Raw genomic sequence first — 72,089 nt, 5'->3', positions numbered from 1 at the left:
TGCAAGAAAAAGAAAGGCACTGAGAATGAAAAAAAAAAATTACAAAGAGAGAGGGATTAGAGTACATGTTCTCTTTGAGGACGAAAAGACATTTAGAACACCAGCACCGCAGATTTCAAACAGAAAACTTGCATTTCAAAGCCAATGGAAATTGATTAATGTATTCTCTTTGAAGGCTGGTAACCTGGCCAATTTGTGCCGAGGTTTACTCTTTGATACAGGCCAACTATCATAAAAGCATCATCATGCAGGCTGGGTGAGCAACGACATTCTCAGCACATAGAATGACATAAATCTGGAGGGTAGGTGAGCTCAATATATCCTTAAACATTAAAGGAGTTAAAGTACTGGAATGAGAATTATGATGTATGAAAAAAAGGAGATGGTGTATGTTTTAGATCTGGTGAAGCCCTTAGGGCTAATATCAGTGATCAGATGCCCGATACACACATACGGAGGCACAGTACTACAGATGTTTCGAGGGAATTCCTTTGTTATTTATGCATCATAAATACAGGGTAAAAGGTGGGGTCACTACACAATTACTGGATTTTCACCTTGGTTTTTTATCAGCTATAAACCGTCAAGAGCTCCACGATCCTCTGCTGCTACTTCGCTAGAAGTTCCAAAAAACAGCAGCAAAAAGAAGTTTGGTGATGCAGCTTTTGTTAATTATTCCCCAAAGCTATGGAACCAAATACCTATGGACATTAGGGAAGCCTGCTCGGTGGAAGTCTTTAAAACAAAACATATTTATACAAATTAACCTTTTAGGAAGCAAATTCCTGCTCTCTGCAGCACTTTCTCAATGTCACCAGATTGTGTTTTGAATCGTTGTACCTATAATCTGAATGTATTTTTTATGTCTAATCTATGCTTTTTGTATTTCTTTTTTTATTTTGTTATGTCTTTTACTGGTAACTGTATTCTATGTGATATAAATGTTCTGTGACATGTCAACTGTGAAGCACTTTGAACTGCATTTATTGGATGAAAGGTGCTATATGAAATAAAGACTATTATTATTGTTGTTATTATTATACGTCTTTCACAATTGTGACTTGTGCGTCATTCTAGCATATGGATAATAAACTCTTTGCTAAGCCCCTCTACCTATACAGTTGCTAGACTGTTACTAGGCTGGGCCCTCAATAATAATTCAGGAAAATTGATGAAAATGGTGTGGCCTAGATTCAGTCCAAAATATAATAAGCGGGCTAATGATTCAAACTGCGAGGCACATAATCACTAAAACTGTCACTGGAAAAAAATGATGTTATTTTTCTTTGTACCACACTCTAAAAAGCAGCTTTTTAAGCTTTGAACAGCTAATAAGTCCAATGCAAGCAATTTTTTTTATCGTTCTGTAACTTGAAAGCATTGACCAAACAATATCTTTATGTAGCAGACACTAAACAGCTCATTAAAAATATATCTTTTCTTGAATTAGTCTCCTCATGCTATTAATAATGCCCCTCCTACACCTGGTTCTCTATGATAACTCACAAACTTTTATTATGAATTAAGTCAGTGATTTGGAACTAGTCACGAGATGAGATCAGGAGGTGATCACAAATATGTGGCTCATCATTTTGTGCCCTATTACATTCCCCTTCAAAAAGACCATCCATCCTATTTGTCCGTGGCCGGGGTTATTTCATAGTGGCTGAGTGTATGATGATGCGGCGTGGCTGCTCATCTGTGAATATACCCCCTACAGTAGTCACAATTCAGCCACTTTTGAAAACCGCCCATAAACAACAGGGGAAGGCGAAAGATGCTTACAGAGGCAGTATGTGTAGTCCAAGTAAAGCGCAAGTGTTGCTGGAGGAGGCAGCGGTCCATTCAGGAGAGTCCCAGACTTTATGTTGATTCATTACTCTATTAGGCCTCATGACAGAGATAAGGACCAGCATGTTTCAAAGTGATAGCTGACCTCTGCGTTTTACCCATCCCACCGCCAACACGCCCACAGCGGCCATCGTTTTTCAAATACACATGCTCGCTTACACAGGAGGGTAAGCACGAGTAAAAAGTAACCCTCACTCCCACACACGCCTTTTCTCAGAAAAACTTGGAGAGAACACATTGACAGAGAGAAAGTGCTCGAACAGACAGTGTGTTTGAGCTTGCTCCTGCACATTAACACACACACACACACACACACACACACACACACACACACACACACACACACACACACACACACACACACACACACACACACACACACACACACACACACACACACACACACACACACACACACACACAAATGTGCTTGTGTGAGCAAAAAGAAAGGAGCACCACATAAAAGACACATTTTCCACAGGATCACCTCATGAGTAAACCTCAGCTACAAAGAGCAAAACTGGCTTGAGTCTCAAATCACATTTTTTGGTTGCAACACTGTATCTCCTCGATTAAAAAAATGGGTGTTATAATCAGTACAATTTCAAAAGGATGTGAACATTTTTTAACTAAAAAAAAAAACATGATGATGTAGATCAGACAAAGCGTTTCCCCGGTACAAGAAAACTCACATTCAGAAAGGACATTTTTCTATTTTTTTATATTAATGTGAGGAAAATGAAGTTAATTTATCTATCAATTAATTAAAATGCAAACATCTTTCTCTGGCTTCCAACTGGGCTCACTAAAGTGCAGCTTCCTCATGCTGCTTTGACAGTAATAATGAAGCACTAACTCAATCAAGTCGGTCTCATCTTTCCAGGGAAGAAGGAAAGGAGGGATTCAGTTCCATGCAACATATCCCAAACAAAGTACCGGGGTAATGACATTAATTAATCACACATGTTTGGTGGCCGCATGCTAAGAATATGAGTAATCATGCATCTTGGATTAGACTAGAGCAATCTGTACACCATCGGAACAAACTGTTCAATTTACGGAACAAACCCCCTCAAAACCATCTGGAACCACAAAACAAAATCATCGTCATGTTTGAAGCAACAAACAGGACATTTTCCCATCATCAACCTTTTGGAACCATCCGATCCCTGCTTTGTTCTGGTAAACACATACGGTTGACCACAGAATGAAGTCAAGTGAGATGCTTTTCCTGTTTGGAAAATGTCAAGTCTACACAGCTTTAATTTCAGCTCAACTGAAAACAAAATGTGGAAAATCAGATCCCAAGTCCTTGTATTATTTTTCAGCAGTGTCACATAAAGCTATAGATCATAAAGTGGGAACGCTTCCCTAAATATGTCTGTGAAAAGACAGTGTTTTCCCATTCACAAAATGAAAAAGCTCCCCTGAAAACAAGCAGGACATAAATCATTTTAAGTTTTTGGCAGTACCTGGTCTACACAAGGATGAAAAGAGTATCGTCATAATGTACTCAATTAAACATACTTGTGTAGCTTTTCACACCTCAGTGAAAGTAAAAGTTTACATATTTTGTACTAGCATGCTATACAATATAGAAATAAACTTAACGTAAGGAAATGTGTGTTTGGTATCTTATTTCTTTGTTGTAACAATGCTTCTTGGCAATACAACTTATGCTTTTGGAATGCCTGTTTTCTTACCTTTCAAATGGTGCCACATTTGTGAGGAGCATGCATTCGTGCAAGGAGCAACAGAGCTGAGTATGTGGGTTGCGCCCATGAACAATGTGACAAATCTCCTCTTCCAATGCCAAACAGCTTTTTTTTGCTGTTTTTGCAACAGCCTCTCTTCCTCATGCTGGTCACCAGCCTGGTCACACACTGCTGTGGGATGGCATCCCATTTTTCAACCAACATTGGTCCCAAGTCAGCCAACGTGGTTGTGTTGGTCACTCTGGCACGGACAGCACGCCCAAGCTGATCCCACAAGTGTTCAATGTGGTTGAGGTCAGGACAGCAGGCCATTCCCTCCTCTCCACTACTACTCTATTGGTGCAGCAATCAGCAAAGCGTTCTCCGTGTCTTCTCCACACTGTGATGCTACGATCCAAGCGCTGCCAGCAGAATCTGGACACATCACTGAACATAATGTTCCTCCACATGTTGAGGTTCCAGTGCAAGAGGGCCTGACAGTGAAGGGCAGTCAAGGCAGGCCTCCTGGCGGCCGAGACCGGAGATTGGCTGCTGTTTGGCATTGGCAGAGGGGATTTGTCACATTTTTCATGGGTGCAACCCACATACAAAGCTCTGCTGCTCCTCCCCCAAAGGCATGTTCTTCACAAATGTGGCAACATTTGAAAGGTAACTAAACAGGCTCCAACGGTATAAGATTTATTGCCAAGAAGCATTGGTACATCAAAGAAATAATCTACCCAACACAAATGTCATAAGTTCATATAAAGATAATGTCACAGTATAAGGAAATCTTTGTTGGAATGGAAATGTCCTGAGCCTTGTGTGAGCCATATCTATCAGTAGTCCTTACATTATCAGAAGTACAGGTACCTGCAGTCAGCTGAATCATTTGGTGATACAAATATTTAAGCTGAATTTCAGTATTTAAGGATGACCACACCAGAAAAGCACACTGATTGATCTTTAACTGTCTGGTGTTTAGTGCTGTAGGTAAGAAATGTACGGTGGTCGAGAGGGGCAAATGTGGTACAATGACCCAAAACACTTCTATTAGTTGAAACGTGCTGCAATTTCAGAAAAAAATGCAAATAGTAAAACACAAATGTGCCCACAAAATGGCATGTAGAATGTTCTGAATGTAGAAAACATCTTCACTAACATGAAACGTGCAGCGTTTACAAAAAGGGCTGTATAAACGAAACGCTGCACATGAAAAAACACTGTTCGAAGCTCAAAACACAACAGAAACGATGATACTAAAAAGTGATGCACACAGCTGGGACAGGAGCGCTTGTTGATGATGGGGGATTATAAAGTTGGCGAACTGTAACTGTCACTGGAAACGTACCTAAAGTGTACGTTTCATTGGACTATTTGAAGAAAGTGATCGCATGATTTCTTTCGGTATCATGCAGATCTGCTGAAAGCATATTACCTAAAGTTGTTGTTGTTGTTGTTGTTGTTGTTGTTGTTGTTGTCAGGTTGGTGAAGATGTTTCTTAATACGCATGTGTTTTGGCACATTTGTGTTTTATAATTACATCGTTTTGGCACAATTTTAACTGTGATTGGATCTCTAAAATAAAAACTATAGCACTGAAAACAACAATCTACTGTCATACAATCAAGCATATACATTTACACATTATCATATAGTCAGAGAAATAAAATGTGTTTATTAGGAACATTCTCTTGGTTGCACAAAAAAGTTGTATCTACTTTTTCACAGGCAGGTCAGTGATCATTTTACAATAGGTGGTATAAACTTAGTCTCCTGGCTGACGACATTTCATATCCAGGTATCTGGTGGCCTACACAGAGCATTGGGGCCGAGACAGCCTCTTAAACTACTTCACCTTCCTCCTACATGCTGCATCTCTTCAAAGTGTATTAATAAACAACTCATTGGATAATATTATAATGCTTATTATAATGTGAAGCATATAATGTTCTATATTGTTATCTGTTTGTAAGAGCCAGTTTAGCATATGTTGAATTGGGTTGGATATGCTCTGATTTGATATTCACTCATGAATAGAACATCAAAACTGAACTACGGTATCTTAAAGAGTATCTTCTTCTGTGCTAGAATGTATACATTACACTATTATATTATATATATATAACTCATAATAAATTACTTTTATTTCGGACTTGCTTTAAAAGGTACCAATTTTGCAAAATGCACTTTTTAAAGTATTTCAACAAAGGTTGACTCTCTTTCCCTCCTGATTTAAGTATGTGAAAGCCCTTCAAAAAATGGGTTGGATGTTTCAGTTCATACGTGATGTAAAATTCCTCTTTGACGTCATATGTGGGTTGAACGGCATTGGCAAAAAATCAACCCTGACTCACCCTCTTGCCTGAATCCCCTCCCGCAGCACCTCTGTGTTTCAGCAGGATGTCTAAGAAGACCAGACACTGTGGCGTTTCAGGCTGCAAAAATCCAGCACCTCTGACTTTCTGCCGGTGGACATTGTGAAACGCTTCTCTTCCGCAGTGTTCACCATTACCGTGGAGCTGCTTGGTTGGAGAGCAGAGAGCCAGAAACACGATCGCAAAGGGGCGTGGCCAGCAGCAGCTCATTTGCATTTAAAGCTACAGACACATAATAAGGCACTTCTTTGAGAAAGGCTGAAATATAGAAATTTATGGCATGCTATAGCCTAATTCATGATCTGTTTGGTATTTTGAGCAAAACCCTTCAGAGACATGTTTTGTATATATCCCAGACCTATAACATATTGTTGAAATACAGTATAATATGTTACCTTTAAGTTTGGAGATTTTTTAAATATGTATAATTTTTTGTCCGAAACACACATTGTAATTGTTTTCGAAATATACATATATTTCGAAAACAATTACAATGTGTGTTTCGGACAAAATGTTTACTTAGATAACAATTGGGGTGTAGGTTCATAGACCCTCTCAAGTTTAGGACACTTGGATTCACTTTTCAGACCCAAATTATGATACCTATATTATCACCTCTACAAAACAAACTGCTTACAAACTGCTTTGACAGACTACATTTATGAGATCAACTCCCAGTATTCTGAAGCCCTAAAGGGAATGTAATGCATCCCTTGTAACTGCCCACATGACTGCATGCTTTCAACTCGAGCTTGTCTTGTTGACATTGCTCATTTGTACACACAGTGCCTGGATCTAAGACTCTCTGACCACGTCTATATCCAGCAGTAATGGGCATACAGCTCCTCAAGCCCAGGCTATAACAAGTCTTGTCTTGTATCCAGACGTGTGAGTGTGGATAGGGTTGAGATGGATTTAGGCATGAAATTAAAATGTGTTGCCTGTATACAGACTGAAATCAGATATCTCTTCCTTGAGAGGAAGCAGACCATGCATGTGTGTTAGCTGTGTATTGACAGTAAACGCAGCACTGCTTGTGGCCCATCTGCAGGAATCCAGACAATCCATTATGACAGGCATGCTACTGCCCAAACTGCCTGCCAACTGTTTGAGTTGCATGCATTCTCGGATTTGATATGCTCGGAAAAGGTAATTCCATATGGATCTGACTAACATTACATTTCTACTTTTTCATCAATATGGTTCAATACATCTTTCATGACATTGGAGGACATTTTTTAATAATGCCTCCATTGCATGCAGTATGTGTAATTATGCAAATGTTTGTATTTACTTAATCGAAACATGCACACACATAATCAAAGTGTGTTGATTGTATTTGCAAAGGTAGTCGTTGTCAGCAAAATATATTATTTTTCCAAAGTCAGTCAATGTTTTCTGTTATGATTTGAATTTGAATTCACATTTAGACTTGTATAATTTAAGGATATAATTAGCTCCCAAGATAATATGAAATTCAGTAAATTAATGCTTAATAAGATGTCCCGTGATATAACAGAGTTGACCATGAACGGGGGCCTGCGTCTGAGTGAAGGCAAAGATATTCACAGAGACATCCCTGCTTGCTCTGGAGGCTCTGCCGCAGGATATTGCGACTGCACTCTTTAAGAGAAGCAATAACAGCTCGCATGTCATCTGAGACTGCATTTCTTAAAAGGCGTTGCGTTGATAACCAACCTTTCCTTCCTCCAGCGGTATCTGAAAGAAAAAACAAATGTAACGTACAGAACAACCTGAGGAAAATAATGCTTAAGAAAAAATGCAAACAACAAAAAAATATTTGACTTGGGGAATGGGGAAACTCACAATGGGGATATATAACAGCTTCATTTGCCATGTCAGTTGGCATGTCTGTTCCAGAATGTGCCAATAGAGCGAATTGTCCATGACTGAAAGCATAGAAATTAGAAATTATTCAAATGGGAATGGGTTTCCAGGTTGCAGTGCAAATGCTGGTTCATCTGTATGTGAACGTATCAACTTGCACACAAAAAAAACATGGGAACTTTCATGTGTTTCCCCTTTTTTGAAGCGTTTTTTAAACAAAACAAAAAATAACACAAAAAATAAACGCAGTCTCTGTCTTAAATTGATTTTCCCTAGAAAGCACATATTGCAAATAGCACTTCACTTCTTGCCAAAGAACACACATGCTTTTATTGACTTTCCATTCAAGGCATGGCCGTTTATATTTTGTGAGATAAAATTAGATCACAGAAGGTACAATCATCTTTATGAAAAAAATTGCCAGGTCGTCACATTTAAGAAACATTGAAGAAGTTATAATGTATCGTTTTGTGCACATCAAGTGCACACCTTGTGGTCTAAAAAGTGAAGCCAATGCAGACGTGGCTTGAATTTGCATTCTCTTCAATAGATGGAATAAAGGTGACAATATAGTTGCAAAATGAAATCCTAAAAGTCTTGGAAAAAGTTATCCTTTTCCTCACTGAGTTGACTCTCTAGATAAACATTTTCTTATATGTTTATAGTCTCAATTGCTAGTTAAATAATTCTTACCCATTTTGGTTAATTAGACAATAAAGAAGTGTATTATTTAGGACATGGCTAGTCTGTGATTGAGAGGTTGCTACGACACGCCGTTCATTTGTTGTTCTTTGGTCGAAAGAAGTGTTCATTTCAGTTCATGAAAGTTAATTATCAAATTGTTGCCACTTGAAAATCTCAGACAAAAAGCAATAGTTGACGTCATGGTGTTTATGTCCACCTCTTATCTATGGGGGAATGTTGCCTTTTTGCTACTGCACAGGACATCCATGTTGTTTGTGCAGGAGACTTGGTTTCTGTGTAACAGCAGGAGAGGCAGACGTAGTGTTCCAAGATACCCCCCAAGCAGCAATTAATGATGACAATTTAGATTTTGATATGCTGGTCTTTGCTGAGGCAACCGGGCCAGACAAGTTGAGAAAGTCACCTATCTAATAGATGCCACCTGATATTAATGTACAGAGGCACGCTGCCTCTAACCTGGCAGCCTCAGGAAATCAATCATCACACCGGCATTACTTTCTTTTGACAAATGCGCTCTCACTGGCCAGGTAGCAGAGCTAATAGCCTCCAAAGTATATCTGTCAAAGACACAGCTCCTATTAATTATTCAGTCACCTGTGTTCCTATGCTGTGGAGCTACCTTACAATATTTACAGTGTTGCAAGGGGCTGCTCTCCCATCGGCTTACTTTCCCTGAAGTGAGCTGCTTTTGCATGAGCCATAATTCCATCTGCTCCAATTCTTCTGAGAGAAGGAGAGAGACAAGCTGCTTTTATTGCATATCAAGAAACATTGCGGTCTCTGGAGTTGCACGCGTGTAAACATGACTGAACATTGATGAATCGGTTTGCATTTTCTTTTAGTCCTTAATGAGACAGGTATAGTTTCATCATTATGCTGTAGTCAGGTAGATAGTCAGTGCTGTCAAGGACCTTAAGCGTGTGTGTTTTGTTTTTTGTTTGCATCATATGAAGGCAGGCTAAATATAGTTAGTATTCATTAGTGCGTAATGATGCATTGCTAATGTAACAAACAGGGCACAAAAGTGTTTTAAAATGGTCCTGTCCATGTGAAAAACATTGCTGCCAGGGACGGTTAAACAAAGAGCACAATGGTAGCAAATCCAGCTGTTACCAGACAACCACTGGCCACCATGCTCTTACGGAGTTAAATCCCCTTTATTCCGCCCACAGAGGGGGAGCAGGGTGGCTGGTTTGGGAGGAGGGGGAGAGGAGAGAGTAATGCCGCATTCACGGAAAATATGGTCAGAATGAGTTGATTAATTTTCGCTCTCAGGTGTCCCACACTTCTTTGAAATTGTCTTCTTTTTTCTTTTCTTTTTCTAGAAGACATCCTTATAGCTACGCTACTCTACATAAGTATGACTGTATAATCACTAATCTGCATTAGGATGTTTGGGATGAGAAACCCATCTACAATATCTAGTGCTCATTTCATCGTAAATAGTACGTAGTAAAAGTAAGCAATTTCCAGACATATTTATGGATCCATAAGTATTGTATTGATCGTTTGTTTTATGGTCACAAAGTAGAGACAGCTTTAGAATTTCCTCTAAAGTAATAACAGATGAATGAATGCATGTCCTAGATAATGACATCAGCTGGGGCATTTATTTTTTATAAACAGAAGTGGCCAGAAATATGTAAACACAACACACAAGTAGCTTTTCCAAAGTGTCATTCCTAAACCATCTGATTTAACATATCGACGGACTTTTTTCTCAACCTTTTTAAGTTTTTATTTTTTTGCCTAAAAATTTGGAAGCAAAAAAAGAGGAACAAAATAATTTTCTTTCACAAAATACAGTGAACAATGAAAAATAACACTGAACAACAACAACAAACACATTGTTTTTATCATATTATGTTTTCTATCTTCAAAATGTATATGTCCGTGAAATGTCCTATAGTCTCAGCTTTTAACAAGAATATAATAGGCTATCAGTATTATTACGAGTTTATGTCTATGCGTGTATGGTGTGTGTTTGTCAGTGTGTCCGTGATTGTGTTTTCTTTTTGGAGAGTGGAATTTTCACCCACACTACATGAACGCAGCATGAGCGTCTAACAGGGTCACGTGAGATGCTCCCCTAATATTGCAGTGACGTGGTAGAGTTCTGTCAGTAGAGCGGTGTCTGACAGCCTGCCTGCCTGCCCGGGCCAGCAGCTCCCTTGCCCGGCTAGGAAATACGACCAGGAACGGTCCAAGTCGGAGCGGAGTGAAGACTGGAAAAAGAACAAAAAACAGTGGACTGGCAAAAGCCCAAGCAGGGGGATGAAAGTAAACGACTAATTTTTGTTTTTACCTTGAGGACATGAGGAACATGTTTTCTCTGTAGCTTTATTGGACTCACATGTGAGAGAGGATATTATTTTCGCATTTTTCTTCATAGCTTTCGCTGTGCTGTTGCTGTGCATCACCCTGCCGAGCATCGTGAAGGACCAGCCGCACTCCTGCTGCTCTGCTGCTGCTGCTGCTCTCCCCTCCTTAGGGCTCCGGATTGTTTGGATGCTGTTGTGCTTTCTCTTAAATGTTTACATTTAATAACATATCCTTTGAGTGAGATAAACTATAATGAGACCAGGAAACAACAGTGGGGAAACAAAAAATATGTATTGAGTACTGAGGTAGAGGGAAGCTGTGACGGACACAAGGAGCAGGAGACAGAGGAGAGGAGGAGTCGCAGCAGGAGGAGAACTAAAAGCCTGCAGGTTTGTTGCCTGTGGGGATGAGGACTAGCAGGGACATAACACATCTAAGGTGTCACTGTGATCGAAGAGTGGGAGCTGGACGAGGAGAGGCATTGTAGTCCACGCTGTTCCCAATCCAAGGAGGCGGTGATGGCGGTTGAAGGCACCGGGGTTCACACACTCCGTCAGCGGACCGCAGCCCTGTCAGCAGCCGCAGCAGCATGAGGAAGAGGTACGCAACACTGCACGTCTCATCAATCCTCCACATCCTCATTATTCATTTAGCTTTCCCCGCCCTCCTCTCCCCTCCATTACATCCTGCCATCCACCCTTGCCAGCCGCCTTGACGAGTATCCATTCACCCATCAATCAATACATTTATCCATCCACAAACCTTGGATGAACCCCTATGTCCCAACATCTCCTTCCCATAAGGCACTTTTTTGACCCCCAGAGGCTTCCTTAAATGTTGCAGTGACACTCAGGGGGGCCTTGGGCAGGTGTATTGTTGAAAAATACATATTCGTTTAATATAACTTCACCCCGCTAAGGATGAATGTTGACTATAGCTTTCATTTATCCTTGCCCAGAGCAGATAAGGGATTCCTGAAGGTACAATCACTGACATCAAAAACGGGTCAGTAGTCCATACTGTATTCCTTTACATAGGTTGAAGTTTAGGAAACTCCTCCTTGGACCTGCCAAGTGGCAGGCCAGGGAGATCCAATTGATCCAGTTCAATTAACAGGGCTTTTTATCCACTTCATCACGTCCAGCTGCCCAAACTATTTGGCACTGAAAGCCTGTGCATCTTAAGTGCTGAGATGGACATAAAAAAAAAAAAAAAAAAAAAACAGCAGCTAAGCTCACCATCTGGGTATTCACTCTGCCCACTAGACTATGAAACTTTAATAGGGTCTAATTTTCAAACCACCTTTTCATTTATTGCTGTGGCAATCTGAACGGACATCCCGACAAGAGTCGAAGCAAAGACTATATAACCTGATTTTATTAACGAAGTAAAACCAAAATTCTGCTTTGGAAGTTGGCAGCAGCACAGGTGAGTGGTCGGATTTTACTCTCACTGAGTTGAAGAAAATCACTGTCATATAATATTTACTACAGCTACAAGCTCAGAGCTGCCAAAGCTTTATTTCCCAGAGGGCTCTTGTATTTTTAGTTTACTTTTAAGAGGCTGCTCGACTTTGTCACAACCTTTTTTAAAGGACAAATGAATGTAAATGTTACCCATAACATCTATGTGATATTGCTTTGACTTGTGTGTTAAAGGGTCCGTTCACATAACGAATAAAAAAGATTTGTCACTAGTGTTGCACTTCCTGGTTATGCTTCAAAGGGAAAAAAAATGCATGTAACATTACCGCACAGGGTGAAATAATGCTTATTTTATTGTTTATAACTTGCCATGTTTGGTTTAAAATAAATATGGAAGAATAATTGTTCAATACTTGCAAGGACAGTTTCATAAAATTGTTTAGTTGATACCTTAAAACAGTCAGAAACCAAAAGCTGTTCAGTTTTTGTTACATTACATAAAACATTTTTTTAAGTTCTGGAAGAAATTAATCTAGAAGCTGAAACTACACAATGCTTGGAATTTATGCTTTGAACATTACTTTATCTTATCCTTATCTTAATTTATGGATTAATTAGTTGATTCGCAAAATCGACTCATGGTCTCACCTTTAAAAAACATCAACAGCAAAATGTCTTTAGTGAAACAAAGCTCCTATTATTTTGATAATACAGAACATCTCAAAGAAATATGTTTCACTGGAACTAGTGTCCATCAAAACAAAGTAACTACATTATTGTGTTAAGGTGGAGACAGATATTGTCAGAACAGAGGCAAATAAGCAGTTTACACATCTAGATATCACCATAGAAAGTAAGTGGAGGAGAGAGAATGCTTTTTTTTCTTTTTTTCTGTCATTTCGGAGAACTGACCCTTTAAGGATGTTATGTTCATGTTTTGACCGACGCTCCAGTGGCCTGGCCCAGATCTGACCAGTCTCTAGTGATGCATGGTAAAAAAGAAAACCCACAGTTGGCCATCCAGCGTCGCTCATCTGTTATGTCTGGAATACTATTGAGAACGCACCTTCCCTATCCTGGCGGACCAAACTACATTCTCAAAGTATCAGGTCAATCAAATGCCCCCCAAACATCTCTATCTCGTTCTTGTAGTTAAAGGAACAGACAGGGGTATCTTTATTTGGAAAGAAATGTAATTTCAATGCTTTGAACACCAGATTAATGTCCAAGATATTTTGGCTCTGGAGTAAATCTCAGAACTATCCTTCGAAATCTATACTGAAACTATTTGGATGATGAAAAACAACACAAAAAGTTAACTCAAGCAGTTATGGACACTTTAAACGGAAAGCTAAATTTAACCAATGCAGTAACATGGTACCCTGTAGTTTAACTTAAATTAAAAAATGATACAAATTAAAGATGATTAATAAATAAGTGTATTGCTAAATGGTTGACACTGTACTTGGATGTATCAATTAGTTTTGTAGTTGCATACCTCTCATACCAGTATTATCCTGCCAGGGATGTGTATTTTGCAGTTGCCAGTACAAATATGTTGAAATTGTGGAGAAGCTTGACTAATTTACAAAATAAATAAATGGTGTAAGCTGTAACAGCTGAACACTTATTGAGGCCTATTTAGAGTGTTTGAAAACATGAACAATGAAGACATTTGGTGTAAATAACATGTTTCCAGTAGATGCTGTTAAATAGTATAGCTGGATAGGCTTGAATGCTTGGCTGAAAGTAATTGATAAACATTTGGAAATGATTTGCTTTAAGTAGGGTATGGTTAAACAACTGCTAAAAGTAGCATGTTTAAATCATTGAAAATAGTTGGCTAAAAGTAATAGATAAACAGTTGAGTGAAGTTACTTGAAACTGATTTATAAATCATTGACATAGTTAGTTAAAAATAATAGGAAAACTGTTCAGAATAGGTTGCTAAATGCTGGTAATGAAAAAACAGCAGTTGCAATAGTTAGCTTAATGTAGCGGTATGGCTAAACTGTTGGGAATTGTCGGATTAAGGTAATTAATGAACAGTTGGAAATATGTGGCTTAATGTAATTGATAAACGGTTAAGAACAGCGTGAAGTAACAAATAAACGGTTGCGAGTAGTTAGTTAAAAAATAAGCAATGGTTTTAATAGTTAGCTAAAATAGCCTAATGAAAAACAATTGAAATAGCTAAATGGATAAACAGATTACCTCAAATTAGCTAATTGATAAACATTTATGTTATATGTATATTGAATTGAAAACTTTATCAAACATACATAACAATTGACCACTTTCCATAGTTAAAAGTGGTAAATAACATCCAGAGCCAAATCAATTCAAATAAACACATTTGGTACATGTTGGGTGGTATTTGATAAATGTGTAGGCCAAATTGAATTCATCTGATAGGGTGCGGAAAGTTTCCCCATCTCAAATTAGTGAAGAAAAACTGGTGTCACAGGCTTGTCTATTAACTCACACTGAAAGTTAGGGAGAGGAAGAGCAACAAAACCACCTCACCTCTATTTTACTTGTTTTCTTGGCAGTCTTTGTGAACTCTTCTCTACACTCAGATGGTAAACAACAGTGAGAAAATGACCGATTGTTGAGGAAGAGAGCAGCTGAATAGGGGAGAAAAATGACCAGGGTGAGGAAGGATTAAGGTGAAGACCATTGCGGCACTGAAAGGAGAGGTGTGGACTTGATAGCATTCTCTTTTCTTTCAAGTGACTGCTTTTGAATGAAGCCCAGCCTGAATTCCCTCAAAGATTTTTTTTAAGATGAGACCGGCATGACCCTGAGAGAACAAAAGCCGATGTGAAATTCAAACTCATTTCCGTGCAAGCCACAGAAAGGACCATTTCTGTGCAAGCCAAGCCACAAAGGCAGTGAAACTAGTTCATATGGTTATTGCAAACATAAGCAATACAGTGAGAAAGCAAGGGGGAAGATAGGTCTCAAAGATATAAATAGAGGTTAAAGATAAAGTTGTTTCCATTGATAAAAGGCATTTCTTGAGAGGTAGGATGGGTGTCTGGCTCTCCACTGGAATGCTTACAAAGAAGACAGAGATGAAGTCCAGAGTCTCAATGTAAACAGGAACAATACTCGGAGTAGCCCTTGCTCAGTGTTGACCACAATCTCACCAGACTATGATCACAAAATAGGCAATCTATGACCAATTAGAGCTTGGTGAATGCCTTCCGTGAGTGCAACACTCTAGAGTTGGCTACAGAATTGGGGCTACATAGTACATGAAACCCCCTAGTTTTCCCTTCCTAGTAAACATTTGGATCTTGAATTGCCATGTTGACAATACAACCATACTACATCACAAATTGAATACCTTGGTTATAGAGAAAAGGAAATTGAAACAAAACTCCTCTATGGAGCTCTCAGCTGCATAGTTTTGATAAAATAGAAGAATTGATCTGAGAAACGTTTATTGCCATGTAGTTTAACACATACAAGGAATTTGCTGTGGTGTACATGGTAAATACATAAACACAGTTAAAGACTGAAAAAACAAAACGACACAATTGATACTAAGATGAGAATACAAAGTAAAAGTGATGATAATACAATATAAAAATGTTCCATTACTATTCCTGACACTTTGTAGCCAATTCATCTTTAAATCACAGTTGGTTGGTCTCTTCATATGGCCTTGACTTTTATTTAACCTGATTATGGCCATGCATCGTACTTAAACATTAAAATGAATCATAAATGTAGTGGTTGTATTAGGCTTATGCTTAAAGGCGGGAAACCTCAGTCAACCACATAATCAGTCATAAGCAGAATTTAACCCCTAACTCCAGAGAACACCCACCCAAATAGTTGCTGTATTTGTCTTGAGGAAAATGTGTCACAAAGTGCAATGCTGTACTAAATGAAGGTCACATCCCCTTCGACATCAGCCCAGCTAATTTTGCATGCATTACACACAATGAGGCAAAACCAAGCTAGGTTGTTAAAATGGGCGTGGAGACAAATAATTCAAAGTGTGGAAAATGGCATTTATACCTCACAGCACCCCCCCACCTCCCTGTTTTCTTTCTCCAGCTTTAAAGCTGATGTGGTGACAACACTATAATATATGCCTAGCATGTCACTCCCGCAGCCTTCGTTCTGATTATTGACCGCTGCAGAATCACTGGGGCTTTAATTAGTGCTAGTGTAACTAATTGGCTTGCATAAAAGTGACATTGATGGGAGGCAGGAAAATGAATTAATGAGGAGAGGCATTGGCAGATTAAGTGGAACTGCTAAAAAGTAAAAATGGATGTCTGGTGTCTCAGTGAAATTGACATTATTGTCGAAAGCGAAAAACGAAAACAAAGTAATACACTCCACCATTCATGCTCCTCTCTATGTGAGTGTCTGGGTGGGTACGGGCGTCTGTCGTGTGTGTTGAACTTTGTGTACATGTGTATTTATGTGTGTATGTGCCCCTTTGTGTGTGCACACTTCATCAGAGCTCACCTAACTACATGTTAATTTAGTTGACGGGAGAAATCTCTCAAGCGCTGGATATGCTTCGATGTAAAGTATGTTAACCTTTAAAACAAAGCCGGCCCCGGCCCCTCTCATTCTCCTGTAATTGCTTGCGCTGGGTAGGCACAGTTGCCTGAAAAGGTTATCGTGTTCCTTGCCAGTTGTCATGATGAATGAGCAAACATAGCAGGAAATTAGAATTGGAAGTTTGGAAAATCTGCCTCACACCAAGTCGGCATGTAGCATTTGCACAAAATAATGCTTTGTTGTTCAGTAGCTGCAATTTATTAAAGTGCAAGCAAACAAATAAACAAAAAAGCAAACGCAGGCAGTCAGTAAATTAACAAACTCAGGAAGAAAGGATTTTTAAGACTTGCAATGCTGCTACATAAAAATCCACTAGAGTCAAGTACAACCTGCAAGATACTGCTGGCATTTTCTCTTTTTCCTGGTGTGTGTGTGTGTGTATGTGTGTGTGTGTGTGTGTGTGTGTGTGTGTGTGTGTGTGTGTGTGTGTGTGTGTGTGTGTGTGTGTGTGTGTGTGTGTGTGTGTGTGTGTGTGTGTGTGTGTGTCTCTGTGTGTGTGTGTGTCTCTGTGTGTGTTCTCATGCACAGCACTAATGATGTATGTTTTTAGTGTGGATATAAATATGTTTGAGGTGCACATGCATCTTTTGTGTGGGTCTATAGACACAAGAGTGACTCGGGTGCAGTAGGCTTGCGTACATCATTAAGTCTGATCTGCATTGTGTTAGTGTGTCTGTGAACACAAAAATGATTATGTGTGCAGTATTTGGTGCGCATATGATTATTTGCGATGCACAGAACATTTTTTGCTTGTGCAAACCGATTGCTCGCTTTTCTGCTTCCCCTGGTACACAACTCCCTGAGGGCAACAGATGCAATCATTCACGTCACATTATTTCAGCGTTGCATGTTTCTGTGTGTACGTTCATGTGCATGTTTCCTTGTACGTCTTTTATTTATGCCTGTGGTAGAGGGTCGAGCAGCCTGGGTGGTCTCATCTAGACGGTAGGTAGCATTGATAAGCCGTAGGTGGAAGTTGAATGGCGGGTGAAGGCTGCCATCGCCAGAGGCTGGCTAAGGCTCTGGCACCACTGCCTGCCGGACCCTGAAAACTCATTTTGACAGATGCATCTCCTCCCTAGCTGTCGACGCCCGGTGGGGGGCTGATGACACAGGCAGCTCAGTGTAGCGTTATCCGGCATCACGTTGAGCAAACCTGCAATTTATACTTCTGCCCCAGGCATTAAGCTGAATAATGACATGCAAGAGGCACTGTCTCCCCATGCTCAGCACCAGACAGCCAGCTCATAGTTTCGATGAAGAATAGTATTTTCTATTCTTCACTATTTTTAGAGTCCTTGATGTGTTTATCTAGAAATTCTCTGTTTTTCACTCACTTAAAAAAGTACTAGAACAATATGCTAATTTAGTACGTTGTATTTACTGTGAGAATGATGAAAAAAAAATAGTGTTATCCTTAACTATAGCAAATACGCACAAATCTGGTTGCACCATATTATCTGCCATACAGGTGCACTGTATGCAAGGTAACATTTCCAGAAGTAATCTTCCCTTCTGACACCAACCTGCTGGCAACAGTATTTTCTGGATCTCACATTTTTTCTCCATCACATCCCCAGAGCTTGCTGTGTTCTACGTCCCATCCAATCAAAGATGCTACAAACAAAGCTGTCATATTGATTCAGCTTCTCCTTTTCAAAATGTAAAGTCAGCTTATCAAAAGAGCCATTCACCATAGTGTGTGCCACATTCACAGAAAAGCTCTAATTGGGGCTTTTGCATGTGGAAGACATTAATTCAGAATCTCTATGTGTCAAAACAAACCATAAATAAAATTATTAAGAAATATGCTTGGTTCTCCCCACAAGTAGGATAAATAACACATCTGCAAGCCAGACATTGACATGTGGCTCAGTGCCAGTGATTTGAGGTTTATTTTGGACCAATGCCAACAGTTTTCTCTGTTTCTTTTTTCTCTATTCAGACTAGAGACAGCAAACATAGAGGAGGTGACCCTTATCATATCCTGAAGGAGACGAGACATCGGGGATGACCTTGTGTTTGTCTACAGTTCCAAAGAAGAGCAAGGGAGAAGCCTTCATGGCCAGAGAAACATTGGCTTCCTTGCTCCATCAGGAGCTCTTTTAACCCTGCTGCTAGCTGCACTGGGGGGCTCAAACGTTCCCCTGACTCCACCAGGAGGCTCACTCCAACCAATCTGCCAGCTCAGATAACCCTCTGACTGTTGGCAACCACATGTTTGAGGTGGCTGTGAGTGATTGCCGCCGCCGCCCATTCTCGAGCAGCAGCAGCAGCAGCTTCCTGCGACCCCGATCTGCACCATGCAGTGGAGACGGCGGCACTGCTGTCCCATCAAGATGACCTGGACCGTCAAGCGGTCGCTCTTCAGGACCCATGTGGCCGGTCTCCTCTCGCTGGCTCTACTCTTCACCCTTTTCTTATTTTTCAGCCATCAGGATTGGCTTCCGGGACGCAGCGGGCCCCGGGAAAACCCGCTGGCCTACACTGTCAGGGGCTTCCGCAGCCCCAAAGGCGAAGCAAACCAGAGCAGCTCCCTGCGGAGCCTGTGGAGGGACACGGGGTATGTGGCACCAAAGACTCTTCTCAACCTCAGCTCTCAGCAGGCAGATGTTGCTGCGGGGGAGGCAGCAGCAGGCGGCGGAGGGGGTTCCAGGATGGGGGTAATGGGACTTGGGGATTCCATGAGCACCAACAACAGTTTACAGAAGGAGATGGGTGTGGGAGGGAGACTCAGCGCTCAGCCCTACCGCTACATCCTAAACGAGCCTTTCAAGTGCAGGGACAGAACGCCCTTCATCATCGTCCTGATAGCTGCAGAACCCGGACAGGCCGATGCCCGTAACGCCATTCGTCAGACATGGGGGAATGAGAGCAACGCAATGGGATTAGGGTTTGTTCGTCTTTTCCTGCTTGGCACTGGAAAGAGCTCAGACACTTACCTCCAGAGCAGCATAGAAGAAGAGAGCCTTGTTCACCACGACATCATCCAACAGGACTACCAGGACACTTACTACAACCTGACCATCAAAACCCTGATGGGCATGAACTGGGTGGCCACCTATTGCCCTCACACCTCCTACGTGATGAAGACAGACAGTGATATGTTTGTAAATACTGAGTATCTCATCCAAAAGCTGCTGAAGCCCGAGTTGCCTCCCAAGCAGAGGTACTTCACCGGCTACCTGATGAGGGGCTATGCACCAAACCGAAACAAGGACAGCAAGTGGTACATGCCGCCCGAGCTGTACCCAAGCGAGCGTTACCCGATATTCTGCTCGGGCACGGGGTACGTATTCTCAGGGGACATGGCCAATCTGATCTATCAGGCGTCCCTAAGCATACGAAGGCTGCACCTGGAGGACGTTTACGTGGGGATCTGCCTGGCCAAGCTGCGCATCGACCCAGCGCCTCCTCCCAATGAGTTCCTCTTCAACCATTGGCGGGTGTCTTACTCCAGTTGTAAGTACAGCCACCTGATTACGTCGCATCAGTTCCACCCCAATGAACTCATCAAGTACTGGAACCACCTGCAGAGCAACAAGCAAAATGCCTGTGTCAACGTGGCCAAGGAAAAGAACAGCAGGTACAGACACCGAAAGTTTCACGGAGAGAGGCCCCCTTGATGCATCCTGTGATTACAACCCTCAGTTAAGAAAAAAAAAGGGAGATGGGCGCACTGTAACTACAGTCCTGGAGGGCATATGAACTCAGCACTATACACTATATGGGGAAAAGCACATTGTTTTTGGTATTGTGTACAGTTGATGATCCAAACTATTTTTTTAATTTGAGGAAAAATGTTAAGTATTGTAAACCTGTTGAGCTATTTCTAAAAAGGAAGATTGTCTGTGATGTGGAGCAAAAAGTCCTGCTGTTTCGAGAGTGGTGTTGAGGATAATTCAGGTGCCAACACAAAGGTGGTAATTCATGCTACAGTTAATGTGAAGGCTCGCCTCTAATGGGTATTACAGTATGTCACACTTTACAAATCAAAAAAAAAAAGAGACACAGTTGTGTTTACACAGAAAACGGGAAATGCACATGTATTTTGTCGAAAGTTACACTACCTAACTATGAATGAAAGTATATTTGACGTTGACCAGTTATGCTGCCCTGTTTCTCAGTGTTTAATTTACAGATTTATCAAAGAACATGACTCTAAAGAGAAGGTTTATCTGTCATATACTGTATTTATTTTTAAAAAATCTACATGGAAGCACTCACGTCACGTCAGAGATGACTGAGATTGTATTTTTTAAAGCTTTACATTGAGTATGACTCTGCACTTGAGCAAATGTGCAATGAATTAATTAACAATTAAATGTACTGAACTCAAACTTGCAGTTGTGTGTTTTATCTGTTAGTCTTTTTTTATATTAAGGCCTCTACAATGTCATTACTCTCTGTACAACCCATAATCAACAGATATTGGACTGGGACATAATTTACTCACCTGTGGTATACTTTCTACATTGTTATGATTTAAACATAGTGATAGTTTAGTTAGTTGCATTGTAAAAAAAGGAAGATTTAAGATTATCAAAGTCAAGGGAAACTTTATTGTCAATCTTCTGTGTGTGAGATACAGAAAGGTAAATATCTAATAAATGCCTATACATATGTGTGTATATATATATGCATACATAAACTCCTGTACACACACATGAGAGAGGTGGGAAGGGGGGGAGAGAGTTTAAAGAGTTTAGAACCTTAGTGGAAAAATGTTTATGATTATGAAAATTCAGTGTTTCACTCTTTTTACAGTTACACACATGTTTCAAAATGACCACACACAACAACGGGGCTGCCAGGTCCCTTGCTCAAGGACACCCCGACAGTGCCCTTGAGGCAAACCGGCGTCCTCCACCTATTCCTTATTTGGTGGTCCGATAGGGACTTAATCCAGTGACCCTTTGCTTCCCAAGCCCAAGTTCCTACAGACGGAGCTACTGCCGCACCAAACAGAAGAAGTAGCACATGACACCTGACGCTTGAAAATAAGTCAAACTTGTAGAATAAAAATGTACATCTCATAACAATGACTTAAATTACAAAACATTATGCCAGTTAAAGATTAGCAAATATGGATATCTCCAACTTTTGTTTCTTGAATTCTGAAACACCAATCAACACATGTAAACACATATGGAAAAACAAAGTTCATGTAACATTTACCAAGGCGGGGCAATTTAATTTAATGTACAAGTATCTTGTAAGTTATGTGACAGCTTGAGTCGCTACAGTGACATCTTCTCAGTTGGTGCTAATTACGTTCCTTAGCGATCAATTATCACATCATTACTAGCTATTTGTCAGCGATACAGTGAGTTTGAAACCACAGATAATTGGATGTGTGTGATAAATGTATTAATATCTGGTGCAACCTGTCCAGGATATTTTACATGCCATTCGTTTTGGTGATTATAAGTACCCAGACTTCAATCTTCAAACTCTTCTTTCATTGCTTCCCCCTTTATGACTGCAGGTGATGGCATTGTTAATGAACAATCATGTCATCTAAAAATCTAATTCTGAGCAAACCAGGCAAATAATGTGTGTTTTATACAAATATCACCGCTGATCATTAATGAAAGGTAATATTGCATTCGGTGGACCTTGGTGGAATAAATTAACTTCTCAAATTGAAAAACAAAACATTCAGAGAAGTTCTGGTAAGGTGGAAACTATGTGAAGACAATCAGGCTTAGTGATGGGAAATGAATTAAACATTCTTCAGTCTCCCCGGGGAACATAAAAAATTCAGCTGCAAAAACACCTAAGTTTAGATTTTTAATTAAAAATGAATGCATATGATGTTGAAAGGCAGCCGGTGTGAATCCAGATGGAACTGCCTGTGCAAAAGTGTGTGTTCAGTTTAAGGGAGGCAATAAATAAATACACACTCCAGTGCTCAGGGCCACCAATAAAGCAAGCATATATAATTGGTTGATGAGTTGAAATAGCCTGTATCAGATGTTGGTAATATTAATAAACTAATGGAAAGTGGGGGCTCTGCACTTCCTCCACTACACATCTGCCAGTCTCTGCTTTAATATGTTGGAGCGCTTCTGTTTAGGGAGCTGTAAAGTGGGTAAAGTTCACACAATGGTATATTTTAAGCTGCTAATCACTGAGCAGACACTTCTTAAGGGAGGAGGAGGATGAGAGGTAAAGACAGCAGAGGGAGAGAATATTAAGATGTTCATCTAAGATAAGCTGCACTGCACAAAGATTTATATGATGCTGGAGCCACAGGCAAAGTAACAGCTTTATTTGTTAGTTTGTGTGCAGTCATGTGAGAGAGAATGCCATCCGTTAAACCTAAGCTAACATTTACAGTTTAGGAATCTTTTTAGGGAAGGCATCGTTATCTCAAAGCAGTTTTAAGATGCAATCTGTCAGCTGTATCTAGCTGATAAATGAGGTATGCAAACAACCTTTGTAATAAGTCTGGGAATATCAGTTATATTCTTTGTCAGTGACATGATATTCAACAAATCATGGTTCTTTCAAATATATTTCCCTCAAGTTATCCAAACATTGCACTTTTTAAAAAACGTTTTATCACCATTTTATTATAAGAAATCATTCTTGTTGACTGCTCATGCCGTCATTACCTAGTTCAAAAGTGTATTGAGCTGGTTGTTGTTGATTTGGCAATATTTGTTTGGCAGTGTTTATTACCTCTGCCAAGCAGGTTATGTCAGAAGCTCGGTTTTTCCATCAGTTTCTGTTTGTATGGAAAAACTCAAGAACATAAAAAGCGGTCAAGTTGTCAAGTAGAGCTAGGACGGTTGTAGCATGGACCATGGAAGGAACAAAACACTTTGGTGCTGGTCTGATTCAAAGGACCGATACACAAACTTCCCTTTTTTTAGGTAAAATTGAGAGAATCATGAAAGGGTTGAAATAATTGGAAAAATGAGTTCCCGACTGGGAGAATTCAGATGAACACCCCCTGAATTCAGTAAAACTCGATTGATGTCAAACATTTTGGTACACAAAATGAGTCTCCTTTGGTCTTCCTTTGACACACAAATACTTAAAACATTCTGAGCAATTAAATAATAAAAGCTTCTTTGTAGCATCCATGCAAAGGGTAAACACACTAAAGTCGGAAAAACAACCTCTCAACTCAGTAAATTGGACCATCCAAAGAGCATCTGAATACGGTATTGGTCTGGAGGTCGGTACTCTTCGAGGTTCCATTGTAGCTTGGAATTATTTTATGGTGAAAGCAGAGCAAGATCCTTATAGACAGCAGAGTTTGCTAAGATTTTCAAGAAATATTTAATGCACACCAACTTGTTTCAGGGATTCGTTCAACAAGCTGAACATAATGCCCTTCCAAAGATTGGCCAATTTTCTCAGTTGGACACTCACATTATGAACACTCGTACCAGGGAATTATTGCAATATGTCAGAGATATATGACAATGTTGAATTGCAATTGCTGGGTCAATAAAGGTTTTAATTCATTAGAAGACTGAATGACATTTTGAAGCATAAGTAACACAAAATAAATTGTGATTTTACAGACACATGGCAAGACTGTCAACAACCAAAAGATGGATTGAATGATAATCCTAAACTTAACATCAAAAGACTGGTTAAATGAATAAAATCATAAATCGATCATCTAACCTTGCCTTAATGTGAGATTTATGCTGCCAAAAATATAACTAATTCACTGTTTCCATGCAATACAGGGACAACCTCCATAATCATGTGGTACCCCCATTTCTATACCACATCGTCCCACAAAATCCATAAAGTGATTACAGTTTGAGTGGCCTACATCTGCTGATTTAAATCAAGATACATGTTTTAAATATTCATGTGTCACAATGTGCTTACATGCTTTTAGGTCTTACATTAAACAAAACCTTGTGTTCACCACAAAGGAAAACACGGACATCCAATTTCCTTCTCAAAGCTGTTCCTGCACAGTGCAATTTATGAAATCTGAACTGGTCCCAGGTATTCAGCACCCTCCATTAGTAATGATTAAAGTCATGACTCAAAGCGAGGGGATATTGGGAACAAGGTTTGGTATCATTCATGCATGTCGTATGCAATCAGAGCGCAAGATTACCAGCATCGGGCCGCAGTCAGCCCTTCCACAAATGATGAAAACGAGAGAGGGCGGGGGGAGGAGGGAAGGTGGAAGGCTTAAAGAGGTGAGAGAAAAAACTGAGGCAGAGACAGATAGACTGCTCTGCCACTGGAGAAGTTCAAGTAAAAGAGAAAAGGATGAGGAGAAAAAGAGAAAAATAGCAGGAAGGAAGGAGTGATGAATGAAGGGGAAAGGAGCAGTGACTGATCAGTATTGAAAACCTGTGCTGCTGTAAACGTGGTATAAAAGGCTAACAGTGGAAAAGGATTGAGATGTCTGCCATGATGGAGTGGAGGCTGTGGCCTGGCTTAACATCACAGCTCACTGTTCCTCAGAAACAAGAGGAGAGGAAATACACTTGAGGAAGAGACAAATGTCTTGACCTTTCCATAACAGCTAAGACTGGAACCTGACTAATACCTCTTTCTGGGCATGACAGATGAATCCTTTTTTTTTGACAGTTGCATCCCTTTTGGAAGTTTTAGGTGAGGAACAACTGAGTTTGACAAGCAGAATGACAAATATCACCTGGTGCGAGTGAAAAAAAAAGCAATAATTATATTGCCGCGACTGGGAAGAACATTGAAAAGTACAGAACCTGGCCCAACAAAGCCAGAATACAGCAACACTATGGGAAATGTAAAGATAATAGCAAAATCTCATTTTCCACCTTGTTTTGTTTCTTTACATCTTTTAAATGTATACAATACAAATTCAATACAACTTCCATACAATATAGTTTCCATAAAAAATACATTTTAATAAGGGTATGGGATACTACAAATCAGACCACAGTTACTGCACTGTAAAGCAGGTGTTAAGCTAGCTGCATAGCAATAGCTAGCCTTTGCCTAATCTAAATTCACAACCCCACACAGTTCTTACTTTTCCTTTTTTAATTGAAAGATTACATTTGGATCTTGTTCATTTGGTTAAGGCTATTGTCACATAGGCGATAAGCTAAGCTAAATAGTAGCTAAATCCAATTTTAGTAGGAATTAGAAACGCTTAATGCCTGCTAGCTTAAAGGAAAAATAGCCTTTTAATACAGTTATGAAATAGCCTGCCCTAATTTGTCAAAGCTGCCTCTAAGACTTGTCTAAATATATTATATTGTAGAATACATAATTATCTTTCTATATCGATATTAACCAACGGTAAACTGATAAACAGGTTTGAATAGGTAAGGTAACACCTTCAAACCTGCCCCTTGATATAAAAACGTCTGAACCATTTGAATTGTAATCAATTATATAAAAATAGTAACAAATGGTAGACGTAAAAGAATCCAGCAATTTTAGCAGCTGAAACTATGGAAATAACAATATTTCTAAAAGCCTCACCTCAATTAATATTGTTTTTAATACATTTTATATAAAATACATATTGATTTCAATACGAAAAGGCAAATATAACAGAGAAAAAGAACAGAGAGAAAACTTCCCCCTCTACTCCACTGTCTATATTTTCTATAGTTACTGCTCTCTTCTGTTTTAGGCAACATAACCAGATGTACCTATGTAAAGCCACCTCCACAAAAATCCTTTCTACAGAAAGCAGGCAACATCCGCTGTGTCCAATCAGCACAGGAAGAACTCCCTAACGCTTTTAGACAGATGGCAGATTCCAGCCAGGACTCCAAGACTAAATGATGGGGTGGTGCCAGCATTGAGCCAAAATCTATTTATAAATGTAATTTGACAGTGACACTGCACATTGTAGGAGAACTGTTGGACATCTAACCTGCCAGGGCCCACATAAACAAATCCAACCCTGTTAGCACTTTGAAGGGCCCTCTGAAGACATGTGGGGCTGTTTGTATGGCAAGCTGGCCATTAGCCACACAGAGCAGTTACACAGGAAGCAAGCCATTGTTATATAATGGATAAAACTGCAGGCAGCAAGGGTCAAGGAGCAGAAAAGTTAATGTCATGCAATATGGTCAGTATTCATTTGGCCAATGTTGAGTGGACAAAAGCACGTACAATTTCTGACATAGTCTAAACATGTTGTAAGGCAAATACTTAGGTTTAAATAGGTTAAAAACCTTTTAGCCAAAATTCCTGTGTTTTGGATGTTTTACTAGAAAGTAATTGAATAAATCACAAAAGATTCTGAGCATGTATACCTTAAGGCCCCAACATGGTTTGTGGGACATTGCAGCAGACAACAATGAATACATATAGAACTTATTAAAGAATTTACAACCAAGATATATTGACAATCAAATATGACTGCAACTATATACTTAAAAAAATACTCCTCTATTTGTGGAATTGTGATGTTAATATTGAATATTTAGATGTATTGATTAAGTTAATTAATCATTATGCATTCTTGCTCTTGCACCATTAATATCAATGTGCCCTAGGCTGCTTGTTCAGGAGAAATGGGGAAATGTTTTTTTTTTTTATGTGTGTTTTCAAAACCGCTACAAATTGAGCGTTATATAGCATTAGATGTAATCAATGAAAAATAAAGACAAAAGTCAGCGTTTTCTTTCTAATCTAGTATATAACATTGCAGAGCCATTTCTCTTTACTGTATAACTGAGGCATCCTCCACAAAACCAAAAAGCAGTTAATCTCATAGTATTGTGAATAATTCTGTGTTGTATGTGCATTGACAATTATCAAAATTATTCAGAATAAACAGCAGCCAAAGCTTGCCAGCTGCGTAGGGAAATACTTCCTCAACAGATAGGAGACACCCACACTGATTGACAGGTGATCTCTGACTGCCAGGAGCCGGGCAGAAACACTACAGCAATGAGCGATTCACACCACAGATGGTGGCAAAAGAAAAAAATGGAAGCTTAAGTGCTTTCATACCATGCCGACCCAGCCCCAGCTCAGAAAAACATCTGAGAAATGATGACCATGTTCCTTATTAAATAAAGCAGCAAACACTGTACTTTAGAGAGTACATTTTACACTATTTGATGCCTGACATTCGTCCTTAAACAACTTGAAACCATGCAACATTACCGGCAAGCAAAAATAGAATCAAGGCTGTTTAAAAAAGAACATTAATCTGCACAAATCAATGAGGGGGGGGGGTGGTAATTATCTCTCCTCAGGCCTGTCCGCCTTCTCCTTCTCCCTGATGGGAGGTTGTGGAGGGCTGCAGCCAATGCAGCTCCTCCACCTCCACCAGGCTCGGTGTTTACCCTTGCACTTTCTGCGATGACAAACGAGAACAAATCACAGGCCAAGAGTGCATTAGTAGGGTTATCGGGTTAGGTGTTGGTAAAATATAAGCCTGACAAAATGCGTTTTCCCAGAGAATCTCAGAGGTGTCATCTGGCAAAGTGGAAAATAGACCTCCTGCTATGTAACAATCCTTCTTAGTGCTCCAGGCTAATGTCTGGTAAAAAATGTTGGAGCATAGTACCTATTTTATTTAAGGGAATCTAACAGTGTTGCTCGCTAAACTTTTTCATTTTGCGACGACAACTCTGACTCTGAATCCAAATCAAAATTAAAATGTAATTTAAACTTTCCCTTTGGTTACTGTTGTGAGGTCTGTCTTGCATCCGACATGTTGATTTGGCACTTTCATCAATATGAGTGAACTAAAAAAGAGAGCACATTGCTTGAAATATTAATTCCGGAATAGACAGCAGCACTACAACACCTGTTCAAGAGCTACATTCACATTCAAGATAATGTGTTGACAAAAGATTGTAAATAAAGAGGGCATCAAAATCACAGAAAAAGCGGATTATTTCCAAGCATAACTCAAACCACGTCTTGAAAACTCACCTGAAGGACAAACACTGTCTTTACATTCAGTATACCTTCAGCAGCTAGCTTAGCATTGAAGAGTTCATACTAGTTAATAATGATTAGGTACATTGCTAATTATAGCTTCTCAGGTTTTTACCATAGAATGTATGGCTTTTATGTAAAAACCCAACAGTTTAAGCGTTTAAGGCGCAGGGTTTAGCAAAGGGTCAGTGGTCCCGTTTCACTATGCACCAAAATTATGTAATTATAGACGGTTTGGAAATGTCCTGTTAACATTTCAGGAGACAAACAATCTCAAATTAATCTGGTTAATATCTGGTGATGCATGTCAGTTTTTATGACAATGACAAAGTGCACTTTGTTTTGGGCTTTAACTGTCAGAACATACAGTACTGTATGTGGATTAATAGTACATTCATAATGGGATGGAACTGGGACACAGCTTTAGTTTCACCAGGGGAACTGATGTCAAAAACAGTATTAGGGCAGTAGTGGGTCAATTTGCCATTTGCAGTGACCTACACTCAGATAAACATTTTATTGTTTTAATTTCCTTGTTCTAGGCAAAAAATGCAAAAGTCTGTCGTAACTTGTTTTAATTTAGGTCAACAACTATACCTGACAACCCCTTGGAAGCAGCCTTTCAATCACAATCAGGAATCAACCCCCTGAAATGTATGCTGCTTTAACGCCAATTTGAGTTTAAATGGGACCATTATTTACACAATAAACATCATGCAGTTTTGAAGGAGTCTTAATTATCAGCAATTGAAAGAACATACACTCAGGAAAATGTTTACTGAGGTAATAAATCAACTGGATGTCATTTTCTCATACATTCCTATACAATCTGACTTTGTTTTGCAAATACAGAAGTCACCGGATCAGGTGACGGCAGGTCCCCCAATGGAACAGGAGCAGACGTTGGCAGGACCCCCATCGGAATAGGTGACGGCGGGACCCCAAACAGAACAGGAGCAGATGTTGGCGGGAGCCCCATCGGAACAAGAGCAGGTGTTGGCGGGACCCCCATCGGAACTGGTGACGGCAGGACCCCCAACGGAGAAGTTGCAAGTGTTGGCGGGACCCCCATCAGAACAGGTGACGGCGGGACCCCCAACTGCGCAGGATCAGGTGTTGGCGGGACCTGCCATCGGAACAGGTGACGGTGGGACCCCCCAACGGAGCAGGTGTTGGCGGGACCCACATCGGAACAGGCAACGGCAGGACCCCAAACGGAGTAGAAAATCATGTCGGCGGGACCACTGGCAGAACAGGTCTCCACGGGACCCCCAACAGGACAGGAACAGATGTTGGCAGGAACCCCAACGGAGCAGGAACAGGCGAGACTGGAGGCGACTGGACAGGCGAGACCGGAGGCGAGGCCGGAGTCGACAGGGCCGCTGACAGGGCAGGTGAGGCTGGAGTCGACGCCGGAATCGACTGGACAGGCCAGGCTGGAGTCGAGGCTGGAGTCGACTGGACAGGTCAGGCTGGAGTCGAAAAGACATGCCAGGCTGGAGTCGACCGGGCCGCCGACAGGACAGCAGGGGCTGGAGTCGGCCGGGCCGCCTACAGGACAGCAGGGGCTGGAAGCGGCCTGGGCCGCCGACAGGACAGCAGGGGCCGGAGTCGGCCGGGCCGCCGACAGGGCAGGCGATGCTGGAGTCGGCCAGGCCGCCGACAGAACAGGAGTAGCTGGAGTGGGGAGGCAGAAACACAAGGGCAACAGGTGACAACAATGAAACAATCAGACACAAGGGAAACCAAAAGATAGGAAGTAAAACTAAACATGACACAACAGAGGGAAAACATTTCAAAATAAAACAGGTAACAGAACAGAAAACAAGGATCATGACAGACATCAGCTTGACAGCTGTTCTCACATTTCTTTCAACACACACACACTCGCACACACTCGCACACACACATAACACGCGCGCACATACGCGCGCGCGCACACACACACACAAACACACAGACACAGACACACACACACACACACACATACACACACACACACAAACACACACACACACACACACGCACGAGCTTCAATCTTCCCCTCTCTCTCACACTTTTCATCCAACCTACTGTAGAAGTGCTTGTGGCTCGAGGAGACCTTCAGGAGACCTTGTTGGTGAATACCGGCGGCTGGATGTAACACAGAGGAGCACGCAGCCATTTGCCGGAGATATATGGCTGAGAGAAGAGATTGTGACAAGCCTTTTTTGCAGATGGCAGACAGGCCTGACAATCTCACATTGTGCTCGTCCCTCCTATCTGCCTCAGTTAACGGTAGCAAGGGAACAGAGGGTAAAAACAGAAAAGATGTGCGGAGAAAATATGACAATACAATGACAACATCCAGACGTAGACACCTCCAACATTTTCCAAAGTGTATAAACTATAAAGCAGCAAGTTTATGTGAAAAATATTTGAATGTAGGACACCTACATGTAGAACATCTTTTAGTATACTTTATTTAAAGAAGAATCTCTTTGCAGTCACCCTTTCACACTCACTCAAACACAGACAGAGGAACAATGGAGGCACACGCTATAACGAAGCTCCCTCTTGCCTAATTGAGGTGATTGATGCTATGCTTGAAACTTGTAACAGCCAGGGTTTCATTAAAACAAAATGCAGGAATCAAGATAACGGCACAGGGGGGCTAAATAAAAGTGGCAGCCTTGAAATTGGAGCAGATATAAGTCCCAGTTCTCACTTAATTCCTAAAACAGACAATTTGGGACAAATGATAAATTCAAAGCTTTTCTCGCTTAGTTCTTTTAATTAGTTGGTACTATCGGTGACAGTGGAAAGGTCACAGTCATGATTATGGCCGCGTGGTTTTGAGTGGGAGGGGAGGTTGAATAAGGGACTGTTTGTATTGGATTGAACCAAGACTTTTGAAATAAAGTACAAGAGATTTTTTGTGCTTGCAAATGGTAAAAAAAAAAAGGTCTGCTCTCTTATAGCACCCATGATGACCATATGCATCAACCTAAACCACCAACGCATACCAATGTTTTCCCACCTGTGGTTCAAGGCATTAGCGTAACAACGGATGTGCCTGTGCCATCTAAATCTCAAGCACACCCACTAAATTCCTGAAATTTTTATCGTAGCAGAGCTTTTCATAAGCACCAGCTGTCAGCCATGCGGTCGATTACTTTTTTGAGTCCAGCTGGCTATGTTGTTTTATTATTTTTTCATCCAAATAAAATACTTGATTAACAAGTTGTTATTCACAAAAATAAATATATTTTACAACCACTAGCCCTCGCTTCAAAACAAAGAAGGAATGATGAAAGAGAAACACCAACTGTATTAGTCATGCCCCTATTCAATTAATAAGTAATAAATAAAGATGAATAACTGTTGATTGCAAAGGATCAATCAGACACTGTAGGCTGAAAAACACAAATATGCATTTCCCAAGTTGACAATGGAAGTTGGTATTTGACTAAGTGCGAGCTGCAGATATGTCCAATGGCAGGATAATTCATTTGTATACTGTTCTTGCCTATAGACGTACTTCTCTGAGAGAGAAAAGGCTGCAGATACAAAACATATATCAAGTGAAATTACAAGACCAACAAAGTGTCACACAAAGGTAAACACCAACACGACCTTTAATATCCTCCTGTCATCCTGCTGTAGATCTGTAAAGGAATTTTTTATTTAGGAGTGATGTGAATCCTATAAAACAGGAGCAGCAGCAGGCATTTTTTTATGATTAGATGCATCTCTGATTAAACGTGTGTTTATCTTATGTATGACTCTCCCTTCATCTGAACATCACCAATCTTACCACATGTTTACAGAAAGCAAATGTTGATGTATGTCTCAAAATTGTGTTTTTCAGGAAAGAATATGTGAATGTTATTGCGGGTACATTTGGAGCCACATTGTGAACATTATGTACAGCGTTTACACTGGGACCAACAATAAATTGCACTACATGTTTTGCATAGAAACTCTCACAGAGATGCCTATCATATGCTGTATCATAATGAATTCATTGTGTTGGATTGTAAATAAAGTCAACCTCAAATTCTCAGTCAAAAATCACCACCTATTCTCACAAAAGTACAAATCATTTTAACTTTCCCCTTGGTTGCACATTCATAATATTAACAAAGCAATATTGGGTGGAAGCATTAATTTGCATTTTCCCTAGTGGACTTTCTTTGGGTGATTTGTGCGACACCTGGGAGGTAACTGGGATGATAAGTACTTTTTAAATGCAACAACAGCACCATTGTTAACATTTTATGCCCCATGTTTTGCCAAATGAAATGTAGGCAGTGAGAAAGCTCTGTTTTCATCTGAGCGAGTCCAAACAACAGTAAAGAGAAATTCTCAGGAGATAATCAAGCTTGATTAGGCTCAGGATAGGGCAGATTGCGGTCAAAACAGACACACAGAAACAGAAAACTGTGAAATTGTCTGGGGACTGCAGAATTTAAATGGATGTGAAACCTGACTTAGCCATTGCACCTTAGTGTATTGAGTAAATAAACACGTATTTGAAAAAGCTGTTAGATTAGTCAATCTCCTAGGACCTGTTGGGGAAAGGGAAGTGGTACTTGTACATTCAAAAGGTTTAAATACATGGACAAACACTGATTGTACCACAAAGAGCTACACTGAAATACCAAGGGAAAACAGCTCGATAAATGTGAACAAGCCAATAAGCAAGTCATTTCTCAGCATTACTTTTGTGAAACGCAACTCTGTTTTGGTTTTCACCAACTCCAGTTTAGGCTTTATTGGATATACATTGGAAAAAATAAAAGATATCCAAAGTATACAGAAATTAGGCGGATGTATCTGCAGAAATTCCGTTTAGAATGTATAACTACTGTACGTTTTTCTTTTTGTATAATCATCTGAAACTAAGAATTGCTGTGCATTTGAAGCTTAGAATTAGCTCTTTGAGTTTACCTAGGGAGTGGGTCCTTTCTACAAAGTTTACCATGTTGCACTGACACGTTTCTACAGTAGCTCAGAATGGACAAATCAAACACGATGGCTCTAGAGAGGACCTTTATGGTCCTTTGACACGATTAGAAAAGCAGTGGTAAATTAAGAAAAGTTTATTAAATGTTATGTTTCCAATTGTGGTCTATAAAAAGGCTGCTGCATGTCCTAAGTCCAAGCCTCACCTTGTTTCTGTACTGTGTAATTCCTTCTTCCACTCTTTGTGCCATTTCCCTGTGGCTGCTTATATCAAATTCCAAACCCTGGTGCTAATGGAAGTGTAACCTTGTATTGTCAACGTTTCTGTCGAGGCTGACACACCAGCCCTCTTCTCTATGTCACAACTGGCAGTTCTCCCTTCCCCACGGTGGCCTGAACATATTTCTACCGAGGCTCCAAAACCGTTCTTCTTAGCTTTCCTAATGGTAGAGAAACCTTCCTCTGTTCCAGGTAGAACTGCAATAGTTTTCTTTTATATGAACAAAGTGAGGCTGCATTTGAGATAACTACTGTTAATTAAGACAATGTACATTAGCCAGTTGAACAGTAATGGTAGGAACATGTCTCCTAGAATGAGCTGCTCGAGAAAAACTCCTCAGCAGTGCTGACAGACTGCTCCACTCCAAGAAAGTGAGCCTGACAACACTGGATCTTTCCATAATCATGCTTATGTTCTCCTTTATCATGAAGCATCACAGACCAGCTGCGTTGGTAATTATCTGTGTTCTGCCTGCATCTTACTGACATAACCTCACATCATTTCTTGGTAATGAGGATGGAAACTTTTCAACAGCTTCCTCTTGATGCTATTTTGCAATGCTAATTCTCGGTTCATCTATAAGCTTTAAATTCATGAAATTCTGCAAACTACCCAAGTTTATTGTGCCGCTTGCTGGATTTAAGCTTGGTTTATAGTTGATGCAAGGTATTAATGGCAGTTTATATTTTCTGTTCAGTGTCAGATGTCATCCATTGATACGATCATCGCAACACTGCTTTAATATATTCCCCATAGAAACAGTGTTTTCATTTATTATCCACTTTGTGACATAGAGCGACTGTCGTCAACATTATTAATCCAGAGTATCGATTTTATGCTTGAGATGCGTTTGTTACCTGTGCGTTTCTGAAATGAAAGAGAATGACCAATCACAGTTGCTAAGTTGTATCCCTGTGGCAAATATTGCGTTTTAGCTATGTGCATAGGCTCAGGATATACATTGTACTATAAATGTATCCTAACATGTATTGAAAGTAATTGAATTGAACCTTGTTACTGCTGGTGGTTTGATGCTGTAAATGTAAGACAGTGATAAATCATTGAACCCCCAACCATCATTGGGACATAGCTGCATACATACAACCCGAAGAGTCAGATGGTTTGTTACACAGAGCCTTCTGATAAACTGTCATTTCAAACTCAAAATAAATACTCCCCAGTTCTGATATAAGTGTGGTTATCACAGCATCTACTCTAATCCCCTTAAGGAGCCACCAATGTTGTTTTTTGCTCATAAATTCATATTTTCGAGGCTACTGATCAACAAGCCATTCATGTTTGTATTTCCATTGTATGTCACATGAAGGCAAATAAGAAAAACTGCTACTCCTGTCGCAAAGGTGAGCTAATCAGAGTAAACAGTGTTTTTTGATAGGGCTTTTAAATGGACAGGCTTAAGCTGAGCATGTCAAACAGAGGGTGAATAGAAGTATATTCAGAGAGACAGTAAGAGAAAAAGTAAGTGTTATGAACATTAATATGAATAAACATGTTGTAGTAGAACCATAATACAAGTATGAACTTTTATACAGTCATGATATGTTTTCCCCTGTTAGAAAAAGTTTACTTTGCAACACTAAAACAAACCCTCATTGACTTGCAAGAGAGCACTGATTTATTGATGTGTAATGAATTCTGTATTTGTCACCATAAGATACTTTTTAAAAGGCTTTCTGCGATAACATTTGCAGAAATATGACATGCAGCCTTGGGGAAACCAACTCAACACTTTGTGTTCATTGGCTGAGAGTTTTGAGAGAATTTGATGTGAAGCAGAACAGCCTGTTAAACCTCTAAAGACTCTTTATTCAGTACATCCTTCACTGCCTTTCCATCCAATGTAACATTTTATGAAGTGCAACTACAGCTGTTGCTGCTACACCAACGGCACAACTTTCAGGAGAGAAACAGGAATTCAAGGTTGGTTGGTTCCTGGTCTCTGCGATATTACCCTCTGGAGGAAAGGGGCATCAATCGCGCTTGTCTGGAGGAACAAAAGCCTCTATCTGCAGCCGGGGAGTTTTTAGTTTTTCATTTATAATTTCTCTCTGTTTTTGTCCCTTTCCCCAAACCTCCTCCTCTGGCTTCCATTAAAAACTCAGTAGGGTTCTGCAAAGTTCCAGATCGCTTCAAAATACTTCAAAAGTAAAGCAGAAATTATCTTCAGACAAAATGGGAAATCAGATCATAAGGTTTGCTTTGAAGGAGGACTTTTTATGTGTATCTGAGTAGATTTGAGTCATTTTGTTTCTTGTTTTTTCTTTTTTTTTTTTAAGGGTGGGTGCTGTTATTTTCATTCCTTTTCTTTTAGTACTCTGTTGGGCACAAATCCTAAAAACGGCAACAGATGGTGAATACATTATTGCAGAGCCACAGGCATCAAGGAGAGAATTAATGTGATTTTAATCTCCGATTTATCGACCAACAAGATGCTTCACTTGGTTAATTTTCTGAAATTAAGTTAATTGACCCGAAGATTTAGGGAGATTACGTCAGGTCACGCTGCCAATGTTGTAATTTCATTCACTCTCAGCATTCCACTTGGTTTTCCGTCACACCAGTTGCTTGTGTGACTTTGTGTTACGCTCATATGTGTTTTAGTCCTGTTGACGCCTGATCACGCACCTCTTTTGATCCGTTAACAAGTGGGCGGGTTTAAGAACAGGTGTGAATGCACCCAAAATTCAGTACGGACGCATTGAGATTCCATTGTGTGTGTTTTCCAGAGAATTTAAACAGGTTTAGAAGAGTTGTAGTCCAGGGACAAAGAAAATAAAGAGTGTTAATATTATTATTATGTTAATTATTTTTGAAGTATTTCTTATGTAACAAAAACCACATGGGTGAATCTTTTGTTTTGGATGTTATTATCATGCAGTACTGGCGGTGAAGTGTCTGGGTTTTTGTTCTGGTGCACTGCACAGATCTGACACCCGCCAGCATGCTATCAAAGGGAGGTCTGCGGGGACCGTTGGTACACAATAGCTTTATGTTGTAAGGTTCAGCGAATGTAGTAAATTAGAATCAAGAAAAATAACACAAAAAAAACCCCCTAAACCTAACCCTAGCTGCTTTATCATCACTTTGAACCCTGTTGCTGCTTATGGTTTGATGCTGTAGATTTGAGACAAAGTTATAAATCATTGAAAGCCCAACCATAATTGGAATTTACATATCACCTAAAGAGTCAGATGTTTGTTTTTGACTTTTGTTCGCACCTAACCCTAACCACTCTTTCATAAGTCCTCACACTTTCTGTAAAAATGTGTGGTGAATATAACATTTTTATACATAACATATTAATAACAAAAACAAATTGTCATTATGTATTTTCTATAATGTAATGATGTTTACCTATAGAGCAGAACATTTGTTAAATACTGTGGTTGCTGAAGACATATGTCAAGACCATGCCATCTATGAAAAGATGTGAACCGACAACTTCTGATCGCACCACATATCCAACACATGTTAATATGAGGTATGCAATGGACCTTCAGCTTCTTCTTTCTCCTCTCACATCCTTCTGATTGCTCGTTGACCAACTTCCTGCAGTGCTGCTACAAAACATGATTAATTTATTTGGAATACGATGCAGTTTGTCTCTGCCAGCCCCTTTTCTTTCTCTCATTGTGCACACTTTCTCATTACCATGCAAAGCAACCTTTTCTCCACAAGGTCAACTTTTGCATTGGAGGTACAACAGTAACTATAGTTCCTCTGGGGAGAAAATAAAATCAAGTGTTTGCAAAAGGGAGCACTATCATTCTAAGTCTTCATCCCATGAATACAGTGGGTCAGGCTTTGCTTGAGAAAGTAGAAAGGTGGTAAGCAGGGAAATCAAGGAGCTAGGTAGAGCAGAAAGAGAGGTAGTCGGGGGGTTGCAGGAAGTGAGAAAGCAATCACAAAAAAAAGCATGTGGAAGGGGAGAGATAAGTAAAAGTGTGAAATCTGGAGGAAGGCAAGGCAAAGGGAGGAGAGCTGGTTGGGTGACTGGATGAAAGAAACGTAAAGGATGACGAAAACACAGAATGTTATGAGACTCAAATTTCCTTACACTTCATCAGTTCTGCTGAGAAATACATTTTTCTCTGATGAAAACAACCAGGCGATCCAGATGTATAACATCCGAGCAGCTCTTTTCATTATTCAACCTAAACTCTACATACTGATAAGCACTTTTGGAGAACAAACATTGTTTTATTGCATCTGTGCTCCTCCACTGCGCAGCTCATTTTATTCTGCTAACATTTAAGAGATTCAATAAATAGCCTTCGCAAGAGGACTGTCTTTAACTGGAAACAAAGCAAAACAAGCTTGACAGAGCTGTGTGTGTTTTTTCCTCTTTGAATTTGGTCATTATTCTGCACAGAGCTGAGAGGAAGCCAAGTGTGGCAGGTGAGAGCATCTCGACTAGACAGCTGTCAAAGCCACTCTGCAAGAAAGCAAGGGCAGTGCAGGAGAGCAGCATCACCAGCACCAGCACCAGCACCCTCACCGCTCCGACTGGTAAGAAGCAGGTACAGTCGGTGTACAGGCAAACACACAAACACACGTGCCGGAAGTATCACACCAACGCATAAACCTGCACGGGTGGTTTTATTGCCATGGCAACCGGTGATTGATCCCCAGAGTTATGCAGCGAGAGAGGGAATATTAATGATGGAAAAGAAGCAGCAGCGGAGGATAGAAAGTGACGGCACAGTGGGTGAGAAAACAGCTAATATACACATAGAGGCTCACACTAATATGCCGAGGGATGGATCAAAGGAAACAGCATGTAGAAAGATTTGTGTTTGGCCATGTCTGCGAGGCAACACTGTCACACTGGAGGCTTTCAAGCTTCATTTCAAACTGCTGCTCATTGCTGATTGTATGGAGGACTTTTGGGTACTGAAGGAACTGTTGGTTATAACACACAGGCAACACATTCCATACAAAAACAGTCTCTCAATGCAGATCAAGTACTTAGGTGCAGAAGAGACCATATGAAAAGAAGTATGTAAGAGAGGTTTGGTCGAACCCTTTGTCAATTAAACTTTTTCTGGATCCTGGGAAAAAGATCAATAATACTGCCATTTTTCTGCATCTTTAAATCAAGATACACTCTCTAGTTCTGAAATACCTGATGATACAGCAGGATCTACGGTAAGCACTCAGGAGTCGCAATGCTTGTGTTCAGCTAACATTGAAACTTGAACCACACGACTGCATAGCTACGCGTAAATTCATATAGAACGCTTCTGGTCTTTCAAAAACGCATAACTTGGCTCCTGACTACATGGATTTTGTGTTGTGTTGAGCTATCCCGAGAATCTTACTGCAAGGTAAGTAGTATTCAGCCCTTGAAAACAGATTTCATAATGCCTTCAGTTGCTCTCTGACAAGACTGAAATGATTAATTTAGTAACGTTTACTGTTGTGTTTTACTGCCGCAGAAGAAGAAATAATCCGTTGCTCATGAACGACATTGTCTCCCGAAGGCAAATGTAAAGGCTCGCTAATGCTAACAGCAGCTAATTGGGAGAAGAGTCTGAAGTAGATCCAAGGACTAAATCTCAGGATGTCTTGCTCTGTGTTGTACCAGTTTTAATTTTTTTTTAAAATTATGTTTCATGCAATTCTAATAGCTTTAGAGATATATCTAAATTGCTGTGCCTTTTTAAATATTGGTTATAATGATCCCATCTTTATGAAATACAGTGGCGCTTAATCAATTGATTATTGGCCCATATTTTAGAACCATTACAACAACTTAAGTTTTCAGAGAAGGTGGCACAAAATCAAAGGTGAAATCTGTAGTCATTAATTAAAGACTTTTGTTTGAACATTAGGCAGCGGATGACTGGGTGAGAATTATTACTATTGTTCTTACAATCTCATCAAAGTAAAGTGCTGTAGAGTATTGAAAGCCATGCAGTCCATGCTCTGTATACGTACTTCACATCCATTTTTCCATGTGTGTTTCCACCACATTTTGCAATTTGTCACTTTTAGACATTAACCCTAATATTGTGTGCAATCTACAGTTTTTTCCACCCACTATTAATTATTTAATCAAGCAATCATCTACATGGATTAACAGTAATGAGGAATGCACATACATTACCAGAGAACTGAATAAATGAATCTGACAGGGTCACAGGGGCTGGAGACCATCCCAGACAGGCAGATCACCAAACCAACACATGTCTAACATGTATAGCGTTGCGACTCCGAGACATTCACAGTCACCGATTAACCTTTGTAGGAGGAACTGGAAGAAAACAGGAACATGCACACCCTTGACATGCAATCTGTGGAAGGAAACTGGAAACAAGCAAACTCCATAAAGGGAGCCACTGTATTGCCCATGTTGAGTGTTTAAAGCATTTAAAAAATGAGTTGTCATTTATTAATTTTCTGTAGAATGAATAACATTGATCCTGGTGTCTTCTACACCCATAGATGCTTTTGGGAGGTAAAAGAAAGTTATTTTTAGTAAGAAAGGAAGATGAAGGCAAACCTTTCAAGAATTGATTGTTTTTCTGTTAAAAGGCTAATCAATGAATTGATTGATTGTTGTCTCCACTGCTTGTCTATTCATATTGATCCTTCCAGGCAAATGCTGGCCGTCCAGAATCATCGCTTCATAATTATCTCTGCTTTTTTTAATGCAGCACATTCTGTATCCTTGTAACCCTGCAACATCAGATGTGAGACACATGTGAACGTGAAAAGAGAGCTACTTTTTTTAGATGCAGTGCAAATGCAGTCAACAAAATGGTGGGAATAGAACAAAAAACGGAGCCTGCAGGTATGAGAAGAAGAAAAAATGACTGTCTGTGAGATGTCTTATAATCAGAGGGAATTTATAAAAAATGAGCTTTTTCTTAAAAAAAGAAAAACCCATCAATCACCGGGTTTATTGGAACAGACACTGCAGACCATTCGTTCTGATCAAACGCTTGTAATCCTGTTGAAAAAAATCAGCAACACCACATGTAAAAATAACACAGGCGCAATTCTGTGGCAACATCAAAGGATTCACTGTCAGTCACACTTGCTTTTCAAAGGAATAAATAATATGCATAATAAGGACAACACTTTCTTACATATGGAAGAAATTAATTATTTATGCATTTCTTCCCCTGTAAGCAATTATTTGTGGATAAAAAAATGCTGCTATAACAAGCAGCATTTTTGTTTCCTTTCTTTGAGTACGATGAGCATGAGCATGCTGATAGCTCGCTGTGTCTGACTCGAGGCAAGTGGCACTTTAACCCCACAGCGTAAACCTGGAAACCCACAGGCCCACAACTCGTTTAATTTTTCTTCGCTGCTTTCCTGCCAAGAAGATTATTGTGCTTCTGATAAAGTGTTTAAGTTGCTGCTAGGTCAATGTAATTCCTGCTCCAGATAAAGCAACACAGAGACCTGGTGCACTGCTTGGGGGCTCTGAAGCCAGCTGATAATGCTACACTGGGGGAAGGATTCTTTAAAAAGATAAGAAAGAGAGGAAAGGAGAAGAAGGAGAAAGGAGAGTTTGGGGGAAGATGGATTGCCAGCTTCTATAGCCAACAGGAAGTCATCTGTGATTGCTGCAGGCCACCCACGCAGAAACAGTGGCAGCGACAGACCGTTTACTTATCTACCTTGGCCTACCGAGCCCCAGGGGTCGAGGATTATTAGAGATAAATGCTGCATTTCCTCCTGATGTGTGCTACCACTGTGCACTACAAAACCGCATTAGTAAGGGTCCTGTTTATGCCTGTTTTGTGCACACAATGGTGATGTAGAAATAGAAAAATGCATGTAAAACATAGTGCTGACTGTAAGTATGAACAGAATATTAACTAAAACAGTTTTAAGAGTGTCAGTTAGATCTTTTGCAAACTAAGTTTTTTTCTGTTCTTGAAAGGATGCTTCAAATATTCAGTGTCTGGCTTTCTCTCTGCATTCTGGCGTTTGAGCATTACAACAAAGCAACTCTGCCCTCTTCAGTTTGAAAACAGAGTTACACTTTGCTTGTCGGGTTTGACAGTAAAAAAAAAAAGGACCCCAATGTGAAAATGCAATTGAAGTAATTAAAGTGCGTGCAATATTGAAAGGAATTACTCAATCTTTCAAACATTCATCCAAACCATTTGCATTTTGATAATGCATCTGGTAAGACAAAAGAAATCAGACGTATTGATGGCTTGAGTCACCTTAAAATTTCAAGGTATGTTTGGAATATTAATAATGTTATCTCTTTATACCCGGCTGTTTCTATGATTTAAATTTCAATCAAGTAAAAACGCAACATAGTGGGACATTTTACACTAGTTGAGGAGCACATCAAGGACCATTGAACATTTAATCAATGTTTCCAGACGTTAGCATTTTAATGTGCAGCTCGAGTGGTTGTGTGATTAAACAAATGAATGTATTTAGTCCAATCAGGGAAAATAACACTGTATTGCAAGGTGTCGTTGACCTCATCTTTAGGGTACAAGTGCACTTCACGTTGTGGAGTGATACAGAGTGGTGAAAGTAGGTTTCAGTGAGTGTTTCAGCATCGTTCAGGGGGCCGTTTTATTTGCCATCTTGTATCAAGAGCTCCAGGATTACTGTGCTCAAGGAGCTGTGAAATCTCTTCCGACACCCCGAGACACTGAAACAACTGGTGTCCGCCTCTCCTATCCCAGAAACACACTGGCCGGTGTCCATCCTTGAATAACAAGGAGAGAATTACACACATATACAACCTTTCTCTAACGCACACACATTGAAAAAGAATTGGAACCTGTCCTTTTTAGACTTTTAAACACTAACCTAACATGCCACCAATCCAATTTGTGTCAAAAGGAGTCCCTCCACCCGTCCGTCCCCACGACAACAACTAAAAAAAAAAAAGCAATTGGACTTGACAGCAGTCAGGAGAATACTTACTTGACACATTGTCGTAACCTTCCCTAAAACAAATGTCACCGTCAATAGCACGGCCCCTCTCTGCTGACACGAGCCATGTCCAATCTTTCAACGGAAACATTTAAAAAAACAAAGATGACACACAAGCCAGACAAGAGCACATAATTCATTTAAATGCCACAAATAGAATGGGGGATGCATGTTCATCAGGTTGTTTTATATAAGCCTTCATCAAGATCCAAACTTGATGGATTTTCTGTTCAATCAGAAAACAGTTATTATCTTTTCTTGTTGAAAGTGTCCAATTCATTTTTTGCTAGACATTTTGGACCATGATACTGAAAAAAACTAACGGCCTGTACCTAGTTTACAATTTTTACCAGAAAACATTTCTGAAAATAAAGACAAACAATATAATCCACTGTGTCCTTCCCCCCAAAAAAAGGACACACACAACCATGAAAACACACACGGAGAGTACAAGGATAACAGAGCGATTTATACTAAAATCACATAGTGTTGAGCTTATGACTTGCATTTTATTAGGTAATTTTAGAATTAAAACAAAATGTCCCATACCCCCGTGTATATTTGAGTCTACATTAAGATTTATGATAATCCTATAAGAAAAGAAAATAATGTAAAATGGCAGTTATGGCATTACCTTCAAAGGACTTCACACCAAGCAGACTGTCAGCAGGGATTTGGGTTTAGGAAATAAAACTGTTTGTGTGAAAGGCTGAACATACAGTGGGAAATATTTAAAGCCTCTATACACCGTTTGTCCACCCACACAGGTGTTTTCACTAACTCTGCTTGATTGGATGGTGGTCTAATCAGGCAGCCTGATTAAAAACACCTGTGTGGGTGCTCAGGGCCTTACCATATAGGTTATGATCCCATATTTTCACAGGTATGCTCACTTGCAGATTACAAGGTGTTCATACAAACAATCACTGAACTCAAATCCCTATTTTATCTGAATTAACGGTGGGCATTGTAAATATATATTCCCTACAGAGTGCTTTGTTTAGGACTCTTGGTTGTAGTGTAGCTGTAGTTCGCTGCAAAAATACAAACCTTACAAAATAAGGTTTGTGTTTTTGTCTTTTCCTCATTTTGCATAGGTGACCTTATCTATTGTAAGCTCTTTTAATTATTGACCTTCTTTTGTCTTGTGTTTGACATCAGGGGGTGCCGTTTTAATTCCAATTTATCATAGTCTTGCAAAGCAGTATGAAAGCAAAAAATAGCACATTTTCAAGTAATTATCTTTAAATGGACTAATCAAGTGATGATTTCAGCTTTTGTCATTTTTTCTTTTGACTAGACTCTGTCTTGATACTACATATTCCACTATTTACTGAAGACTTCACTCAACTCCCTCCATGGAAACATTTCTATCACAGGTATTATACTGAAGATCTTTTATTGCATGATTCAGGAACTGACAGCAAGTTGTCAAGGCGTTGAATGGACTATTCAGAGACAGACTCAAACATTTGCGACTCTATGATGCCATTCATTGTGAATTTGACCTTATAAACCATGACAACCATAATAAAGGGACTCAAAGGCCATGGGGAGAAAGCGAGCAACAAAATCAACAAATAAGTGTGCTCCTTTGAAGGTATGGTAATTCCAACTAAGCTGTCTGAAAGAACATCTAACTTAATGCAGAATAAGAATCAGAAATCCTTTATTATTCCCACAGCTTACAGCAAAAGTTGAATAGCAGGTTAAAAAATAGACATGAAATAATACAAAAGTAAAGCACACATTAGTAATAAATTAAGCAGTAATTTCATTAAATGAAAAAAACATAGATGTCATTGAAGTATTGTGACCTAACAAGAATATAAATTGGGACATTTATAAAAAATTATACTGTATATGTCCTTTGTCGTGAAAGAAAATAATCCATTTTCTGTGCTTTAGACAATCATTCTATAGCTTCAGACCACTTTATATCTGTATCAGAACTAGACATAGTTTAAAAAAAAAACTTCAATAAATTATAATTAATGCCTATACAAATATTTATTTCCTCCTTCTTTTCCTCCACTTTTTGTGCATGGAACAAGGATTTGCATTTCATGATATCAAACTTTGTCAATCATTTGGACGAATTTCCCACAGAAAATGCATCACCAAAAGAAAAACCATGAAAACCAAGAAAAGAAAGAAAACAAATGCAAAGGCGTGATTGCTTCCTGACAGACAATCGGCAACCTGAGTCATGAGTGTAATCAGGAATGGCTGCTGGATCTGCTGCATCCTGCTGGCGAGCTGGTGATTGTCCACTGGAGGAATGGTTGGGGTGGGGGTGGAGAGTGGGGTACAGGCGACGAGATTCATGACAGCCTGCCGCAGAACCTTGTGGACTGATTACACGTCCAAGAAAATGCATGCGGCAAATGGATATTAAATCAACACAGCTTATTGCCATGCCAGTGTCGGACCAAGCCCGAGTATTGGCAAAATGCATCTGCGGCTCACCCCTATAAGCACTTTAGGCAGAGGGAGAATTACATTTCTATGGGGGCTCCGGATGAGTTAGGCAATCTTCCTTTCCGAGGCAATGATTAATAGTGATGGTCCCATAAATTGTTCTGTCTCAGAAATATATTGCTGCCATAGTATCTGTTGTTTTGCACTCTGTGGCCATGCTGCCTTTGAAGGCAGTGGTTGCATAAGCAGTAAACAATGGAGTACAGATCCAGAAAGAAATGGCACCTCTGATCCATTTAAAACTTACTGTCAATTGCCATGCACAACATTTTTTAAGAGGCCCTTTTTGTGCGGAATTAGGCTCTCAGAGACCAAACAAATCAGAAAGAAGTCTGGCAGATTTATCTCATTCCATCTGTCTGAACCCTGTATGCTTGCTGTCATCTCAACAAAAAAGTATTTATTTTTAGATGTCTGGCGGGCTATACTTGTACTCAAGCCTGGTCCTGAGGCCACTTTCTGACGTCTTTCACTTGTCATACACTTGTGTTTTATTTGAACAGATCTTGTCACAGTCAATCTTTGTTTCAGGTTATACCATTTCACTTGATATGTTAGTTTGGGGCCTTTTTAAATTAACAGATACATTATAGGATCTTGGAAATTCTCCATAATGTACCTGTGGCATGTTCTAAGGCTAAGATAATAGAGAAGTTATTTTAAGGCTTTCTTTTTCCTGATTATAAATCATCTAGAGGATAATAGATGGAAAGGCCTTCAACTGTCTGCAGCAGAAACATCTCAAATTAACTGAAAGCTGAATTCATTCACTAGTTGGGCAGTAAAAAATACAACTGAAAAAACACAGAGCCATCATATAGTATGCCATAGCTTATTAGGTTGTTATTGATTAAGTTGATTGGTTCCTAACAGAGGAATCAATGGGAGATGGGATTCTGGTCACAAGACACATTTTATTCAATGTAATGTTTCTATCAAAAATGTACAGAAGAAGATTAAAAACCTAGCCTAGAGTATAGTGTAATTGCAGATGTTGGACTTGAAATGGTCCTGATTTAATCTGGTTATGTTGTTGGCTCAGTCTTGACCCCTTGAGAACTGGTCTTAAGCAGACTTGGAATTGAACCAGCCCATTCTGACCGAAACTCACATGGAGTGAAAAATTACAGTGACACACACTTTAGTTTTCTGCATGATAAGTGCTATAGATTTTAGTGTTAGCTTATTGATGAACTGACTAAAAATGAGTTATTATGCACTTTACCAAATGCCTGTTAAGCAGAAACCCCACAGCACTCAATCAAGCATTGGCCAAGAGCAATGTGTTGATCAATGGACACTACGATTCAGATTTCTCAGATTCTTTAGTATCTCGATGCTTGGCTGACAGAAACCGCTAACAGCTGCAGAGAAAATAAAATTGGACTAGAGACGCAAGACTGAGCAAACAACTTAAGAGTCAACACTTTCTGTCCACAAAAATTGACATGACAGAAATAAAGCAATACATTTGTTAAAAATCTAACTGCCCACTTGTTTTATTTCACTACATTTTCAAAGTGTGCTGTATTAATCAAAACATACCTTTTTTTCATGATTACCACTTCAGTGACCAATCCAATTGTTAACATCTTATATCTTTTTTAGAAACGGCCTACTTATTATAATACACACTGACATCAAAGTACTAGGAAATTGTAATACAGTCAATCAAAGAGGCCAATCTGTGAATACTTAAATGAGGCTTGAGGGTGTAGAAGAGCTAACCAGAAAAAAAAAAAAAAATCAATAAAATCCCATTTGTTTGTGATTTATCTTTGTCAAGCATTGTTGTGAGGAGATGTCTGACAGTGTGGGAAATCTGACTTTATCAGTGACACTTTTCACACAAAAAAAAGGTGATTGCATATTTTTTGTTTGAACTGCCAGTATACTTCTTCAGAAGTGTTTTCTGATGTCGGGTTGGGTGGAAGCTGTAGCCAATCATATCTGTTACTTCCCTAAATTTGAAATCCCTCATTCACACTGTCTTCATGTCGTGATTAGCCTGGGAAGAGGTGAAATAAGAAATAAGAGCCATCTCTCTTTTTCTCATTTTTCATTTTGTACACACTTATTTGTCACTTTTCATGTGATAAACCCAAACAAATGTTTTACAAAAAACATTCAAACACCCATGATCATCTGGATTTTACTCAAGTGGGAAAGGTTGCATTCGGCCTTTGTTATGGGACAAATTACTCTGCTGAAGTCACTGGTGTGGCATCAGATTGGCAGTGATAGGATAAGTGGAAATACTCTTCTTCTCCCTTTGAAAAAGTGGTGCATTGTGTTATAGGATAATTGCTGAGTGATATTCTTTACCATAAATTCCATATGTGTCTTCCAGAGTAGCACTCGAACATCTTTCCTTCTAAAAATAACATTTCAGAGAGACTGAATGAGTAACAGATTGAAAAAAACTGAAGCAAACGTAACATCTTCACTATTTACTAAATCCACTTTTGCATTTAGTAGATCACAAACAACAAATCATAAAAAGCATACTTGTGGGGAAGGAAACTAATGCGAATTTTGGTGGGTTTTCACACATTTGCATAATATACATGCTTTGTTTTATGTCTTTTGGGAGAGACTTTCTGAAATTGTGATCTGTTTCCCACCTCTCTATGATTGCCGACATTTCATTCAGGCCAACTATAAGCTCTTTTGAATTCCAACGTGAAAACTGTTAAGCAATACCCGATTAACTCTTTGCGTGGCTTTAACATGTCCTCCCTGTGGATAACATACTGTTCAGCTCCAGTTTTTTCTTAAATATTTATCTCTACATGCATTGCAGGAATAACAGTGTCTGTTGAATTCCAACACAGAGAAATGCTGTTTAAAAAATGTGTTTCACTCAAAGACATACCTATAATTAGTAAAAAAAAAACAATCAAACTGATAAAGCTGCAGTGGTCTCTCATTTTTCTGAGCAATTCCTCCATCAATCTGTAAGGAGGATTTGAGGTGTGAATTGCTGATGAGTATCAATGCGACAGTCTATTTATACTATCACAGGGACAGGTATCCAGGCCATGAACCAGGAAAAACATGACATGAATAAATGAAGTTGACAAACACTTAGTGATTTGCATCAGAAACAAATGTTAAACCACAAGAAGCAATGTCAACAACGCAACCACACATGCTGGCTCTAATTTGTCAAATTGAAGCATCAGAGGCTTGATGCCAAAGAGATGTGTGACATAGATCACTCTAATGGCTGCTCAGTCTTTTTCAAAAACAAATTATCCACAGCTAACGACACCATTTTTTTTAACAGTTACCGCTCCTGATGTTCTCCTAATCGGATTCCTTGATGTATTGTTAATGTAACTTTATTATACAACATCCTGCATTTAGGTAGGTTTATCAAATGTGTTTAGGTCAATCTACATACATGGATGCATACATCTATATCAGGAAGCTATAGGTGTTATAAGGAAACACAAATTAGATACAACCAGTGGTGCGAAGACATCCACCAACAATTTTTCAACCAATATCAGTTCCACATCAGAATTTCATAGCAGCTTGAAATGTTTTTCCATGCCTCATTACCAACCTGTTTTACATGAGGAAGGGTGCACCCATGTCCCTGACTGTGCGTGAAATGGTACATTAAATGTGCTTTCTTTTAAATTGTTGTCACTTTTCAGAGATTTAGCCCCTTGTCATATTATCTGGTCAGTCAAGACTATTTGGTATTTGTGTCTCAGCTTTGTGTTTCTACTGCTGTAAGAGACACATATGACATAACATTTATAAATGAACTAGAAAGCGCTACAAATGCCTTCACAATGACCAGTACTGGAGGATTTGTCTTTATTTCTATATGGGAACACTTACTTTAACGATGACATGACTCATTTGACAGCTTGGTAGTAAGGGTTAATCATTGCCATAGCAACCCTTTGGCCATCCAATGAGATTAAGTTATTTTATTAACACACACACACACACACACACACACACACACACACACACACACACACACACACACACACACACACACACACACACACACACACACACACACACACACACACACACACACACACACACAAAGTCCAATCCTTCCTGTGTTTCATCATGTGTATCAATGCTGTGAGAAGGTATTTCCACCCTAGCACTTTTCTCCACTGACTTCCATAACATTTCTGGATTTTTTGGGGTATTACTCATTCCAACCCAAAACTGCACATCTCTCGTAGCTATGGTGTGAATCCATTCTGAAATCATTAAATTCTCGCCTGGCTTTGAAATAAAAAAGGTGTCTGAAGTGACGTATCATTTGATATATGTAGATTTGGGATTGATTCCATAGCCTTTGAGCCTACTAATAAATCATTTGCATTTGTACGAGCTTTGATGCCTGTGCATCAAAGCTTTTGAAAGTGTTGACGTCATATGAACTTAAGCTACAGTGCAGTAATGGCAATGCATATCTTAAATCCCGAGATCCTCCAACTATGCAACATAGTTATATAAGAAATAAAGCCATAAAACAAATTCAAAACATAAATAAAATAAGACAATTAAAAAATATTAATAATAATTGTGCAAACAGAAGTAAATAGAATATGATATATACAAGAACAGAACGTAAAGACAAATATAAGATGACATTAAATACTGTTTTGTACAGTGATAGCTATTTAGATATACAGTGCATTGCAAGATGACAACAGATGAATGCTTATGGAGGCACTTTACAGAGCCTACTACTCTTCACAAAATACATCCAAAAGGGCCTTTTAGTAAACGTTCCTTTACTATGGAGGCTTCTTGGCAGTCCGACCAACTATACATTCATGAGAAAAAAGGTCCACATCCAAAAGAGCATTTCATACAAATAAAAAACATCAAAAGAAAGGAGACTGCCCCTTTCATTGCCACTGCATAAGAACGGTATGACTTTACAGTCTTGGTCATTGTATTTAAATGTATTTATCGGAGTATCCATAATTCAGTGTTATTGCCATAAAAGCTGTGCTTGTTTATATAATCAAATATGCCAAGTCCTATAAAAAAAAAGAAAATACAGGTTGAATTTTTTAGACATCATTCAAATAGTATAGCTTCATCATATTGAATTTATAGTGTTACACATTTGAAACTCCTCCAGCTTTGTGGTGTTGACCTTTTTATTTATTATGGTTTCAGTGATGCTGAGGTTGTGGGCGTTGCTTTCAAACTGCGGGTTGCGTAAGGAACTGCTTCCGGTGGGTACGTAAGGTAGGGGCTTCAGCCATAAACAGTGTAAATAAAGGGGAATAGCAAACGTACAGTAAGCGCCAGGGGTGGTTTGTTTCTAAGAACAGTTTGTACACTAACCGCATGTTTCATCCAGGCCAACACATCGATTATCTTTTGGCCATACTTTCTTTTTTAGCCATGTTTGCTCGAGCAGGATGTCTATCCAGGGTGGCATGGACCGGCTGCCGAAGGTCATTTTCGCTAGCTTGACTGGTTTATTACCTAGCTCGTTGAATAAGATTAACAAAACAACAACACTATTATATAAAAAACCTTTAACTTAAGTAGACGTACCGTTTATGTCAGTAATCATTGTTTATTTACTACGCTTATCGCAAGATTACCGCAACTTTACCATGCTCGAAAGTAATGCTGCACTACTGCTTCACATATATTAAAAGTTTAATGTGTTTCGGAATGCCAAACACCTATTTTTGTTAATTGTACGAATCCATGGATTCCTATGGCAAGTTCGGCTTGCATGTTACACTTTAAAATGCATAATTTCGAAAACTAAGACGACCTTTGACAGATGCATGACTGTTGTCAATGTGTAGCGTTATGCTATATCTCTTATCTCCCACCTAACGTAGTGAAGCAATAACACGTTCATTTAGTTTGAACTCAAACGTTCACTGGGAAGCGAATTAAATCCATACCGAATTTAAAATGAGTTAGTCACGTTTCATTAAGCACTTACAGCCACACTTTTAGAAGTGTTGTTCATTTTCTCTGTAGCTGGCAGTCTTGATTTTGACAAATTTTGAATGGAGTTCGGCAAATCGCATGCCAACATCAAATCTTAGCCAATTACTAGCGCCAGTGAAGAGCATGTGTACTGCTAATCCTGGATTACCTAGCACATGAACTTTACTGCAGTAGTAGACCAGGCACAGCGATATTTGAAATTTACAAAATTGCAATGCATATGAGCATTTTCAGACCAGCAGTGATAGTCCAGTTGTATATTATTTTGCCGCTGATTTTTAGACTTCAGCTCGTATCTTCCAGTGACATCTTCAGGTTTCTTAGGTGTTTGCACAAACCTATTTAGCTGCGTCACTCCTTATAATGTGTCTACTAATGGACCAAATGCCTTGGAACACTGTATGATCATATATTGTGATTTGTCTTTTTCAGAATGGGAAATTTTACATCATCGACATCTCAGGTTGGTTCATCATGTGTACAGTATGTCCAGGTAAGTTGTGTTTACAGATCTCTTACTTGCAGGAAATTACAACATAAGTGTGGCAATTATCTTAACAACTATGTTTTTTCAATAGAAGCAACCAGTTTAACTACATATCCAATTGTGTTTCTTGACTTCTATTAAGTTAAAACCATTATAGCATATCCAGCTGCTCCACATTCTTCAATATACAACTCATATTAAGGTGTACCCACAGTTCACTTTCACCTTTGCCCTGCAACTTACATAGGGTCTGGTATTTGTGGACTATTTCTATGTTCCACTGAGATTTAATTAAATCTTTTTTGCCTGACCTTTCAGGAGATGGTGTCACAGAACTGTGTTGTGATATTTTCCAAGACAACCTGTCCTTATTGCAAAATGGCCAAGAATGTGTTCAATGAAATTGGTGCGACCTACAAAGTGATTGAACTGGATGAGCACAATGACGGGAGGAGACTGCAAGAGGCCTTAGCTCAGGTGACCGGTGCCAGAACGGTAAGAGCCGCAAGTTGTGTTTTGGGTTTGCAATTTCAAGTTCACAGTCTTTCATTTTAGCATCTATTTAAACAACAACAACACAAAAACTGCATACATGACAGCTTTTTCCTTTCTGGCAGCTCTAAATTGAAGTTCAAATTAAGTTGAATTGACTAGTGTTTGGTTTGGGCTGCAGCCAAGGTTTCATATCTTTATCTTGACTCAAAATGGTTGAATGAATCAACATTAACACCAAAATAAGCTGTACTTTGGCGTTCTATAGTTTTTAATGGTATCAACTATAGACATTCAATGGATATAACGTTGTGATAGTATAGATGGTGTGCATATTTTGTATAAGACTGAAAAATATGTTTGTACAGTCACCAGTACATATCATCTGTATTATTATACACTTTGGCCCCTCAACAGGCATTTTATCAGGAGTTACGAGATGTAAATAGCATTAAGATCTACATTAAAACTAGACTTTATGACATAATGGTGGTGTATCTGCATGTTAAACTAATTTACATATTTAATTTACTTTTGACCTAGTACAAAGTTCAAATTTGCTGTCCGAGCATTTTAAGCAGACAATAGAACATTTTTCATTTTGGCCTGCCATCACTATTTACACAATAACGTTAATAAGAGACAGCTGATACGGCCAACCTTCCTAAAAATGCTAAGCTAGCTGAATGTTTTGTACACTGCTTTAGTTTTTTAGTAAGAAAAGGAGATTAGAGTTGGTGTTTACCGGCGCAAGTTGTCATGAACTGGCACTATTATTTTCTCTGAAAGGATCAAGATTTTATCAGATTTAATTGAGCTAATAGGCTACTGATCCCAAAAAATATGCCCAAATTGGCCCAGCACATTAATACTTTTGGATCCACTCGAAATCAGTTACAACATATGTTGGTACAGACAGAGCCACATGACAAAATTAGTTGTAGCAATTCCAATACACAGCTACATATAAAAAGAAAATACTTTTCCAATAGTCAATAGTAAAATTACGTTGTTTTTTTTTAAATACCAAACTCGTCAGACTAGCAGTAAATGAATCTAGTGGGCCATTATTCAGGATGTCAGGTGCCTTTTTAAAAAGCTTCATCTGTTTAAAACCTAATGGTACAACATGATCTGTGTGTTAAGGTACCAAGAGTCTTCATTAACGGAAACTGCATCGGGGGTGGCTCTGATACCAAACAACTCCATCAGCAGGGGAAGTTGCGGCCCCTGATCGAGCAGTGTGCCCCCTGCTGTGCTGACGGCTCGGGCAGTGGACAGTTTGCGTCAGCCAAATGACTAACCGTTCTTGTGGTTCTTCTCAATCCTGTGTTTGTGGAATATTTACTTGATCCTGTGTTGCAAGTTCCACATTACTTGAGCATGACTGTTATATATTTATCAAAGTGCATCGAATTCTTGATGTTAGGCTACATACATTTTCATCCAGGGATGTACAGTACTATTGTTATTATTAAAGCTGCCATCTTTTAAACTAAAATTGTGAACAGTGGAACTACTTCTCATGTGCATGGTTGTTTTGAACAATATTACAGTTATAAAAAAACATGATCTCTCTCAGCATCAAGATCATACTGTGAACATCATTGGTTTGTGAATTATGGACAAGTTTGATTCAATATTTGAGGTCATTCTTCATATATTGTACATTTAATATAACTTGTTATTTTTTTATGTTTAGCACATCAACTTGTAAATGTATTTAAACATCTTTGATTCTATGGAGAAATGTTTGCTATTTGCATAGATCGATATGAAAAATATTACGATTTTGTAATATTTTTTACCTATCCGTCAAAACATTTTAAAAAGTCAATCTATCTGAAATGTTAGCTGAAGCTTTGTTATGTTCTTAATTTCTTTGATGAACCATCCATTTAACTTATATCAACTTGAATGAAAAGCAGATTGAATCATGATGCCGGACCGTATTATGCATACCAATATTTATGGGTTCATTTATAACAACAACTCTTAAATGTTTTTTTAATGCCTGAAATGTGTATTTATGGATATAAAAAAATATTAATGGAAATCAACATCTGCCATCATGTCTTGCTTGCCTCTACACCGAAGTGTGCTTCATTGGTCACCCTCGCTCGCTTAGGCGGGCGGAGATTGTTGAAACTTCAGGAGTGGGCACATTACTTTCAAAAATTGGTCTTTTTTTTTCTTTTTGCAGATATTGATACATCCATAACCTTGAAACTTTTCTGTGAAGAAACTATTTTTGAAATATATTTTCTCAAATAAGTGTGGTTTTTGGATGGTATACGCTGTAAAATAAAACGGGCGCACCCATGCTCCCCACATTGCACCGTATCCGTGAGGTCACTAGTGTTTCAGTAAAATTAGCTTGACTAGCGGTTGTACTGCTAAGCTAGGATATTAGCATCTCGTATATGTGTAAGTAGGTTGAATAAACAATATTGTAAAGAATGGCTGGAAGCGCAGGAGAGTGGTGTCTGATGGAGAGTGACCCCGGCGTGTTCACAGAACTGATAAAGGGTTTCGGTGAGTGACTAGCTGCTCCTTTAGTGCATGGTGGCTATGCGACAGCGCTAGCTTGCTAGCTCTTTTCAAGCTAACGGTAACTTACAAATTAGCTTGTGCTGGTTTTCTAGGCAATAATAAAAACAAACCCATGGAGAGCATTCGAAACACATTTTAAAGGCTATGCCGTCTCTGCAACCACCCACACGCTGCATTCTCTAAAAAGTTGCATGCAGTATTTGACAAAGCTAACTTAATGAGGCAAGCTAACTGGCTAGCATTACTCAGCGTTCAAAACAACGGCGCGTGAAAACAAATCATCACTCATGAATGACATAGTTGCGCCTAGCTCTGCTGTCAACCTGTCACTGGGAACATTTGGCCCTTAAGTTTACGATTTAAAAAGTCAGATACTCCGTTCTTTAAGTATGAATTAATATGTGATGCTGTATTTTTCCTTGCCAGGTTGCAAAGGCGCCCAGGTTGAAGAGATATGGAGTATGGAGCCAGAGAATTTTGACAACTTGAAGTATGTTCATACCTGCAGCTTCAATACAGTTCATAATTCCTCTCAAGGGATTCTTTCATTAATGTATCTTTTCTGTTTCAGACCAGTTCATGGGTTGATTTTCCTCTTCAAGTGGCAGCCAGGAGAGGAGCCAGCAGGATCTATCGTTCAGGATTCAAGGCTTGATCAAATCTTCTTTGCAAAACAGGTATTTTTATAATGTCATATAAAACAATGTCCTTTTGGGCACATTGTGGTGTCGTTTTACTATTGACAAGAAATTGCCATCTGTAAGTCCATAGCCAAGAAAATAGCAACTTATATCTGCTTATATGTATGATATGTTAAACTTGTCTCTTTATAAGTTCATACACACATGTGCCTCAAGATGGATCAGAAGTATAACTTCATGAGATAAAAAAACGAATAAAAACATAAAATGCACATCATTAACACACTGACTAGAAACAACAGAAACCCAATTGTAATTGCACATAACATAGGAAGATCTGGATCCAGTCACACAGATTTTCAGAATTTGATTAAGTTTGTTAAACAGTGGGGAGGTTTTTTTGTACGTGTGTAATAATTAATGAGTTTTCTTGGTATTTTTTCAGGTCATTAACAACGCCTGTGCCACCCAGGCGATAGTCAGCGTTCTGCTCAACTGCTTCCATTCTGACATGTTGGTTGGTGACACACTGACAGAGTTCAGAGAGTTTTCACAGAGCTTCGACGCCGCTGTACGTTCACGGTATTTTTCCCTTGAATCCAAAAAATCTGTCGTGCAATTGTATGCATTAGTGCAGGAATGTATTGTCTACCCACTCACATTAAACCTTTAACTAAAGTGACACCAGCATTTTGCTTGTAACTCAAGTAAGAAGTGACACATCATGCATGAGAAAAACAAATTTCTCTCTTGGCGCAATATCTTCTGACAGTTTCATCCTCTTACATCCGAAACCTTGATTACTCAGTTGTCTGTCCCACACATGTTCAAAAGAACTAGGCAAAACTGATTTATGATGCTCAACTTCCCCCTTGATCTTAAAAACTCAAAGCTGTCCTAAAAAATATCTAAACCAGTCAGAAAGGGCAACAAATAATTACAAGGGAATAAATCAGGGAAATTATATAAAGCAACATGTTTGTTATTTAATAAAGGTAGTACCTTTTTGACACGACTTGCATATCAACACTTATTGTAAGTTTGACTTGGTTCTAGAAAAAAGGAAAAAATGTCCCATTTAGCCTTTCATAACGCATCTTTAGGCAAGTATTATACATTCATCATTATAATCCTGTACCCCCCCCCCCCCCTCTCCTCAGATGAAAGGTTTGGCTCTTAGCAACTCCGAAGTGATCCGACAAGTTCACAACAGCTTTGCCAGGTAAGCTCCCGCTCCATCACATCCAGGCAGCTATGTTTGAATGACTCCCTGATATTTTTAGCTCTTTATTCTGACTGTGGAAAGTCATTGCTGCTAATGCACCTGTCTCGTTTTATGCAAATTGCAAATGTGAGGCTGGGTCATTTGTTGGTCACCATGTCAAGCCCTTTCACAACTGACTTAGTCATTTAAAACATATTTATTTTATTAAGAGGACATATAATGCTAATTTTCAGTTTCATATGTGTGTTTTGTGCCTCTACTGTGACTTCTTTATATGCTTTAATGTTCAAAAAGGTTTTTATTTTTATCATACTGCCTGTGCTGCAGCACCTCTGTCTGAAACCAGAGCCCAGTCTGCTCTGATTTGTTACCTGGCCGGCTCTGTTGTGATTGGTCAACAGTTTAGAGATATCCCTCTCCTTAGCCTATCAAGTACAAAGTATTGGAGCGCTAGCCAATAGAAGTGTAACATAGTGATGTCACTGAATGTTATAGAGAAGAAAACAAAGCAGTCCAATTGACAGGCAGGGTACGTGTGTCTGGGAGAGAAACTCCGTCTGGATAGAGCTTTGGGATTGTACCCTTTGCAGACCATTTACATGCACTCAATCCTACAATATATAACACACTACAGGAAAGGGAACACCCCCAAAAGCTTAAAAGGGCCCCTTTATGGGTTAAACATGTTTACTATTATCTACGTACATTATATTGACTTGGATTGGACTTGTGTTTGTTTTGGAGCATTCCTACATCCCAACCTGTTTCACGGTATCAACATTTGTTTGTGTGATGCATGGTGAAAAAAACCCCTTTACTATTGCTTTCAAAATTCTGCTTTTTTTGTTTTTTCAGGCAGCAAATGTTTGAATTTGATGCAAAGTCGACAGCGAAAGACGAGGACGCCTTTCACTTTGTGAGCTATGTTCCGGTAAACGGAAGGCTATATGAGCTGGATGGACTCCGAGAGGGACCAATTGACCTGGGTAAGCAGAAAAAAAAGTAATCTTGTGCTATTTTTGCCTTTTTTATTGCTTTATACGATTTCCTCTTGTTGGCCCTGGCCCATTTCCTCTAAAAGTGTCGGCTTTATGATGATGATGATGTACAGTGCAGGGACTGTATGTACAGACGCCTGCAGTATTTTCAGTTCTGGTCTGTGTTTTCATCAGGTGCGTGCAACCAGGATGATTGGATCAGCGCTGTTCGCCCAGTGATCGAGAAGAGAATACAGAAGTGATTGTCTTTATCATTTATGTTAGATCGATCCTGAGTTAATGAAATCCTCAGTTAATGTAGAATTGTATTGCTTTTAATGAATCCCTTTCTTTCAATACAATGAAGCAGTGGTGTAGAAATGAGTGTTCAGACAAGCTCTGACATCCGTCTCATATGACTTATTGTCATTTTTAAAAGTTGTTGATTGTACAAAGCAGATCAATTTTGTTCCCCTACCTACAGCATTGTTCTGCCAAATGCTTAAAAAATGTTCTCCCTGTTCAGGTACAGTGAAGGAGAGATCCGGTTCAACCTAATGGCCATCGTGTCAGACAGAAAGATGATATACGAGAGAAAAATCACAGAGCTCCAGACCCAGCTTACTGAGGTGAGTCAGGAAAAATAATAATTGACGGCGTAGAGTAGTTCATCGTCTTACTTTCTCCCTGTGAGGCTACGTGGGAAATGCATCAGGTTCCAGCTTTCAAAAGTTAGAGATTATAATCAAACAAACAAAACATTTTCATGTATTTGTCCACAACACCTGCTTTGGGTTTAAAGCAATGATGGTGGCATAATTCAAATTGCCACAGTTTCTTTAACATTAAGAACACACTGATTGTTCTGAATGGGAGTCTTTTAAGGCACATAAGAGATAACAATACTATTGATCATGGAAGTCTTTTAAGGAATTAAGGGAATAAGATGGATAAGAAGTCCAGCAATATAATAAAAATGTCACATATTTCCATTGTATCTTCTTATAGAAGGGTCAAGGAATACATTTACCCCGAGCTCAAAGTCCATGGCAGAGGTTTAATTACCAATTAACTTATTGAAATGACCCAAAAGAGCTGGTAATATTCTCTAAATGCTAAGGAAAGGTGTTCTAAGGCTTCCTTCTCTGGCCTTTGGTACACTCAAATGTCATTTTGAAAGGAAAGGGGATATGCCATCGCACAATTTATTGAGGCAGAAACATTTAAAGCGAAACGAGACCCTCCCTATCACATTATAACGCACCCTAATGTAGGTGCAGGATTCTCCAAACACTGCAGTTTTCTTTTTCTTAGTCCTTATGAATTCTCCTCAAAAGCACTCCTTGACTTCATATTATTTCCCATCCATCAAGGTCAAGCAAAAGTAGTTTGAGAGGGAGGACCTAATCCATTTTTAGAAGCAGTTATTTTTAGTTAAAGGGTGTGGTCTGTATTACCTGGTGCGTTACACTCAGCGTCATTGTTGGGTGTTGATGGAAAATTAAGTATGGCGCACCTGTAACAAACCACACCTTACAATTGTGACGTCAAGGCTTACCGATCACACCCTGGTTATATTACCCATCTCCATGACTGCAGAATGGTGAAGCTTTCAACCACTGGAGGTCAGCAAACACAAGGTTTTACTTCATCAATGACAACTCTTCTGCACACACACTGAAAGGAGTAGGATACTTCTGCCAGTGGCGCAAAGTTGCTGGCTCTAATAATTCAAGCACTATACTTACGTACTATTTCGAGGTACTTTACATTCACATTATGCTTTTACGTACTTCACCCCTACATTTTGTGGTCAGATATTGCACTGTTGCTTTAGTTACTTGGAAGATTTAGATTGCTATTACAAATATAAATCATAATGAGTTATTCAAGGTTATGCTACCAAGCAGTGTTTGAATTAATACAAATAAACCCCGCTGTTTAGAGTGCAACATTTGAAGTAGTGGACACTATAATGCATCAATACTTATAACACAATTATTTCTGAGCGTGTATTATTTTCAAGTGGGTCATACAGCACGAGAAGTGCTTTTGGATGCTCATCCTTCTGCACAATGTTGAATGCAGGAGTTGTATGTATGTTCTCCACTGTATTGCTAACTTTCTCCAACTGATCCATCATCAGAGTCTTTATTTTCATTTGCGTCCACACTGATAAGGTCCTATTGTCTGTTTCATAGGATGAACCAATGGACACGGACCAGAGCTCCACGTTTCTTAGCTCCATTCAGTCGGAGATTGCCAAGTACCAGCTCCTTATCGAAGAGGAAAATCAGAAACTTAAAAGATATAAGGTGGGTTCCTCCTCAACACCACATTTCCTGCTATTACATTCATGTGACTTTCACTGCTCTATAAATGCAGGGAAATTGCCTCTTAAGGCTACAGTGTATTTGTGTCTGTGGAAAACAAACTTTTGAATAACAACAAGGAGATGATATATGTAGAGGCTGCGCTCACCTCCAAGTGTAAGACTTTAAGTTTCCTCGTTCACATCGGTCATGGGTAGTTTTCTCACTTTGATATGTTTTTCTTACAGATTGAAAACATTCGGAGAAAGCACAACTACCTTCCCTTTATCATGGAGCTCCTGAAGACACTGGCAGAGTACCAACAGTTAATACCTTTGGTAGAGAAGGTAATTTATTTTCTTTTTGTGGCTATCTTTAACGCCACTCGCCTTCTGTGCATGCGCGTCTGAAAAACGTAATCACCTTGACATTTTGAAAAATCGTCGGGGTTTTACTCCTCATTATTTTTAATGGGATATCTTGTAGTTTTCAGGGACTCTCATGTATAAATAATGAAATACTTTGGTCAATGTCAAGAGGCTCAAGAAGGAAAATTAATCAACAAATGAAACGAAAGAGCATTTTGAGCTTCAGTATTTATTCTGTCCAGTAAAGGAGAAATGTTCATGAATACGACTTTGAAGTTATTTTGTTTCAACAATGCTTACAACTGCTATTCACAATGAAGTATAACATAAAAACATATTTTTCATGTATTTCTTTTGTAGGTTTTACACAATTATAAACATGTTTGTTTTTTTTCTCACCAGGCAAAGGAGAAACAGAGCGCCAAAAAAGCCCAAGAGGCCAAGTGAGCAACAAAAAGGACTTCCACACAAACGCATCCAGATCCCTTCAGTCACATACAGATACTGGTCATAATCAGTCTTATTCATATTCATGACCAAGGATGGTCTGCAGCACTTCCGCCCTGTGGCCTCCTGCGAAACATACAGACGTTAAGAACTGCACTGCAGGTGTAGCAGAGACTGTCCGGCAAAAAAAAAGAAGCTCTCTCTCCATGTGTCCATCAGCTGTAATGCATGATAGAAAGAAAAAAAAATGTGCTCAAATTACGTTCTGTCTTATTTTCATAATAAAATGTCTAGATGTTTGTGAATTTGTGGTTTTTTATGGACAAATCTTCAAAGAAAGACAGTAAATACATCATGGTAGGTCTTTGCCACCACCTACTGTTAAGGCAGAGCAACTGCAAGGATTGTAGCCATCTGATAAACCCTTTTTTTCTCCACTGTAAATGAATAAGTATGTTTTTGCTCTGATAAATATCAAACCTTTTCAAAACAATCTTGAAGTCAAATCTGTTTGACCGATGCAGAGAACACTGACAAGCTGCCAAGTCCTTATAAGTGCATCATTAAGATGTGTGTTCTTTGGATAGCTTCCCGTAGCACCATGTTGATGTTTTTAACGTGGGAGTCTGTAGTGGCCTCTGTGATTTGTCCTGTAAGCTAACATCTGTTCTGTACTGCGCAAAATAACCACGGTCAGTTCACTGAAGTGTTGTTCTTGAACATAGCGAACGTCTAAAGGCCTGCGTTACTCTGACGTATCTGCCCGTGTGACGACCAAAGCAGAACGTGGTGCTTTTCTATTTCTGGCACCTTTGTTTACATACACACCTTAAGTACTCTTTGGATCCGAGCCCAGTAGTCCGTTGCTAAGAACCTTCACGTCAACAAATGCTAACCCACAGGTTTTACTACCTGCTCGGAGAGAGAAAGAACAGTGTCAGTTTTATTTCCCCTTTGTTAGGTCAGGCCACATGGATGAGCTAGCTGATAGGATTCATAATTACAATGTTCCAGTTCTACAGGGTGTTCGTGAATACCACCACAACCTAACAATGCTTTCAAACATAGCAATTATCTTGCTATCACTAACATAACAAGGAATGTTTGTGGCATGCTGACAATCATGCAAATGCAACAAAAAGTGCTATAAATAGCATGCTGTGTAACGAAATGTGTGCTGTGTAGGCCTAGTTTGGAGGTCAAGTCAAGTATATTTTTGCTGCTCATTAACACATGCAGTGTCTTAAAGGGTTTTAGAGGCCCATAAAAAGTGGTGGTTCCATACACAGACAAGGAAAAGGGCCTTGAAAGTGGCAATATGGTCGATATAAAGCAAATAACCTTTGATGAAGTTGCTTGTTCTTTGTCCAAACCAACAGTCCATAACCCAGAAGTATTATATTTTACAGTAAAATATAACAGAAAAGCAGCAAATTCTAGAAGCTGGAGCTAGAAAATGTGAGGCTCTTTTAATGTTGATGGAAAAGATGAAAGGTTTTTATATTTAGCATTGAGCTTCGAGGAGGCAGTTGAAAGAGATATCCCTGCTCCTTGAAATGTCAGACATTCAAAAGGTCAATGCAGGCACAATACATTACAAGAAAAACAGTTATTATATGTAGCATACAGATCATGATACAAGCAAGGTCTGCAGCAATCCTAGCAGCTCCGTGTTTTGCCAGAGCAGCACATTGAGTTAAATGCTAAGGTCAACATGCTCTTGCTGACCATGCTAACATGATGTTCAGCAGGTATACAGATTACCATGGTCAACATCAAACGTTATCATGTTAGCATGCAAACATTTTCTTATTATCACTAAACTAAAATAACAACTGATTCAGTCATTAATTTGGCAGGTATTTGACCATCAAAGTATCGGACAAAGATGTTGATGAAGTAATGACCCTATAAGAGATGTTAAGGGGGTCACCAAAGCTACTAAAGGTCACCCTGAGCAGAGCAGGGAGGCCTGTACTACATTTTCTAACAATCCATCCAATGGTTGTCTAGACATTTTTGTTTGAATGCAAATGTCAATCATGCTGGTGCTGGAAGAAAAGTCGGGATCACAAAGGTCAGTAGCCCTAATCATCTTGGGATCATGACTCATCATGTCTGCAGAATTACATCACAGTCCATTTAATAATTTCAGTCTGGACTGAAAGTATGCCGGTAGTTTTTAAAGCAGGAAAAATAAACCTTTTAAATTGGTTTATTAGTACAGTTGCTCACATACTTTCCAAGCCAGTCTGACATTAAGATCACATTTTGACTTCTCTTGCCGGAAGGCCAACACAACATACGTTTCTCGAGAGCTGCTGGTGTAAAAGATGACCTCATTAAATCAAGACAGCAGGCCGCAGGAGCTGTCCGCCTGTCAGGATCAACGTCCGGTTGTCTGGCCACTGTCAGCCTCTACTACGAGTTCATGGCTGCACAGCCTCTGTTTCAGAGAGCAGGCAAACAGCAGGCGAAGTAGGACTCTCTGCTGTCAGTCAAGGTGAACTGAACACATTGTTAAGGTACCGGATCTCAGCTGCGATGAGTTGGGCTATCAGCTGCATGAAGAGGAATGAAACGTTCCATAAAAATTAGGAATGTTGTTTTTGTTGTGCAGCTTAACATCAAACTCATTGTCTCTAAAATAAGTCAGTGTATGTATGGTATGTGTCTGACCTTTGTTAAACCAAACACCAAAGTGACAAACACATTAATCCTTTGTATGTTTTCAAATGCAAGAAAAACAGTAATTAACAGGAAGTTGCATAATATTTTACGACTGTCTGGGTGACAGATTAACCATTTTAGGTATCTATTTAAAGACTCTTTCTTTCATATTAAAGCTATGGTTAAGATTGTAACACCAAAACATTTTTCTTTACACCCCAACCTTAATAAATCAAATCATGACAGTTAAAAATTGGCCCATGCACGCCATTGCACTTCACTGGATTCTTCCACAAGCTGCTCGCTTGACAGCTGTGAATAGTAACAATACTGTTGTTTTGCATTATGTCATAATGATATGTTTATGTTCATAATAGTCATTTTAGGGGAGTTGTTGCGCGGACTGAAGAGATGGGCTGTCAGTGTTACCGACTTGACCACTTTTAAGCTAAATTGTGCAACTTTTGGAGTTAGTGCTGCTACAGCTAATTTTATTGGAAAAGAGCAACATCGGGCTGGGTTTTTGATTGGATCATTTCTTTTAAACATGCTTTTTATTGCTGGCTATGGTACGTAGTATGTAGTAGTAGTATAGCTACAGTATGAAGACAGATGTGGAACCTATATGGTGTAAGGTATACTGTAAGTTCAGCTACAGCTAAACGGCATTGATCATATTTCAATCTATACTAAATGCAGCAAGGAGAAATGTGAATACATGTACAGGTCCTCACCCTTATGGTATTATTTGGTGTTCCCAAGTATTAAGGACGAAGTAGACCATTTATGTTAATCATGAGAATGAGCATAACATTATCCTATTCAGTTTGAACCTTGACATGGCTGGGTAAAATATGAAATGCAAATATCAACCAATGTGGTTTATGTTTCAAAAGTGTTTCCTCTCCAATTTGATATTTGTTAAGTATAAACTGTGAAACATGATTTGCCTTTTGGTATTCCACAAGGAAACTGTCTTGGTTGCCTGCCTATTTCCTTACTTGCATTATTTTGTCACACTATTGTAATGCCCTCTTCACTGGCCTACCAAAAGAGTTAGTAATAGGAAAACTTAGCACCCTGACCAGCTTGAATAAATACCAAAGCTCAAATGGTGCACACACCATAATTCATACTGCAAATCAATTTGAACTCCATTTTATGGAAAAACTGCAACATTCTTGCGTTGAATAACAACATAAACGTACCAGAGACAGTTCAGAACTAGAATACATTTTATTTCTCAAGCAGTCCAGCTGCCTGCAAAATTAAATTCAGAAACAACATTTGCAATATTTACAATACATAACATTTATCACAGTAATTTCACGTCAAATACATTCATCAGTGTAAGTTGTGAATATATAAGTTAAAATCACACATTATGTGTAAACAGATGCAAATTATTGTTTTCATTTACACAACACGTCCTGTGTGTATGAAAGCTGTGCAAAGTCTTCAAGTGGAAATCAGCACACAAATACATTCTAACAGCATCGTCCTTAGAGATACATTTAGTGTTTTGCCATTCATCTCAGCCTTGAATGCAGTTAATCTTTAACAATGTTCTTTAGAATCGCATCATTTCCCGAAATACTACATTTAAATAATGCAGGTAATGGCCCAGTCAAAAAAATGCAACTTTAATCCCATCTGGTGGAAATGATCTGTGCAACGCCTTCAGCAGCATACAGCATCCAGCCTTATCATCCAGACTTCATTGGTGGGGAGCTCCCGGCAGGATGGTCTAAAAATGGCTTCCTGCTCAGGATTTGCATCGAAGAATATTATCCCTAGTCAGTGCTTGGAATGAACATCCTCAGCTCTTCAAACAGTAACAGTGGTAAACAAATGACTTCAGGAGGGGGAGTCTAGTTTGATTAGGACTTAATGTGCTTGCGCTCTCCCCTGGCAGCTGCACTCAGTTCTTTGTAAAGGTCGGAGGAGATAAATCTGGGGTAGGAGTTGTTCTCCATCAGGCTGTAGACCTTCCTCTGAGCTGTCAGGAAGCAGGCAGTAGTTGGCTCTTGGAGGCTCTTGGCGATGTCATTTTTGGTGTGGAAATCCAGGTTTATCTGTGACCAACGAAACAGTCGTTATTAGCCTTGGAAACCAATTTTAGTCACAAACTTTTAGTCACAATTATTCCGGGTAAAATAAGCATTCATTAAATGCTATAATGGCAGCTGTTACCTCTTTGGGAGCTTCATTTTTAATGAACTCCTCGTAAATAATGTTGGCCTTGGAGGCCATCTCTTTCTTTGACGTGAGGATCCTGAAATCCTCACATGCAGACCAAAACTCAATGTTCTCCTCACAGAACTCAGACTTCAGGAAGATACAAAATGCAGCTTTTCCATCTGTGGGAGGGAGAAAGAGAATAAGAAAAAGTGTTAAATACAAGGCCGGCACCATGATCCAAGGGACTGATCCACTCGCTGTTTGCCCATTAGTGTAAGAGAAAGGAAGTGAAAAGCCATTATAGCAGCTTTGTTATATTGGGGCCAATAAAGGGCTGAAATTCAGCACACAATTACTGTGTGACCTTTGAGACTCTTTAATGTAATCTTGTACCAATAGTACAGTGAATGACTCTTACATTTGTGACTGAGTAGTTTGTCAAGTGACTGCGCCCACTGCTGCACGTCATCAGCGGTCGGCCTGAGGGAAGAAGACATGGATTGTTTTAGATCATCATAGAGATGCAGACTCAATGTAACTTTAAATTCACACTGCAACATCTTTCAATTGAGTAAATACAATCCAAATGCTCTTATAAAAGCTAATAAATCATTGGCTTATTGCAGGATTTGCAGAAGTTAATTTGTTTCATTTTTCAAATCCACACATTTAAGGAACTTGCTGAACTACTACTGATAATAAGAAATGTAAAAGTCAAACTGAAAATATAAAAACAAATCAAATTTCATTTAAAATTAAACAATTGATATTGGACATACAGTCATTGTTATCTGGCTTAGTTTGTTTTGTATTAAATCAATACTTTCACAACATATGTGCCAAAACTTAAACAGATGTGCATGTAAAAATAAAAACAAATTTAGATTATAATTATTTATTTATAATTATAAACTAATAAAAAAATCAAAAACAATATATTTCAAACTAAATAAACTGACTACCATGAAGCAGAAAATCCATAAAATACATCCTTACAAAAATTAATCAAAATAAAAAGGGTCTCACCTGTAAGGTCTCGTTGTAATCAGATGTAGAACTGACTTGGAAGAGTTTGTTTTCAAGAGAAATCGTATTCTATTCCTCCAGTTTTTCCTCCTGGAAACAAAATGAAATCACTCATTAGAGTTTTATAGCAGCATATTTTTATATCTTTTACAAGACATCAATCACCTCGATCAGTCTTACTAAGCACCACATTAACTTACTTTATCCCCTTCTTTTCTGCAGCCAGCTCAGTGGGTTTCATACAGTCAGGAAAGGCCATGTTTTGGGATAAAACAAAAGCAAAGTTCTCTCTCATGGTTCAATCTGCTCTACTCCTCCTTCACTTGACAGGCAACTTTATAGTTTCTCTCTCCAGCCACCATCAGTAGTGTGGCAGGCAGGAGGCGGGCCTGGCATGGTCTTTAACGTGATTGGCTGTGGTAGCGTAAACAGTAACTTGGCCCGGTGTGACTCTCAGCCTGAGGCAATGATAGGCTGTCATTGCTTAAGCATTCCCTCCCCCAAGATCCTAAGGGCTTTCATTTTTAAGACTAAGGTCAGGATGTGACGCCGATGTTAGACTCAAGACCCTTATTTACTGAAATAGAGTTCAGTCAAGGGTCAATGGGACTTTACGCTGATCTTTCCTTGTGTTTTTCGTGCTTGTTTTCCATTTTCAAGAGCATTGTGGAAAAATCCACGGGTCCCTTATCTATTTATGTACATTTACAAAGCATTCAAAGCATTTATTTATCACCTATTATACTTTACTTGTGAAAGAGCCACACAATAAAGTACCATGAAAGTGCCTTTTCAGTTTGCCAGTAGCTGTCACAAATCACTGTCTCTGATATACAAGTGATTCATTGTGACATTATGACACTACCTGTAGTTTTCACGTTGAATGAATGAGTCATACAGGGTGTGTATCAATGAAGCGTTTCTCCTGTTGATGATGGAATGTCCACATATGACAGGACGGTACAAAGATGATGATTCAATATCCTCTTACCTCTATTAATGTTTAACAAAAGAAACGCAGGCACTGCTGAGCACATTCCTCTCATAACCACCCCAGTTAATATAACAAACGTTAATGAACTCTTAGTTCAGGGGAATTTTAAGGTTAAAAATGTGAAAATGATTGGGTAAATCTGATGAAATGTAGAGGTTTAGACGTCTAGGTTATCCTGTCAACAACAGCTAAAACCTGAAACCTTGAAACGTCAGTCAGCAACACATCAGTCAAGGATCTGACCATTTATAGCAAAAATCTGTACTGTTATATTAGGTGGAAAAAGATTTGCTGTGTGAAGGAGCTTGAGGAATCCATTGCTGCTAGGAGAACTGATCCCCCATCAACAAACACATGCATGAACATGAGATCTTATTAAAATCAACAATACCCCAAACTATCAGCACCATAGGAGGACGTTAGAGACAGCATTGCTGGTACGAGGGTTTCAGCTGTGAGAAATGTCAACTAATCAAGGTGCGTCTGTATGAATATGAATGAGATTGTGAAGCATGAATGAAACAGGTTATACTCATCATCTGACTAAAGTTCACTGCTCTGTCAGAAATATTCCAGTTGCTGACAGGCTGTTCATCTAAAACATGTAACTGTCAAACTTGTGTAATCAGTTCAACCTTGAAAAGTAGTGGTCTGATTTAAGCAGCATGTTTTTGGCCTTGAGTGGGCTGGATAAGTTTAATAACAACATTATAAGTTGTTTAGGATAAAGAAGAGACAGAACAACATTAGCATTTTTAGCATTAGTTTAAGTTTGGCTTTGAGTCAAAGTGACACATTTCTTCCAACCACTTTTTGACACATTTCCTCTGCATAGTATGACATAGCTATACTCGATTCACTCTTATTTGTTTTCCTTTAGCAAAAGTAGTTGATGGTACTTTACCTTGGTTGACAGGATAGTTATTGACTGCTTGCTGTGGACAATTTGAAAAAGATAGCCTTGAGGACTTACAGGGTTTCTACAGCAGTAATGTTGCTTCTGTATCTGAGTTTCTCTAGTTTTATGTTGTTGTCAACAGATTGCCACTGCTGCTGACAAAATTGGGTGACGTAACTAAAACAAATCTTTGGGTAGGAGCAAATGGAATAAAAACTACCAGTAATCTAAAATGTGTTCCCTGATCAATCAATGACAATATTTAAAGCTCATGTGAGGAGTTGAATTACGTAAATATGCCAGAATGTACTACAGTGATGCATATCCTTGTATGCACAATACGCGGAAGCACTCTGTTTAGGGTGTCATTTTAATCCAGTGCATTATCGTTGTTAAGATAATGTCTGCAAGACCAGTTTTTGTGCTAAGAAGGCAACTAACCCGCATCATCCTAACTTTGCACCATCCCTACCATGTTTCCATTTAGACACTGTTTGCACACAAAGATGAGTTCATGACAATGTGTTTTGTTCTATTACAGGTACAGTTTATCTGCATGATACAGAAGTAAATTCATATAGATAAATAGTAAATTGCACCACATCATGAATGCATGCTCTTGCAGCCAATAACTGTAAACATTAAAAACAGTAATAAAATGATTTCCTATCAGTCTTAGCTTGAGAAAACTTACCATTTAAGACCTGCAAAGTCCTTATTCCAGTAACAATGTTGCTGGGTATCACTATCATATCCCAGAAACATTGAAAGGGTATTTCTATTGAGGAACAGGAAGTGTGTATGTACAGAAAAATAACAATTTGTCCTAGATTATCTGTGCAATAACGCATCTGCGTAACCTGCTGTGTTGCGATCATCATTGGCCTCTCTCTGCTCCCTCTGTTGGGTGAAAACACGGTGTTCACCCCATGTGTTTATTATGATGTGCAGACTGTGTGTAGGCAGACGTCTGTTTAGAAGTGGATGAAAAGCAGAGCCAAGTTTCCACCAAGACACAACGTCTATTCAGAGGGCCTTACGCTGAAGGAAATTCCCAGCACTGGCTTGCAGATGTTGTCCTCTGTTGTGATTGGGAATTGTGGCATTTAAAAGGACAGGCTGCACACTTTTCCTGTCATTGCGATTCATTTTTATTATTTAATTTTGCTTCGCTGTTTCTAGCGCCAAAAGCATGTGGCTCAAGCTAGAATGAAGCTTCATGTTTACAGAAAGATTTGCAGAACACCAAGGGCGGAAAAGAAGATATGCCTGAAAGGCAGGCTGCAGGCAACAGGAACTTTAAACACAAAACACTTTGAATTAAGGAATAATTAAGTTAGGGCAATGCACGGCAAAGCTTAGAACAGACCTTCAAGTTATATGCCATACAAGGATTAAACCATGACTAAACAGAAAACCAGCACCATCTAAATGAATGGGGGAATGAATAGCAGGTGGTTGCAGGGTTAATGGAGCAGGTGAAACTGATAAGACCAGGACAGACAGCCAAAACAGGCTAGTGTTTGCATCAAGTTCATTTGTTACTCTCATTTGGCCACTTGTTACTAGCATTCTCCTTATGACAGGTAAACGTGTAAAGTGGGGGATAAACCTTCTTATTTTATGTCCAAGAACACAGTGTTTAAGTCGTAAAAGCTTGTGTTAACCATCTACCTTATTTCAGGCATCTGATCAAAATTCCTTTCAAAAGAAACCTTTGACTTTGAAAAAAGAAAACTGCAAGTGCTAGAATGCTAACTCATTAGCATGAGTCTTAGAGACAGTCTGTGAGGGTAACTGTTTGTGATTGTGATGTGAAGGTTGACACATTGCCTCTTTCTCTTCTAGAGTCTATCTGTGTCTATGTGTGTATTCTGTGTATACTGAGACCAGCAGGGGGGAAGGTTGTGTGTTGTGACTTGACTGTGACCTCCTCTTCCTGTATATTTCAACGTCGGGCAAGCTATGACGGGAGCCTTAGATTCTATCTTCCCAGCCGCGGGCAAGGCTCAATATTGGATGGGAAGGCATCTCCATGGTGACTGGTACATGTTGTTATATGTTGGGTTGTTTTTGTGTTACAGTTAGCAGTGCAACGTAATGGTTGAATTCATGGAAGCACAATCAGGTCTTGGCATGATTCATGAAGCTTCAACTGCAGGAAAATACTTGCCAGGACAGATTCGAAGGTATGCAATCTTTGTTTCTATTTTAAATAATTAAATGCTTTACCACCTAGTTACATGTCAAAAAGATATAACTGGCAGTGGTCAAACTAACAGTTTTGTCCACAGGGAGACATTTGGTCGGTCAGCAAAACATATAGGACAAATCACAGCGATAAAACCACACAGAAAAGGAAATACAAGGATTTGTTATCTTTCAGGGGCCAGCCAAAGCTGGTAAAAATTCACTGTGTGACACCAATTAAATACAATAGCCTACCAATAAACCCAGAAGTATTCCCTAAGTTGATACAACACAAGGCTTTAAAAAATCAGCTGAAGGCACTTAAGTCTGTTCTGTGCAGAACTTGTAACTGTTCAGTTGATCCTATATTATCATACACTTTAATGTGATTCAAGGCATAACTTGACATTTTGGAAAACCCGATTTTCTAATTGTCAATATTAGGAATGATGGATGGTGCAGGCTGTCTGTTGTTGTGTGGATGATCTGATTTAAGTAAGTATTGTCTTGCAACGAGGCATATACCATGGCCTGACAACAGCTGGAAACACAGTCAGAGACAATAGGTCATTTTGTGGCCCTGTCGTTGGCTTCCATCATGGACGCTACAGTCAGTGGAATCACCAATTAGCAAACATCTTCCCATAAACCACAATACCATGAGCTGCTAGGTATATTCATTGGCTGGACATTTGAAAACAGGCTTCATAAGTCATACTTTGTCCATTCTTCTCCACTTGAGGGTTGAGGAAATAAGATTGATTGATTTAATTTCCCTTTCAACATGTGCCAACCAAACCATTACCCATTAAACAATTTGTTTAATGGCCTGTTTAATAATAAACAGATTCATATATGTTTAATGATTAACTTAATTTGATTTAGGAATTCATGCTTTAGAATAAGCAAGGGTATTTACAAGGTGTTTTACTCTACACAACTGTATAGTCATTAAAGCAGCCTTTCCTCTAGTGGCTATACTTATTACATGTAATAAAAACTACTGCTGTGCAATCATTTCAAAATATAATATATTGGTCATACATGTCCAACAAATGGAACATTAATATCCTTTTAACGTTTACTGATCTGCAGATTATTGGATGAAAGCAACTCACTCATAGTTACTTTCTATTGTCGTTTACCAATAAAAACATCAGGCCTTCTAAAAGTCATTGTACTATCGTGACATTGATCTTGTGAGTGTTGGAGTTGGCTGGAGTGAAATCCACAGTGGGGTTAGAATTGCATGATTAATTGATACCCTATAAAGGAATGTGTGTGTTGGATGTCAACACACTGA

General features: G+C 39.2%; 4 protein-coding genes and 1 long non-coding RNA gene across 12 annotated transcripts; 3 read left to right on the top strand and 2 right to left on the bottom strand.

The window, feature by feature from the left end:
- The first annotated feature begins 10,616 nt into the window (after positions 1-10,616).
- On the top strand, positions 10,617-21,152 carry b3galt2 (UDP-Gal:betaGlcNAc beta 1,3-galactosyltransferase, polypeptide 2). The gene is made up of 2 exons (XM_063890689.1): positions 10,617-11,398; positions 18,758-21,152. Exon 2 carries the CDS (start codon positions 19,116-19,118, stop codon positions 20,436-20,438), a length of 1,323 nt encoding a protein of 440 aa, XP_063746759.1. The 5' UTR covers positions 10,617-11,398; positions 18,758-19,115; the 3' UTR covers positions 20,439-21,152.
- Positions 21,153-42,487: 21,335 nt separating this feature from the next.
- Positions 42,488-43,609, bottom strand: LOC134869149 (uncharacterized). Its single transcript, XR_010166387.1, has 3 exons — positions 43,506-43,609; positions 42,863-42,946; positions 42,488-42,641 (listed from the first exon to the last, which is right to left on the bottom strand). It is a non-coding gene; the product is annotated as an uncharacterized LOC134869149 (long non-coding RNA).
- Positions 43,610-50,539: 6,930 nt separating this feature from the next.
- On the top strand, positions 50,540-54,364 carry glrx2 (glutaredoxin 2). Of its 8 annotated transcripts, none has more exons than XM_063891425.1 (4): positions 50,540-50,596; positions 51,758-51,818; positions 52,131-52,307; positions 53,451-54,364. In XM_063891425.1, exons 2-4 carry the CDS (start codon positions 51,759-51,761, stop codon positions 53,601-53,603), a joined length of 390 nt encoding a protein of 129 aa, XP_063747495.1. In that variant the 5' UTR covers positions 50,540-50,596; position 51,758; the 3' UTR covers positions 53,604-54,364. The 8 variants fall into 8 exon arrangements, with proteins under 8 accessions (XP_063747495.1, XP_063747497.1, XP_063747498.1 ...); XM_063891427.1 differs by having other exon boundaries at positions 50,545-50,587; XM_063891428.1 differs by having other exon boundaries at positions 50,550-50,583.
- A 249-nt stretch (positions 54,365-54,613) lies between these two features.
- uchl5 (ubiquitin carboxyl-terminal hydrolase L5) lies at positions 54,614-61,132 on the top strand. The gene is made up of 11 exons (XM_063891422.1): positions 54,614-54,839; positions 55,284-55,347; positions 55,429-55,534; positions 55,944-56,069; positions 56,659-56,720; positions 57,579-57,709; positions 57,896-57,959; positions 58,227-58,329; positions 59,902-60,015; positions 60,261-60,359; positions 60,783-61,132. Exons 1-11 carry the CDS (start codon positions 54,764-54,766, stop codon positions 60,825-60,827), a joined length of 990 nt encoding a protein of 329 aa, XP_063747492.1. The 5' UTR covers positions 54,614-54,763; the 3' UTR covers positions 60,828-61,132.
- A 3,582-nt stretch (positions 61,133-64,714) lies between these two features.
- Positions 64,715-67,086, bottom strand: LOC134870102 (regulator of G-protein signaling 21-like). Its single transcript, XM_063892123.1, has 5 exons — positions 66,905-67,086; positions 66,705-66,794; positions 66,097-66,158; positions 65,691-65,857; positions 64,715-65,572 (listed from the first exon to the last, which is right to left on the bottom strand). The coding sequence occupies exons 1-5, from the start codon at positions 66,997-66,999 to the stop codon at positions 65,378-65,380; spliced, it is 609 nt and encodes a 202-aa protein (XP_063748193.1). The 5' UTR covers positions 67,000-67,086; the 3' UTR covers positions 64,715-65,377.
- Between the last annotated feature and the right edge of the window lie 5,003 nt (positions 67,087-72,089).

Source organism: Eleginops maclovinus, chromosome 9 (genome assembly GCF_036324505.1).
Source record: "Eleginops maclovinus isolate JMC-PN-2008 ecotype Puerto Natales chromosome 9, JC_Emac_rtc_rv5, whole genome shotgun sequence".
Taxonomy (NCBI): Eukaryota; Metazoa; Chordata; class Actinopteri; order Perciformes; family Eleginopidae; genus Eleginops; species Eleginops maclovinus.
This window is presented reverse-complemented; position numbering and strand designations above follow the sequence as displayed.

Coding starts and splice junctions, on each gene's coding strand:
- b3galt2 (XM_063890689.1), top strand. CDS start 19,116: ATGCAGTGGAGACGGCGGCACTGCTGTCCCATCAAGATGACCTGGACC.
- glrx2 (XM_063891423.1), top strand. CDS start 50,699: ATGTTTCATCCAGGCCAACACATCGATTATCTTTTGGCCATACTTTCT. Junction 51,819..52,130: donor CATGTGTACAGTATGTCCAG/GTAAGTTGTGTT, acceptor CTGACCTTTCAG/GAGATGGTGTCACAGAACTG. Junction 52,308..53,450: donor AGGTGACCGGTGCCAGAACG/GTAAGAGCCGCA, acceptor CTGTGTGTTAAG/GTACCAAGAGTCTTCATTAA.
- uchl5 (XM_063891422.1), top strand. CDS start 54,764: ATGGCTGGAAGCGCAGGAGAGTGGTGTCTGATGGAGAGTGACCCCGGC. Junction 58,330..59,901: donor TCCAGACCCAGCTTACTGAG/GTGAGTCAGGAA, acceptor TCTGTTTCATAG/GATGAACCAATGGACACGGA. Junction 60,016..60,260: donor AGAAACTTAAAAGATATAAG/GTGGGTTCCTCC, acceptor TTTTTCTTACAG/ATTGAAAACATTCGGAGAAA.
- LOC134870102 (XM_063892123.1), bottom strand. CDS start 66,999: ATGAGAGAGAACTTTGCTTTTGTTTTATCCCAAAACATGGCCTTTCCT. Junction 65,858..66,096: donor CAAACTACTCAGTCACAAAT/GTAAGAGTCATT, acceptor TCCCTCCCACAG/ATGGAAAAGCTGCATTTTGT. Junction 65,573..65,690: donor AAAATGAAGCTCCCAAAGAG/GTAACAGCTGCC, acceptor CGTTGGTCACAG/ATAAACCTGGATTTCCACAC.